This window comes from Coffea arabica, chromosome 7e (genome assembly GCF_036785885.1).
Source record: "Coffea arabica cultivar ET-39 chromosome 7e, Coffea Arabica ET-39 HiFi, whole genome shotgun sequence".
Lineage (NCBI taxonomy): Eukaryota > Viridiplantae > Streptophyta > Magnoliopsida > Gentianales > Rubiaceae > Coffea > Coffea arabica.
In genome coordinates, this window is record NC_092323.1 from 27,320,405 (window position 1) to 27,392,493 (window position 72,089).

The 72,089-nt window shown below is 35.3% G+C and overlaps 1 protein-coding gene and 1 long non-coding RNA gene across 7 annotated transcripts; both read right to left on the minus strand.

Annotated features, from left to right (window-relative positions):
- Positions 1-26,132: 26,132 nt before the first annotated feature.
- On the minus strand, positions 26,133-35,283 carry LOC140010994 (uncharacterized). 2 transcript variants are annotated; one of them, XR_011818194.1, is made up of 3 exons: positions 34,958-35,283; positions 32,121-34,188; positions 26,133-26,286 (listed from the first exon to the last, which is right to left on the minus strand). It is a non-coding gene; the product is annotated as an uncharacterized lncRNA (long non-coding RNA). The 2 variants fall into 2 exon arrangements; XR_011818195.1 differs by lacking the exon at positions 26,133-26,286 and adding an exon at positions 28,276-28,481.
- A 20,929-nt stretch (positions 35,284-56,212) lies between these two features.
- Positions 56,213-60,777, minus strand: LOC113699057 (succinate dehydrogenase [ubiquinone] iron-sulfur subunit 2, mitochondrial-like). Of its 5 annotated transcripts, none has more exons than XM_027219109.2 (4): positions 60,429-60,777; positions 60,205-60,263; positions 57,893-58,569; positions 56,213-56,673 (listed from the first exon to the last, which is right to left on the minus strand). In XM_027219109.2, the coding sequence occupies exons 3-4, from the start codon at positions 58,561-58,563 to the stop codon at positions 56,499-56,501; spliced, it is 846 nt and encodes a 281-aa protein (XP_027074910.2). In that variant the 5' UTR covers positions 58,564-58,569; positions 60,205-60,263; positions 60,429-60,777; the 3' UTR covers positions 56,213-56,498. The 5 variants fall into 5 exon arrangements, with proteins under 5 accessions (XP_027074910.2, XP_027074908.2, XP_027074911.2 ...); XM_027219107.2 differs by having other exon boundaries at positions 60,175-60,263; XM_027219110.2 differs by having other exon boundaries at positions 57,893-58,572; positions 60,175-60,263.
- Positions 60,778-72,089: the final 11,312 nt, after the last annotated feature.

Below are 72,089 nucleotides of genomic sequence, written 5' to 3' on the forward strand. Positions count from 1 at the left end.
TCGACCTGTATACTTGCAGAAAATCGTGTATGAAGCATTTAGGATTTTATAAATGCAAATTTTGACTGTGGATTGAGCCTAATTTTTATATGCATACCTCGCACACGTCACATCTCCCTTTTCCTCTAATATAGGACTAATTGTAGCAATGTTGTACTTCCCTCAAAAAAAAAAGCATTGGTAAACAGTGCTGATAATAAAGAAGAAGAAGTTTCCTTATCCCTAGATCCAACAAGTCCAATCACTATATGAGATAACACACCTCTCAAAAAAAAAAAACAAAGTAAAGGATAACACCAAAGTTACACCAAACAAATTCTGGAAATTCCCAATTTTTTAGTTTGAACCTAATGCAAGTGATCGTTTTATGCTAATATTGCAAAACCTTGTTCCTTTTATTATATATAACAGTAATCACCCTTTTTTAACAATTCCTCTATCTGACTTGTTTATGGGTATACTCAAGTTTCATTGGGACGAGTCAACTCTGAGCCAGGAAAAATTTGACTTTATGGGGGTCAATTTAATTCCGAAGACTTATTTAGCGAACATTTTGTGTATAACAACCTCCAACAAATTATTTTTCTTAAATGGTCCTTCGATTCATTTTTTTTCTCCTGTTTTTGTTCATCAGGATTATGCTTAAGATAAATAATATTTTGTCCCATGGTAAAGCACATTTATACCCTATATGATCGCACTTTTGACATCGCAAATGATAAACCCCTATGGTAATAAAATTGCTGCTTCAATTTTGATGTAAAGCGTCACAGATAATTTTATGTTCAAATTAATCAAAACTTAAAACCAAAAAATAAAGTTAATATTTTCATAACAAGATAAAAAAAAATTAGATTTAGTTTTTGTTACATTGACAGTGTACATAGGTGGAAGCATAATACAAATGTGGCAAGCATCCAAATCTGTTAGTATATATACTAATGGTACAGAAAAATTAATCTGAAAAAAAAACTTAGGATCATACAATAGTACCTTTGGATAAATGCCACATAATTTCAATTTAAATTTAAAAATTTATTGTTTCGATTGCGTGGTATGCATCCAATGGAGCTATTATATACAAGATGCAAAATAGAATGCTAGCTCCACACAATCAAGAGCTAACTGCATCTAATCTGAGGGAGGGTTAGGTTGGATTGAATTGTAAGATGGAAGAGGTTGTAATTAAAGGTTTTGGGTTCAAATCCTTTCACTTACTAAAGAAAAAAAGTCAAAAAAAAAAGACGATAACTTTTTTATATACTGTCAGTGTATAGAAAAGTTTGGTATACATCCAACAAAACTAATGTAGATAAGATCCAAAGCGAATTGCAACTTGCTAGCTCCATACAACCAAGAGCTAACTAAGTCTAATCTAGGGTGAGGGTTGGATTGGATTGAGTTGTAAGTGATAAGTGACTATTTTGTGCTATATTTGGATGATATTTTATTCTACTTTTAGTCACTTTGCAATATTATAGGAAGAAAATGGTCAATATTTGCTAGAATTGGATCTAGGTGCAACCTAATGCTTAAGTGAGATATTTGTCCCTTTTATTTGCATATTTTTGGTTATTTTTGATGAGGAGGTCGAGAGAGCTATCCACGTGGAGCAAGTGAAGGTGTCATTGGGGCCTATGACACGAGCTCGCGCAAAGAGATTGAATGAAGCACTACAAATATTGGTTCGTGCAGCCCGAGCGACCAGTGGAGAGCCAAAGGCTATTGAGGGCCTCAACGAAGCTAGCGATGTGATCTTACTCGCAGCCATACAAGAGGATTAGCTACCCAAGATTCGGCCAAGGGCCCATGGCCCTTCATCAGTTAGTAGAGTGTAATAAAGAGGTCCAACATGCCTATGGGTTGGGCCTTAGTCGTTGTCAGTCTTTGGCCATAGGCTAGGCCATGTGGGCCACCTTTGTAGTCCCTACGCTGAGCTGTTACGGGGGCTAGTGGCGGCCCAAAGGGAAGGCCAAGGGCGGGCCGCTTTTCCTTCAACTTTTTGCAAGCTTTGTTAGGTTTTTTAGAGACAGCTACAAATAGCCTTAAGTCGTTGTTTACATGCAGTTTTTGATGATTAATAAAATTACATTGAGAGTTCTCTCAAAGCTTCGTTGAAGCACCTTGAATATCTTAGATTTATATCTTAGGTATTCAATTGACTTATCAATCTAGGACCGCGCTACATTGTGGCGTCTTCTACAAATACCGAGGTTCGTTGACCACGTGATCAACGGGTTTAGGTGATCCGCTGCGTTCATCGTCTTCAACGTGAGTCTCTACCTTCTAGATCCAAACCTTTCTGTACGGGTTGCATCACAAGGTTGGTGCCGTTCGTATCAATTTTTGTAAGAGTTGAAAATGGACTTCATTTTGGACAAGAAATAGGCTTACAATATGATGATTGAAGTCTTAAAGTACGCAAGGATGATGAGTATCAAAAGTGATTCGAGTCTCTAGAAGAAAAAAATGAAGAAATTTGTCGAAAAGGCTAGTTTTTTGAGGGATTGCTTGGAGGGAACAACAATGATGGCTTCCACTTGCCCAACTTGTTTTCACCTCCATTCTTTCGCACCTTTTGAGGGACAAATTGTACAACATTTGCAACTGTAAAAGGAAGATTCTAGTAGGGCTGCAAACGAGCCGTGCCGAGTCGAGTTTTGGCCTTATCGAGTCGAGCCTTGACTTAATTTCATCGAACTCAAACTCGAGTTCGAGCTCGACGAGCTGGCAATTTTCAAGCTCGAGCTCGAGCTCAAGTTCAAGCTCGAAAAAAATAAAAATAATTATTTTATTTTTTAAATAAATAAATAAAATAATATTTTTTCTTAATAAATAATAAAATATTAAGGATATTTATGTAATTTTACTATTAAAATAAAAATATATATATATATACTCGAGCTCGCGAGCCGGAGCTTAATATTTTGAGCTTGAGCTCGAGCTCGACTTTGGCTCAACCAGCTCGAGCTCGACCAGCTCGAGCTCGACTCGAGCTCAATATTGATCGAGCTCGACTCGAGTTTGAATCGAGCCGCTCGCGAGCGGCTCGATTCGTTTGCACCCCTAGATTATAGCAACAATTATTGACTTTATTTCTTCTATAATTATGAGATATAACTTGAAGCCAAAATTGTTGACTTATTTGGAGTTGTGTTCACAATGAAGATGCAAGTGAAGGACTTGAAAATTTCTCTATAAATAAGAGCTTGTGTCTTCATTTTGAGAGCTTGGAGAGGGGTGAAGGAACACCACAAAAATGTAGTTTCTCAGCTCTTTAGTTTAGGTAGTGTAGGATGTACAAGATTTGCAACTGTAAAGGAAGATTCTAGCAACAATTATTGACTTTATTTCTTCTATAGTTATGAGATATAACTTGGAGCCAAAATTATTGACTTATTTGGAGTCGTGTTCACAATGAAGATGCAAGTGAAGGACTTGAAGATTTCTCTATAAATAAGAGCTTGTGTCTTCATTTTGCGAGCTTGGAGAGGGGTGAAGGAAATGTGTAGTTTCTCAGCTCTTTAGTTTAGGTAGTGTAGGATAGTTTAGTTTTAGCTAGTTTATCTCATGTGACAATAGTTACTCTACTTTTCCAACTCTTTATTTGTTGTAATTGATTCTAAGTTTGGTTAATATGCAAGTTTTGGATTTTATGTTTATTATGTGTTTCTAAAGTTTATGCCTTGAGTTTTGGTTGAACTTTCTATGATTGTATTGTGTTAACATCTTGGCTATTTGATAATATTATTTTGAGCAAGTTATTTAGCACTTTTGCTCCTTAAATCATGATTAATTTGGTATCATTAATTGTGATAATCTTAAGGTGTTAGATTTGCAATGAAAATTGAGATTTAACACACTAGTTCAAGAAAGTGTTAAACCTAGGGAGTACACTCACGAGAGTAGAGATGCACTTTTGTGATTTTAGTGATTTATTTCATATAATTTCATAGAGGTAATGAACTTGTAGCTAAATTTATAACCATGAGAGTAGTTATGACTTAGTTACAGATATAGTTGATTCACTACGAGAGTAGATTTCACATACATTAGGAAATTACATCATAACTAACCAAGATAATAGTACTCAATAATCCAAGAATAACACTTGCATGAGTAATTAAGGATATCATGACCTAAGAAGCTTTCACCTGTTATGTTCTTGTATAAGTTAGCAAAGTTTTGTTTCCTTTAATTTGTTGATCGTCTAAATGATAAAAGAGGTTTAGTAGTGTCGGTAATTGTCTATTCTTTCTTGTGAGTTCGACCCTTAATATCCTATACTCAATTTCGACCTCTATACTTGTAGAAAATTGTGTATGAGGTATTTAGGAATTTATAAGTATAAAACTTGACTGTGAAATGAATTTAATTATTATATGCATACCATACGCTCATTAATAAGGTAGGAGAGGTTGCAAGTAAAAGGTTTTGGGTTAAATGATATGAACCCAACCACAATTGGAAGAACTCGTATCCCAAAAGACCGGATCTAGATAGATAGGTACTGAAGCTTGGATTCATGGAACTACCTAAACTCTAAAAGCCTCTAAATTATGAACTGAATAAAGGTAATTCAACCCACAATTAGTAATAGATAGTGTAGACACCAAAATGTCAATAATTCATTTTATTCCATTTTATTTTTATTTATTATTTAATTTATTTTTATTTCTCGCTCTTATTTTTAAGTTGTTTAAGTAAAATCATTTTTGTTTGGTTTTTTGTAGGAAAATGAAGAAAAGAAAAAAAAAGCAAAATGAAAATATCATTTTTCTAAAAAAAATCTGCTGCAGTTTCATATTGCACGCGCACACATCTTCCTCTTCAACAAACAACAACAGAAAACAAACAAGAAAACTGGCAAATTTTGGAGAAAACAAAGTCGAATTTTTCTTCTCTTTCTTTTTCCCCAAGTTTATCAGTAACAAAGGCCACCTCATCCTTGCAAGAATTGTCAAGAAACCTCTGGAAACAAGATCATGAAATGGCCCAAAATGAGACAACAAAACCCACCTCATCCTCACCATTAAGATGAGGGCTTTTGCCACTTAATCTCATTTAAAATGGAAGAAAGGCATTTTCTGGGGCTGAGGAAGGGAGAAAAACGGCAGAAAAGTAACAAAAAAGCCAGAAAAGGAGAAACGAAGAAAAAAAGGAAGAACAGTTTTTTTTGCAAAAAAAAAAAAAAGAAATCTGGAAACGAGCTGGCGAACAAGCTCCCTTCCAATTCGATTTTCTCTTTCTTTATTGATCCATTTGGGGTAATTATTTTTTTTGCACCTTCGAGGCATATAGAGGAGGAACTTTTGTGTTAAAAATTTTCCCAGATAATCACCATAAATCCCTCAAATTGAGGCCCGAAATTCCCCTCTTCAAAAAAAATTTTCTGCAGAAACGTAACAGGGCTGACAAACCAACCCTGTTTCTCGCCAAATTCCGACTTTGATTTCAGTCTTTAAGCGACATCTCTGTCTATACACTATCTCTAGAGGTAGTAGAACAACTTTTGTTCGGGAAACATTTAGAAAAAGCATTCCCAGGTCTTTCAAATCAAGACCCAAATTAGTGGGTTCATCAGCGCTGGGATCTCTGCGACAGAACTGTATTTGCTTCGTTTCAGGAATCAACACGTATTTTCTTGGGGTATCTCACGTTCGCTTGTCTACACAAGCATTCTCAGGTAGCCATAGCTTCTCCACTTGTTGATTTAACACAATTTTCATGAAGATTAAAGCTTCTCAGGTAGACATGAGTTTTATGTTTTTTGCTGCCGCCGATGCTTGATGATCATGAACCAAGATTTCTTTTTGCTGCTATTTGAGTTGCACGATTTTGTGATAAGCTCTGAATCTTGCGCCTAGATGATGAAACCTTGTGTTCGAACTTCTTGTTTTCCCTTTCATGCAAGATTAAGCAGTCATTTTGATGTGTTACTCCGCTGTTTTTCTGGGTACTCATAGGCACAGGATCTTTAGTAGTTTGCTGGTCCTACGTGAGTTTTGGAAATGATAATGAATATTTGCGTTTCGGTCCCCCCAACTTTTGCATAATTACATTAAGGCTCAAAATTGTGAAAAATGGATATAATTCCTCCCTTTAAAGTTTTGATTTCTTTCCTCATGTTCTATGCATGTTTGAATAAATTAATCTTTGGTTTTTTAGAGTATATTTGGGATTTTGAATAAAATTTGTTGGATTTAGATTATTTGAGCAAGATGATTTTAGGAATATATGTAAGTGGGATTTGATTTAATGGGCTAGTAGTTTTATTTGTTTGAGTTTGTGTACAAGTGGGTTGGACCTTTTTTGTTAATGAACTGATCCTTTTCCGCTTGGGCCTAAGGGGTCTTGGCCCAAGCAATAATATAGATCTGGCCCAATAAAAAATAAAATAGAAAGGGCCCAATATTGTTTTCTTGCAAAAAATAATTTGCAATTAGTTCCTAATCTTTTAAGTTATTTCATTTAAGCCCTAATAACTTTTAATTTCTTTTAATTAGTCCCTAATTTAATATCATTTTACCCCCTAAGCTTTATCTTCTATTCAATTTTGACATCTAATTTTTAATAATTATAATTTGACCCTAAAAACTTTTCAATTTTTGCAATTAGGTGCTTGATCTTTACCATTTCTTAATTATAATTTTCTACCTTCTTTAAATTGTTAATCAAGCTTCATTTAAATGCATTTAATTATTAAATTTTAGAAATTTTGGTATTTATTTGTATTTCTTTAAAATAATTTGTCATATGTTTACATTTTTTTTAATTGTTAATTAAATTGGTACCTTGACTATTTTGTTGATTTTGGAATATAAATAGGGTAAAACTCTGCCTCATTGTGCCACTATTTCAAAGGAGGTACCTTCTATTACTTTTTAAGTTTCTTTTTATGTGCTCCTATATATATTTTTTATATGTGATTGCATGTTTTAAGTGCCTTTTATTTCATTTTATTTTATTCATTTTTTACTTTCATTTATTTTAATAAATGCCAAATTATAATAGATAGATGTCCAAGAAATGTATTTAGTTAGACCATGTAATAGATAGATTTTATTTTTGCCAAAAATATAATTAGCTAAATAAATGTAATAGATAGGTTTATTATTTCCAAAAATTCCCCTTCTAGATTGTAGTTAGGGCCCCCAATGTAACAGTATTAGTTTTTATTTGCTTGCATACTTGTGTGCTTGTGTGTTTATGTATTTCTTTGCTCTTTTAGGGTTTTGCATCTAGATATTATGTCTATGTGCTATGTACTCTACATGCTCTATATGTTTTATATGTTTATTCGCTTTAATTATGTTTTATATGCTTTATTTATTTATAATAAATGCATGACATCACCGCACTAATCCAATGCTAGTGCCTTTCTCCCGATTTTTCACTAGTCCAACGCTAGTGAGAATTTGTCAAAATTGGCTAATCCAATGCTAGACCCTTTAGGCCGTTTCGCGCTAGATTCATACCTTATGTGACATTTATTGCATCTCAAGTATTTTTTTTCTATTTTTAGGTTATTTTCAATTACATGACATTTCCCCTACTATTATTCCCTTACCCTCTATATGTTTGGATCATATCATTTAGAATTGCATTTCATTCTAGAAAATTAGAAGTAAGCTAGTTCATTTGCTTGATTAGATAAGGAGAGTCACCCTTCAAATATGGGAAATGGACGAGTATGACTTTTTAGTTTTAACACGTTATTACTCCTCTATAGGAAGGAAAATTGAATAACGAATTTCAATCTCCATTACCTGTTATGTTGCATTCCCCTCTTCTAGAACATGTATATTTATCTATATATTATAATTTCCTTTTTTTTGAGTCCTATCTTTTGCATTTTTCGTGGCCTCTTCAAAGAATCAGTCTTGGATGTCGCGCCCCACTTTTTTTGGAAAAAATAAAATGATTGTTTTTTTTTGTGATTTTATTGGTTTGGAAAAAGTGAATTTTTTGATAAAAATAAAAATGGGTCTAAATGGGACTTTTGAAAATGCGACGATTTGACCCAAGAAAAATAATTCAAAAAGGGTTTTTATATGAAAAATGGAGTCGCCACTTGGTATAGAGTTAGGGTGTACCAAGTCACCCAAAAAATGAATTTTTTAAAGAAAAAAGTAAGAAAACCCTTTTTAAACGACTCCTAGTCCACGTAAAACAAAGAAAAAGGTTCGGGAGTCACATTTGACGAAGGGGAAGGCAAGGATAAAAATCCAAGGCACCCCTTCGACCTAACCAAGGCTAGTTGCGTGATTTAACCCTTATTTTCCTATATTTTCTACCCAAAGTATGTATTGCAAATTGGATTTGACTAATGAATGAGAAATGCAATCCTAAGTCTAAGAAATGTTTCTTATGAGGCTTTTGGTCCCATTCACACGAGTCGTGACGGCCAATAAGGAAAGTCCTCATAGAAAATCATGAATGATGCAAATGAGGACTCAAATGAGAGTGTAAGTGTGCAAAGTGTAGAAAAAAGTGCATGTGTGCAATTTGAAAGTGTTTGTGTGCAAATGAATGAAATATAAATGCTCGTGTGCAAGTGAATGAAAATAGTAAATATATAAGTAAAATAGGTGCAATGTGTGAAGTGAAAAGTAAAGAAAGTGAATAAGTGTGTGAATATGACATGTGGATTTAAAATATATAATTAGTGAGGAAAATAGTGAGAAAATGATATGAAAATGCATGAACTTAGAGGAATGCATCAGGTCGGGTACGGGAATGACCTCTAGTTTTTGTGATTTTAATTTTCCCTTTGATTAGAAGGAAAAACTAGCGTGCTAAGGCTATTTTGAAGCCACACTTCATCCATCACATTCATTTATAAATATAGAAAGCAAGTAGACATGCAAAATCACTTATAACACGTAGCACATAACACTTAGCATGCTCGACTAGATGCAATAGCTTAATAAAGCAAATTAAACACATAGCAAACCAAATAATACCCCAAAAGCAAATGAAACTATTACATGGGCTAACTAAAACAAATGGGGGAAGGGGGAAAAAATGGACAAAGTGCTCTCCAATGCCCTATCTATTACAAGCCAAGAGGTGTACACATACCCCATAAATAAAATAAAAGAAAGACTTAAAAATGAAAGGAATTAAAGAAAACTTAAGAAAGCCAAGTAGACATGCAATTCATGTAACACGTAGGAGCACGTAAGAGAGAAGTAAAAAGGATAAAAGAAAGTTATACCTTCCCCTAATGGTAAGCAAATGAAGGAAAATGGCTTCAAAACAATAAAGGGGTCAAGGCATCAATTTAAAAGTAAAGTATAAGCAAAAACATCAAAAACCACCTAATTGCAACTTGAATGAGCTCAAAAGCAAGGAAGGGGGCCAAGTCATGACTCAAATTGCAATTATTTTAGAACCCAATTGTAAGCTACTAGAACATAGTTGGGCCTTAGTAATATGCGGAGGAACATGGGGGACTGATTTGCAATTTTTTGAAACTTTTTACATGCCAAATTCATGCAACAAAGAAAACAACGTAAACAAGTTTCTGCAATAAACTTTCGGCAGCTTCCTCTTGTAAACTTCATGCCAGATTTTAAACAAACTAACTAACTAACACCAACTCTCAAACACCCTTGACAACTGAACATTTTTGTTAACTCAATCCCTTCATAAACAACCAACCCTTAAAATGAAATGAAAGATCAAATGATGAACCATATTGCGGCAGAAAATAGAACTTGCTGGAAATTTTATTTCCCAAAAACGCAGGTTCCCATCCAAATGCCCAATTTTGATCTAAACTTTGTTCCCCAGACACCAAAATAGAAAACTAAGCAACCAAAATAAGAACTTCCGCATCTAAAAAGGCTAAAAAACTTAACAGGATATCACGCCACATTCTGAAAGAAAAACATGCAAACATTTGATATTCAAAATCTGCTACAACTAAAGGAGAAGTCTGCTGCAGCTTCATTTACAAATGGGCTCTAGACAGCCTTAAGTATAACCATTTCATTTGTCCAAACTCTGGATTAAGCAATCAAAACAAATAAAACTCACATCCAACAAGCAAAACATAGAAGGAAATTATATAAAACACTTATGGAACTTTTAGGCAAGATGGAAAAAGATTGCTGTAATTTTATTGATTCACTTTGAGTTGAGCGCATATGATATAGCAAGGGTGAAATATCTTGAAGACTTTGCTGGACAGCCTCAATAATAGCCTTTGGTATATAAAAATCCTCCAAACACACACTAAACCCCTCGGAATACAGATTTTCCATCAACAAGAATGTCAAAAAATTGAAGAATCTTAACACCTCCTTAGGACCTTTTGAGAAGAAAATAGATGTAATAACATCAATAAAAGTAGACTGCAATAGATCCTTATTAAAATCAAGTTTGACCAATTCGCTACTGTGAGTCAAGTATCTTTCTCCACTACACTCACAGGAAGCAGGTAATGCAGTCTGGCCGAATTGATAAAAAATGCAGCAGAATTTCTGGCGTGAACTTTGCAGCTCAAATATTTTAGATGTTTAAACACTCAAACTCAACACCCAACCTTCCATTTCCTCTCTTCAAAACACAATTAAACATGCAGCTGAAGTACAAACTCAGAAAGCAGCCATGGAAAGAAACAGTAAGAAGAAAAATGCAGCAATTTTCTTGTTCATTTTTATTTCTTGCTTAACCGAACTAATGAACTGCATGCAAAGCTTAATCATCTTGTCTTAAGTTAGTTAAACACATAACCCAGTGAGAATCAAACACTTTCCAGCAAATCTCATTCTAAAATACCCATACAACTCCCAAAACAACTTCATCGGCTAAGCTGGAAAAGTGTTTAGCAGTCCAACAACTTCTATAAAAAAAATTCAAGCCATGCAATCAGATTCCTGGCCATAAAGTTCACATGCAACACCAAATAAAAAGGTTATCTATTAAATTGGATCCTCAATTAAGCTCAGATTATCACATGGAGTCAGAATTAAAATTACATGTCCCAAATTAGTTCATCGGCAGAGACATTTAGCCAAAACAGAATTTCTGCATGCTTCATAACATCATCCGAATGCACAGTTTAACATGCATGGTCTTAATCATCACAATTTCATTCGGCTAAGTACACTTAGATGCTCAGATTGTCCTAGAAAAACAGAAATACAGCTGCATTCTCTCATCAGTTTCTCGGCAGCAACACTTAGCTAAAACAGAAATTTCCTAATGGCTTGATTTCTATCCACCGACTGTACAAGCCTCACATGCAACTCGCATATAGTTTCCTCCACTAGTAATCAACCGAAAAAGTCCAGAAATTACCTCACAGCAAGCTAAGCTCTTGCACAGAAAGTCTGAAAATTTTCTCCCTCTCGGCTCTCTTCTTCCGCGGGGTTTGCTGGTTCTGGTTTGATGAGTTGCGGCTGGAAATGGTGAAGTGCAGCTTGGTTGAGGTTGCAGCTGGTGGTTGTTGGTCTGAGGTTGACGAAGAAGGTGATGGTTCCCTGGTCTCTTCCCTCAGCTTACGGCAGAACAGAGACAGCAAAAGAAATTCCAGTTCGGCCTCTCCCTCTCTCTCGGTCGATACTCCAAGGAAGCTACTCACTCACGGCTCACGGCAGTCAAGGAAATGGACGTGTGGAGCCAATAATGACCACTTAGCTTGAAGCCTAAAACCCACGACTAGCAGCTGCAATCTTTTCTTCCTCTCGGCTATCCAGAAATGCCGCCTGTAACTCTCTCTCTGATTTCCTCTCTTCGATGATACCAAGGCAGGAGATGAAGTGAAATGGTATCGTGTTGTGAGTTTAAGGTGTGGTGATGTGGAGAGGAAATGGTGCACGGTTGAAGGAGGTTTTTTCTTGAAGTGTGTGGGTAGTGTAATGTATATAAGGTGAGGCTGTGAGTGGAGTTGGTCGGCAATATCAAATGGAAAAGGCTGGAATGACACATGGGAAGTGGAACCGATAGGAATTGGAATTGTTTTTTTTTTATTTTGTTTGTTTTTTTTTTTTTTTTTTTTTTCACCTTAATTATTTAACAAAAATAATAGTAAAACTAAATAATAATAAAAACAACAATTTTAATTACAAACACATCGAAATAAACAAACTAAAAATAACAAAATTACCATTTTCGATCTTTTCTTTCATTTTTCATCATTTCTCATCATTTTTTTTCTTTTTTTTCCCTCTTTTTTTTTTTTTTTTTTAACAAATAACTTAACAAAAATAAACAAAATGCCAAAAGATTGAATTTAGAAGACATAAAACATATTTTGTGGGCAATTTTCTTCTTTTTTTTTTTCCTCTTTTCTCTCCTCTTTTCTTTTCACTTTCTCATTTTCATTCATTTTCCAAGAGATTCTATGCTAACAACTTAAAAATAAAAATAAAACTAGAAACTAAAACTAAAAATCGACTAAAACTAAAATGAAAAAATTAAAAATAAACAGCAAATGAAATTACACCAAAATTTGGTGTCTACAGTTTGCCCCTCTTTGTCTGAGTTTTGAAAAAACTTGAGACAAAGAAGTAGACACCAAATACTTACCTGTGTTATTCGGCTGCAATGGACGCTTCTGAAATGAGGATCGACCTCTTTAACATTTTTTTTTTTTTTTTTTTTAATGGAATTGACCCAAACAGGAAATTAAAACGGGACTGACCCGAGCAGAAATTTAAAATTGGGACTGACTAGAGAAGGAAATTCAAATCATGGGACTGGCCCGAACAAGCTTTAATCGCGGGACTGACCCGAATGAGCTTTTGAATCGTGGGACTGACCCGAATGAGCTTTTGATCGAGGGACTGACCCGAAAATGCTTTTGATCGAGGGACTGACCCGAATGAGCTTTTGAATCGTGGGACTGACCCGAATGAGCTTTTGATCGAGGGACTGACCCGAAAATGCTTTTGATCGAGGGACTGACCCGAAAATGTTTTTCATGATGACCCGAAAATGGATCGTGGGACTGACCCGAAAATGCTTTTGATCTAGGGACTGACCCGAAAATGCTTTGATTGACTGACCCGAAAATGCTTTTGGGGACTGACCCGAAAATGATCGCTGACCCGGAAATGCTTTTGATCATGGGACTGACCCGAAAATGCTTCTGATCGTGGGACTGACCCGAAAATGCTTTTGATCTAGGGACTGACCCGAAAATGCTTTTGATCTAGGGACTGACCCGAAAATGCTTTTGATCGTGGGACTGACCCGGAAATGCTTTTGATCGAGGGACTGACCCGAAAATGCTTTTGATCGTCGGTCAGTGGGATTAAACCCGATCCTGCCGTGATGAAATTTGATTCGATTTTGGTTTTTGATTGATGATTTTTGCTTCTTTTTGACTTTTCTTTTTGACTTTTCAAAATCTTTTCAAAAAATTAATTTGCCCCAGTATGATGAATTTTTGATATTTGAGTCCAGAGTTGATTCTGTATCGCCATGCTGTTGCACTTTTTGATGAAATTTGCTTGCGACATTTTCAATCTGCCTTTGTTCACCAGAGGACTCTTTCCGACACCGATTCCAGTGCGAGGTGTGCTTACTTTCGTCTGTGTATGCAATTTCCTGCAAAAGAGAGAAAAAACAAAGGAATTGCCACCATTATTTGATCCGTTTGTCCTTGAGAATCGTGTAAACATGAGTCTTTGGATGCCTTCGTCAAAGTTGACCGTGGCATCTGACTTGGTTGGATTTGTCATTTCTAAACGTCTCTGATTTTTCCCGACTAACCGAGCGTGCATTTTGCCATATTGTGAAGCTTGCGTAACCGACCTTGCTGAATTTCAACCATTTTCGCAAGATGACTGAACCCAAGTATGCTTTGAATAAACCATGGGGTTATCATTCACCAAAATTCGATGATTAAAAAGTAATTTCACCTATCATGCAGAAATGAATATGTGAAAGAATGCAAACACAAACCATTTGTGCTTAAAGCCTACAAAAATGCCATGAATACAAGCAATTGAGAAAAAAAATGAACTTCCTAAGAATGAATTTGCTAAAGAAATATTTTTACAAAACGACACAGTTTTGGCCAACGGATGTCATATTCGAGTTCCTGAATATCTTTGTTCTGCAATTCGACACTGGCAGAAGTATTATGAAGAGAAATTCCAAATGAACCAAGTCATCAACTGTTCTTCCTCGTGTTTGCTCATTGAAGAAACCTACCTAGCGCCCTTTCGGGTTTTCATCAAGGTTGCCCCCACCCCCTTTTTTTTTTTTTTGTTTTGTCTTTTCTCTTTTTTTCTTTTTTTTCTTTTTTTCCTTTTTTTTTCTTTTTGAGGTGCCCTTTCGGGTTTTTACGTAAGAAAGCAATGGAAGAGCTCAACCATAATCGCCTCAGAAGTATGAGTTAAAGATTTCTGACATCAGTAAAATGCACTTCCCTTGTAAGATTAAGCGAAGGCATTATGGACATCACTTGTCAGTTGATTAGCAAACTTTCCAATAGAAATATAGCAAGTGACGAAAGTCAGGACTTTGGGCTTTTGTAATGGAGTCAGGTGGGATATGTCAAGAAAAGTTAAGGCTTGAAAACAATTTGCTCTTATGAGAGGTGAAATAACCTGAGATTGCATCATTTGAAATCATCTTCAATTTCGAACGAAACTGAGGGAAATTTGCCCCAGTTTGATTGAATTTTCTCTCTTTGCTTTTTCCATTGCATCTTCCTCACTTTTTGCATTTTTCTTCAAAGCTAAATTTGCCCCAGTATGGGGTTCTCTTTTCCTTTTCATCTTTTTTTTTTTTTTTTGTCTTTTGGCCTTTTGCCATTCTTTTGAACTTTTTCAAAAATTTGCCCCAGTGTAGGGTTTTCTGCTTTTTCTTTCTCTTTCAAAATAAATTTGCCCCAGTGTAGGGTTTTCTTTTCTTTTGATCATCTCTTTTCCAAAATAACTTGGCCCCAGTGTGGGGTTTGCAACTCTCAGGGGCTGCCAAACGAAAATTACTGCTCTGATGGCTCAAAAGGGATAACTAGGGATGAAATGTTTTGATTGAAAAGGAAGATGGCCTGACTTTTACCTCGTCCCTTGCATGATTTCCAAAAGAAATTTGCATAATCAAAAATAAAGACTTCTTACACATGTCTGATTTGATAGGTTGAGAGAATGTTTACCCATCCATCTCTTCAAGGATAAGTGCTCCACTCGGTGGCACCTTTTTGAATGACAAATGTCCTTACCAGTTTAGATCAAATTCGTCTTTGACTTCATCTTGCATTGGCAAAACTCGCTTTAACTCTTTGTCCTCCTTCTCTAAAGGCTCGGAGGCGGACCTTTTTGTTATGAACACAGGCCACGCACTTTGATAACATTAGCCATGGCACATGGCGTTCAGCTGCTTTTCATCCATCAAAATCAATTGTCGGTGACGCTGCTTTAATCAATCAGCTTCGAACTTGGCAAAGAAGGGATTTTCTCAATGAAGAGATTTTTCAATGAAGGCTTCCTCAATGAACGAATTCTTAATAAAGGGATTTCTCAATGAAGGCTTTCTCAATGAAGGAATTCCTCAATGAAGACTTTCTCAATGAAGGAATTTTTCATGAAGGGGTCTCTCAAAGAAGAGGTTTTTGTCCTTCTCAAAGAAGGGATTTTTCAACGAAGGGATTTTTGGCATTTTCAAACGAAGGGATTTGTGGCCTTTTCAAACGAAGGGATTTTTGGCCTTTTCAACAAAGGAATTTTTGCCCTTTTCAACAAAGGAATTTTTCACGAAGAAATTTTTGAATGAATGGTATTATCGGAATCCAGAACAGTGATATTCAAATGGTCAAATAATTCCATCTTTGGCCATCTAAAAGAATTAAAAATTCGGGACAATAATCAAATAAACAGAAAAAACAAATTATGCATTTGATGGAAAAACTAGTCAAAACGGAAACAAGACAAAAACTTAGTTGCAAAAGATGTTTTCATTAAGCTATTCACATATGCAAGAAATGGTTTTCGTGAACCTTAGTAAATAACAACCCCTAGATTTACCGAAATTCCCTTCGAGAGGGAAGATACTCGGCCATTCAAATTATGCAAAGTTCCTTCAGGATTTTCAAATTTCGTCATTGGAGGTGGATGCTTCGAAGGTGTCCTTGTGTTCAGGGAAAGGATTTGTACTTATGCTCGGCCCTGGTTCACCTCTTTTCCTTAGCATTATTTCCCCTGCCTCGATCATGTCTTGGACTTTGTGCTTGAGTGCCCTGCAATCGACGGTTGAGTGACCAGGTACTCCCGAATGATAGGCACAAATAGCATGTGGATTGTACCCAGCAGGCATGCCATGAAGGTAAGTTGGAGGGGGAATCACGCCTATTTTGTTGACAGCCTTCAATTGCTCATACAATTGGTCCAAAGGCCTGCCTAGGTTGGCGAAGGTTCGGGTACGGCTTTGATTGTAGGTTTCAGTGGGTCGGGGATAGTTGTAGGTGGGTCTATTTGGTGGGGAAAATCTTGGGTGGTAAGGGGGTCGAGGACGAGTTTGTTGAAAGCTTGGTTGAAATATTTGGAAAGGAGTTGTAGGCGGGTTGGCATAATTTGGGCGAGGCCGAGGATGGGTGATATTGGTGTGGTAAACAGGACGAGGATTTGAGTAGTAGGGGTAAGGGTTTGAGTAGGTAGGGTATTGTCGAGGTCTGGGTCTTGGGACAGGGTTTTGATTCCATGTGAAGGCAGTTTCCCCCTCTTTCTTTTGGAATTGCGGGCTCTTCCCACTAGTTTCCTGACCATGCAAAGCATCCAACTGTGACTTGAGGGTAGAGACATTAACAATCTTCCCAGCTTTCACGAAGTCATCGTACTCCTCAAGTTTATTGACAATAGCAGCGAACGAGCATCCAGTCATGCGAAAAATTTCTTCGAAATATGGAGGATCCTGTGCCTTAATGAAAGTGCGTATGATTTCGTCCTCCGTCATTGGTGGCTCGACTTGTGCAGCTATTTTCCTCCACCTCTTGGCATAAGTCTTGTGATCTTCAGATGACTTCCTCTTTGTCCCTTCCAACGTGGTTCGTGTTGGAGCCAGCTCGCAATTATACTCGTACTGCTTTACAAACGCATTGGACAGGTCCAGCCAGGTCTTTGCTTCTTCAGGTTTCAGCTTGGAATACCAGTCGAGTGCATCCCCCTCCAGACTTTTTGGGAATAGCCTCAAAGGCAGATTTTCATCATCTGTTGGCCTACCCAACTTATTGGCGAACAATCGGAGGTGTGTCTTGGGATTGCCCGTTCCATCATACTTGTTGAATTTTGGGGTCTTGAACCCCTCAGGTAATTGCACATTCGGGAAAAGGCAAAGCTCATCGTAATCCAGGACTCCTTGCTTGTTCAACCCCTGACTCTTCCTTATAAATTCATCAAAACGATCAAGGCGCTTAAGCAGCTTCATATCAACGGGAGCGGAAGATTCCCCCATTTCTGGCTTGGTTTGAAAAGTATGGTCCGGCAAGAATGGCTCAGCAGCAGGGTAATAAAAGGTATGTGGCTCAGGTGGTATATTTGAAGTGATTTGGGGTTGTGGACCTCGCATGTGAGTAAGAAAAAATGAAGGATGAGGAGGGTAAGTGTATGGCAAATTTGTGGTGGGACAGGTGAAAGTTTCTTCGGGTGCAATAGGGAATGATGGAGTAACAGTGGCGTGGGCCGAAGGTAGGACAAATGTCTCTTGCTCAGGCTGTCTGGCGGGTACAGGTTCAGGTTGAACTCCGCTGCTAATTAGCTCATCATCCAACTTCCTTTGAGCGGCCATCTCAGACGCCATCTCTCCGAACTTGGTAAGCATCTCAGTCAACTGAATCCCCAAACTTGCAGTCTCGGGTTGAGCGGTAGTAGCAGACCTATCTGACTGTTCTGGTTGTGAACTCATGTTTACACGATTCCTTTGGACTTGACTACGGGATCGCGTTATGATGGGGTTTCGACGAAAAGCTAAGTTTAAATATTACCTGAAAATTTTTTAAAAAAAATTGCCTTTAGATTCAACCCTCACTTAGTTATTCCAATAAAAACAAAGAAAAAGAAAAGAAAAAAACAAGAGTTAGTAGATATTCAGAAAATTCGGATGCATGTCCTATGGGGGAACCCTTTTTGTGCCAAGGGTAGGCCTAGCATGAAAATGCAGTCCTCCAGAGCAGGCACTATACAATACCTGATGGATCCGATCGACTGATCGTGTGAAGAATGATTTGAAAATTTTGGCCAATTGGAGTGACGAGAGACACTTTGTCAAAATGAGGTCAACGTCCGAATGGATTGATCACTTTTGATCGATACAAGAATTTGTAAAAACGCACAGGTTTGACCTTGACAAACTTCCTATCGAAGAGACCGGAATTCGTTTGACAAAATTTCCTCAGTAAAGCGCGGGTCAAAACCCCAACTGATCAAATGGCTGGATGCAGTGGACGGTTTTCTTAAAACCGACTAGGTTTCCCAATTTGAAATTCGATCTTGAAACCTTAATTGGTCAAATGGGTTGAATGAAATTGATCATTTATTTAAAATCGACCAGATTACCCTAAAAAGGGGAACATGTCAAATGAATTGAATGAAATTTAATTTATCCAAAATTAATCAGATCACCCTAAAAAGGGTAAATTGATCAAATAGATTGAACGAAACTTGATTTATTCAAAATCGGCTCGGTTGCCCTAAAAATGGGTAAATTGGCAAAATGAATGAAATTGAATTAGTGATTTATTCAAAAATTGGTCGAATGACCCTAAAAAGGGTAAATTGGTCAAATGAATTGACGATTTATTCAAAATCGACCGGATGACCCTAAAAAGGGTAGATTGGTCAAATAACCCTAAAAAGGGGAAATTGGTCAAATGAATTGACGATTTATTCAAAATTGACCGGATGACCCTAAAAAGGGTAAATTGGTCAAATAAATTAACGATTTATTCAAAATCGGCCAGGTGACCCTAAAAAGGGTAAATTGGTCAAATGAATTGATGATTTATTGAATGAATTGGCAAAATGGATTGGTTGAATTGTCCGGCCATTGGTTATTTCAAAAATTTTTGAGGTGCATTAGTCTATGACCTTCTAAAAATCAAATTTTGGCCTCAATTTATTTATCGTCTCAATAGGAGGAATCATTTGTGAATTTCTTCAAATTAATGTCCTTCACGCAAGGGATTTTTACCAATTTTTGATAAAAGGGCCAAAAAGTGATTATTAGATGCTCATATTCCAAAGATCACTCTATGAAAATGATCGGATCCTACCTTACCTTGTGCACTACCCCTTTGGATGGTACAAAATGTAAACGTGCAAGTCTCACTGGATTAAGTATCCGAGACACAAAGGTGGTTTATTCCTAAACGCGGGATTCCCTAAGTGGCATTCCCTTTCTAGGGTTTATGCATGATGCCATTTATTAAAGCGATGTAAATATGCAATTCGAAATGAAACGTGACCTAAGGAACCCTTTATTTGGCAGGGTAGGCCTAGAATGATATGCAATCATTAATCTACGAATGCAATATACCAAAATCTTTAAACGTGCAATAACCTATCTACAAGGGTAGGTTCTAAAAGAAAGTCATGCCAGACCTCTTATTTCCTAATATTTGTGAATGCAAAAGACAAGAGACAAGGAAACGTGAGTTCAACACATAATCACATAACACATTTGGACAAAAAGCAACAAAGACAGATAATGAAAGAGGGGTGGGACCCCTCCCCTCGTGAACAGTGTTTCCTAATTTAGGGTAAGGTCGACTCTTCCCTAGGCAATTCTAATATGGATGCATGAGGCTTGGCTTACTAATGCATCTAGACTCGATAGGTCATAGGCCCCCGAGCCTTCAGACTTAGAAACCAAGGGTCATCAATCCCAAGGTTCTTTGTCGGTGGCTCGAGCGATTCCCCAAACACCGCTACGCACACATCGTGTCACGGCTACGTGTTTGAGTGAATCTATCAAAACCTCAATCTTCGACAAAAAGCTAAAGGCTATCAACCAATAGCTTTAAGCGGAAGATTGAGTGACCCATTGGAACATGCTACACACACATCGTGTCGTGATCACATGTCCAAGTGAGTCACCTAATCCTAATAGGGTGGAGTGGCGTGACAAGCCACTAAAGAAAAATAAAAGGGATAAAAGAAGTAAAGCGTATGCTCGTATGCTAGTGCTCGTTTGGAGGGAAAGGGTCAAGAACCAACGCGAGGCTCTAGGGTGACCCATACCTCCCAAAAATGCAATACAAGCGCGAGATAAAAAATAAACGTTCATCCAAACATACATTCGTGAGTCGAGGGATTGGCTTGATTACGTATATAAGACAAAAGGTCCTAAAAATGAAAAATGCAATCCTAATATCCACATGCCATGCATAGAAAGGGTAGAAAAAGGAAACAAATGGTTAAGTCAAAAATGCTTGGACCCACTTAGGAAGTCCCCAGTGGAGTCGCCAACTGTCGCGCCCCACTTTTTTGATAAAATAAAATGATTGTTTTTTTTTGTGATTTTATTGGTTTGGAAAAAGTGAATTTTTTGATAAAAATAAAAATGGGTCTAAATGGGACTTTTGAAAATGCAACGATTTGACCCAAAAAAAATAAAAAAAAAAAAAAAAATAGTTTAAAAAGGGTTTTTATATAAAAAAAATGGAGTCGCCACTTGGTATAGAGTTAGGGTGTACCAAGTCACCCAAAAAATTGAATTGTTTAAAGTAAAATAGGAAAAAGTAAGAAACCCTTTTTAAACGACTCCTAGTCCACGTAAAACAAAGACAAAGGTTCGGGAGTCACATTTGACGAAGGGGAAGGCAAGGATAAAAATCCAAGGCACCCCTTCGACCTAGCCAAGGCTAGTTGCGTGATTTAACCCTTATTTTCCTCATTTTTTCCTACCCAAGGTATGTATGCAAATTGGATATGACTAATGGATGAGAAATGCAATCTTAAGTCTAAGAAATGTCTCTGATGAGGCTTTTGATCCCATTCACATGAATTGTGAAGGTCAATAAGGAAAGACCTCATAGAAAAACATGAATGATGCAAATGAGGACTCAAATAAGAGTGTAAGTGTGCAAGGTGTAGAAAAGTGCATGTGTGCAATTTGAGAAAAAGTGTTTGTGTGCAAATGGATGAAAATATAAGTGTTAGTGTGCAAATGGATGAAAATATAAATATATAGGTATAAATGGGTGCAAAGGGTGAGGTAGAAAGTAAAGGAGGAAAAGAAGTGTGTGAATATGGCATGTGAATTACAATATATAATTAGTGAGGAAAATAATGAAAAAATGATATGAAAGTGCATGATCCTAGAGGGATGCATCAGGTCGGGTACGGGATGACCTCTAATTTCGTGGTCTCAATTTTCCCTTTGATTAGAAGGGAGAACTAGCGTGCTAAGGCTATTTTGAAGCCACACTCGCTCGTTTCCCTTACCCAAGGGGTTTCTCAGGCAAATGGACCCTATAACTAGCATGAAATGCAAAGGCCTAAAATGAAAGGGAAAAGGTTAGAGGGACATGCCAAATGCCATAAAAAACTAAAAAATGCATGAAATGTAGTGAACATGCAAACATGTACTAACGAGGGGAAATCCCTAAGGGTCTAGCGTTGGACTAGCCCATTCTATGAATTCCGACTAGCGTTGGACCAGTGGAAACGTACATTCATCCATCACATTCATTTATAAATATAGAAAGCAAGTAGACATGCAAAATCACTTATAACACGTAGCACATAACACTTAGCATGCTCGACTAGATGCAATAGCTTAATAAAGCAAATTAAACACATAGCAAACCAAATAATACCCCAAAAGCAAATGAAACTATTACATGGGCTAACTAAAACAAATGGGGGAAGGGGGAAAAAATGGACAAAGTGCTCTCCAATGCCCTATCTATTACAAGCCAAGAGGTGTACACATACCCCATAAATAAAATAAAAGAAAGACTTAAAAATGAAAGGAATTAAAGAAAACTTAAGAAAGCCAAGTAGACATGCAATTCATGTAACACGTAGGAGCACGTAAGAGAGAAGTAAAAAGGATAAAAGAAAGTTATACCTTCCCCTAATGGTAAGCAAATGAAGGAAAATGGCTTCAAAACAATAAAGGGGTCAAGGCATCAATTTAAAAGTAAAGTATAAGCAAAAACATCAAAAACCACCTAATTGCAACTTGAATGAGCTCAAAAGCAAGGAAGGGGGCCAAGTCATGACTCAAATTGCAATTATTTTAGAACCCAATTGTAAGCTACTAGAACATAGTTGGGCCTTAGTAATATGCGGAGGAACATGGGGGACTGATTTGCAATTTTTTGAAACTTTTTACATGCCAAATTCATGCAACAAAGAAAACAACGTAAACAAGTTTCTGCAATAAACTTTCGGCAGCTTCCTCTTGTAAACTTCATGCCAGATTTTAAACAAACTAACTAACTAACACCAACTCTCAAACACCCTTGACAACTGAACATTTTTGTTAACTCAATCCCTTCATAAACAACCAACCCTTAAAATGAAATGAAAGATCAAATGATGAACCATATTGCGGCAGAAAATAGAACTTGCTGGAAATTTTATTTCCCAAAAACGCAGGTTCCCATCCAAATGCCCAATTTTGATCTAAACTTTGTTCCCCAGACACCAAAATAGAAAACTAAGCAACCAAAATAAGAACTTCCGCATCTAAAAAGGCTAAAAAACTTAACAGGATATCACGCCACATTCTGAAAGAAAAACATGCAAACATTTGATATTCAAAATCTGCTACAACTAAAGGAGAAGTCTGCTGCAGCTTCATTTACAAATGGGCTCTAGACAGCCTTAAGTATAACCATTTCATTTGTCCAAACTCTGGATTAAGCAATCAAAACAAATAAAACTCACATCCAACAAGCAAAACATAGAAGGAAATTATATAAAACACTTATGGAACTTTTAGGCAAGATGGAAAAAGATTGCTGTAATTTTATTGATTCACTTTGAGTTGAGCGCATATGATATAGCAAGGGTGAAATATCTTGAAGACTTTGCTGGACAGCCTCAATAATAGCCTTTGGTATATAAAAATCCTCCAAACACACACTAAACCCCTCGGAATACAGATTTTCCATCAACAAGAATGTCAAAAAATTGAAGAATCTTAACACCTCCTTAGGACCTTTTGAGAAGAAAATAGATGTAATAACATCAATAAAAGTAGACTGCAATAGATCCTTATTAAAATCAAGTTTGACCAATTCGCTACTGTGAGTCAAGTATCTTTCTCCACTACACTCACAGGAAGCAGGTAATGCAGTCTGGCCGAATTGATAAAAAATGCAGCAGAATTTCTGGCGTGAACTTTGCAGCTCAAATATTTTAGATGTTTAAACACTCAAACTCAACACCCAACCTTCCATTTCCTCTCTTCAAAACACAATTAAACATGCAGCTGAAGTACAAACTCAGAAAGCAGCCATGGAAAGAAACAGTAAGAAGAAAAATGCAGCAATTTTCTTGTTCATTTTTATTTCTTGCTTAACCGAACTAATGAACTGCATGCAAAGCTTAATCATCTTGTCTTAAGTTAGTTAAACACATAACCCAGTGAGAATCAAACACTTTCCAGCAAATCTCATTCTAAAATACCCATACAACTCCCAAAACAACTTCATCGGCTAAGCTGGAAAAGTGTTTAGCAGTCCAACAACTTCTATAAAAAAAATTCAAGCCATGCAATCAGATTCCTGGCCATAAAGTTCACATGCAACACCAAATAAAAAGGTTATCTATTAAATTGGATCCTCAATTAAGCTCAGATTATCACATGGAGTCAGAATTAAAATTACATGTCCCAAATTAGTTCATCGGCAGAGACATTTAGCCAAAACAGAATTTCTGCATGCTTCATAACATCATCCGAATGCACAGTTTAACATGCATGGTCTTAATCATCACAATTTCATTCGGCTAAGTACACTTAGATGCTCAGATTGTCCTAGAAAAACAGAAATACAGCTGCATTCTCTCATCAGTTTCTCGGCAGCAACACTTAGCTAAAACAGAAATTTCCTAATGGCTTGATTTCTATCCACCGACTGTACAAGCCTCACATGCAACTCGCATATAGTTTCCTCCACTAGTAATCAACCGAAAAAGTCCAGAAATTACCTCACAGCAAGCTAAGCTCTTGCACAGAAAGTCTGAAAATTTTCTCCCTCTCGGCTCTCTTCTTCCGCGGGGTTTGCTGGTTCTGGTTTGATGAGTTGCGGCTGGAAATGGTGAAGTGCAGCTTGGTTGAGGTTGCAGCTGGTGGTTGTTGGTCTGAGGTTGACGAAGAAGGTGATGGTTCCCTGGTCTCTTCCCTCAGCTTACGGCAGAACAGAGACAGCAAAAGAAATTCCAGTTCGGCCTCTCCCTCTCTCTCGGTCGATACTCCAAGGAAGCTACTCACTCACGGCTCACGGCAGTCAAGGAAATGGACGTGTGGAGCCAATAATGACCACTTAGCTTGAAGCCTAAAACCCACGACTAGCAGCTGCAATCTTTTCTTCCTCTCGGCTATCCAGAAATGCCGCCTGTAACTCTCTCTCTGATTTCCTCTCTTCGATGATACCAAGGCAGGAGATGAAGTGAAATGGTATCGTGTTGTGAGTTTAAGGTGTGGTGATGTGGAGAGGAAATGGTGCACGGTTGAAGGAGGTTTTTTTTTGAAGTGTGTGGGTAGTGTAATGTATATAAGGTGAGGCTGTGAGTGGAGTTGGTCGGCAATATCAAATGGAAAAGGCTGGAATGACACATGGGAAGTGGAACCGATAGGAATTGGAATTGTTTTTTTTTTTTATTTTGTTTGTTTTTTTTTTTTTTTTTTTTTTCACCTTAATTATTTAACAAAAATAATAGTAAAACTAAATAATAATAAAAACAACAATTTTAATTACAAACACATCGAAATAAACAAACTAAAAATAACAAAATTACCATTTTCGATCTTTTCTTTCATTTTTCATCATTTCTCATCATTTTTTTTCTTTTTTTTCCCTCTTTTTTTTTTTTTTTTTAACAAATAACTTAACAAAAATAAACAAAATGCCAAAAGATTGAATTTAGAAGACATAAAACATATTTTGTGGGCAATTTTCTTCTTTTTTTTTTTCCTCTTTTCTCTCCTCTTTTCTTTTCACTTTCTCATTTTCATTCATTTTCCAAGAGATTCTATGCTAACAACTTAAAAATAAAAATAAAACTAGAAACTAAAACTAAAAATCGACTAAAACTAAAATGAAAAAATTAAAAATAAACAGCAAATGAAATTACACCAAAATTTGGTGTCTACATTGGACATTGCAATTAATGTGATTGGTACCAATTAAATTTTGAAAAACATTTCGACCCTCCCGATATCCTTTAGATCTAGGTTTGCAACCATATAAAAGCATTCAAAATGTGATAAATTTTATAGGTTAGATTAGAAAATTTTTTGATTAAATTTCGCAACTAGTCTAGGTTAGGTTAAAAGGCACCTTAGATCAAATCTTTGTTTTCCTTTTCTTCAAATGTGGCTCCCAAACTCTTTTATCTTGTTTTCAAAGACCTGGAATCGTCTATAAAGTGTTTTATTTATTTTTTCATTTAAAATATATTTTGAGTGGTTTGGTACACCTAAACTCAATACCAAGTGGCGACTCTACTTTTTTCTAAAAACCCTTTTAGAGTAAATTTTGGGTCCAAACCGTCGCACACTCGCACTTTATAGGCTCTTTTTCTTTATTTTCTAAAATCAAAATCTCATTTTTCTAAAGCCACTTTCATTTTTTTATTTTCAAAAATGGGGCGCGATAGATAGAATTTCGTTGAATTCTAGAAGGTGCCACAAACAAGTGCGGTTCTTGTTTGATAAGTCGATTTGAACACCCAAGTCACACTTTAAAGGATTGCTCAAAGAACCAAGAGAATTACTCTAAAATTTGTTGGCAAAATTTCTTGTCTAATGTTTACAAAATAAAAGTAAGGCTATTTATAACCAAAATCCTAAAACTAGTTGAAATCCGAGTCGGACATGGATTACATCGCTTATTGCAATTAAACTACTAATCTAGTAGCACAAATAGCTAATATATCTAGCCATTTATTCCTAATAAACTACAATTAAGTAGTTAAGCAAAAACCTAAAAAATTAATGATTTGATGGAACCTGAACTACTCAATTTGGTCACGAACATGATCCAATTCATATGTTCCTGCTCATGTTCCATTCGCCACAAACATGTAACCCCAAGGCTACTAGAGTCTCCATCATTCCTTCCGACATAGAAAAGCTTCATCCTCGAATCGATACCTGGATCAAACACAAAAAACGAGGGATGAATGATGATAAAGCACTTGTAATTATTAAACTTACCAAGTTTATAACAAGAGGAAATGATAGAATGCCATGTATCATTCTAAGACCCATGATACGGCCTAACAACTCATTTGAATGAATAGAAGCTTCAAAATAACATGCAAGCATCCGAACAAGTAAACTTTCTAAAGCGACTCGATAAAGTCGATGTGTCACACAACTTGCATGCATAACATATAAGGTAGGACAAAGAATTTCATGCAAATAAATTACTTTAAACACTATATTTATCAACCCACAAACTTCAAATATATCATAAACACAAACACAAAGATGGCATGACTTAATGGAAATGAACAACACATAAGGACTCGAAACTAGACTTATACCATTAAGACAAACACAACTTACAAAATGACTCAAATTGACTCAAATTGACTCTAGTATGACCAATATTACGCAACAAACAACTCTATTAAGATGAGAAACAAACACATACTTAACTAACACAAATTGATTATCCATATTATGCACATAGACAACCTCACCCTCTGGCTTTGATACCAGACGTTTAAGGGGGAAGTAGGGTGATGGCTATATTTCTCTACTTATTATGATGTTGCTAGTGTAGATCTACAAGTTTAGATCTGTCTGATAAGATTGTTTAACTTCATGATTACTATCTAATGTAATCAAACTTGTTATAATATTGATAGTATCGATCTATGAACTTAGATCTGTCATATGGATATGGAGCCTGTAATTGCCAACCTCCGGTCCAGACAATAAGGCCATGGGATTTAGCAGTAAGTCCTACAGGGATGTTGAGATTCTTGTGGTCCGAGATCCAGGACGGTGAAGTGTTCAAAGGATCAGATCTAACTTCATAGATTCATACTACTGATATTATAAATTTGTTTGGAAATATAGTCGTCATGCATTGTTAATCTTTCTCAAAAGATTAGATCTATTCTTATAACATCCTCACTATCTTTATTATAATCAGTTTAGAAATATAGTTATCCTCCATGGATCCCGAAGGATTCTATACCAAAGGGAACGAGATCATAAGATTATCCTTTTACTAGTCTTTTTGCAGTTTTTGTTATTACTTTCTCATAGCTTCATTTGTTAGGACAAACTTTTTGTTCAAGTTCGTGGGATTGAAACCAGTTAAAGTCCATCCGCGGGATTGAAGCCAGTTGAAATCCATGGAAATATCAATTCAAATTCAACATTGAAGTCCGCCAAACACCTATATAAATAGGTAGACGACATATGAAGAAGGCAATCGAGAAATCAACAGTCTTGAAAATTTTCTCTCATGTTCAGTAAATAAAGAGATAGAGAGAGAGAGAGAGAGTGTGTGTGTGTGTGTGTGTAGTGTGCTAAGCCTATATCTTATACTAAAACTTTCTTCACTAATAAAAGAAGCAAGTTTCATCACAACTTTTCATATTTACATCTAAGTACACTTAGAGGTAGGAAACGAAACTAAGTTGCACTGCAAGACTTTGAAGGGGCTTTTAAAGGAAGTCACCCTGGTGGTTGGAGGCTGCAATACCCAAGTAAGAAATACTTTGGGAGGTAGCAGGAATTTTATCGGTCAAAAATCAGATCTAAGGTATGGAAGCGTATTGGACCCCTTTCTTTTGTTAATAAGAAATTGTTAGTCATGATATAGTTTGCACTCTATTCTCTTGAAAATTTTTATGGAAGATATTCAAACCTATTTAGTACCTTATCAATAAATATTACACATCCTAAATACACTTTAGAAATAAAAATATTTTTTACATCTAGAATAATAAATATGAATATCTTGCTAGCCAACTCAAGTTTAAATTTTGACTTAAATTTGGGCACCAAAATGGTATCAGAGCCTATAAATGATCCCACAATTCTCAGAAATAATCTACATATTCCCTTAAGTAATAACAATGATTATATTTCTGATGAAGAATTTGAAGCAAACTCAGTACCTATTAGATATTTTGAATAATGGAATAGAATTTGATGATTCTGATTGGCACTATCCATCTCGTTAAAATGGAAGAATGTCAAATATGTGATTCAATATTATTTTTTATTAAAGAATATGCATATCAGTTACAACAATTAAATGAAAGAATTACATATTATCAAGAAAGGTGGGTTCATGTCACTTTGTATAATTGTAATCCAGTTACCTGCCATAATAGATACAAGATCTTAAGAGAAATTGAACATGAAAAATATTTAATAACTAATAAATATGCAAAACTAAATAAAGACGTTACTGATCATTAGAGAGAAACTCATTTAAATCCACCATGAATTCTTACGAAAGAATAGCATATTGCCAAGAATGTCAAAAATTTATTAGTAAAGGTCTAACAGCCAAATCTAAAATAAATAAAGTAAAACAACTTATTGTTAAATATTCCTTTGAAGAAATAGTATTAGAAGTATTAACTATATTATTAGAAATAGAAAAGAAAATTTTGAAAAAAGTTGTACGAGAAAGAAATTTACATTTAGTAAGAACTCATACACGAATTAAGACAATTACAAAATAATAGAACCTAGAAATTTAAAAATAGAGAAAGACTTATTTGAAATACAAAGAACAATGTTATACATACATCAAGATCTGAAGAAAGAAATTCAAATAATTAAAGAAAAACTAGAAAAAAAATAAATTCAGAAGAAAAAACTACCCAATAAAGAAATAAAACCACTATAGAATACCTATCGGAACATGTTGCTAAAATAAAATGAGTGAGTCTAAAGATAACTTTACTTGTCTCTCAGATTCTGAAATAGCAAATATAAGTAACAAACTTAATAATCTGATGATAAATATAAAATCGGATACGAAACTAGAAATATGCCCAAATATAAATGATATACCTTCATCCAGTAAACCCGCCTCCTCATATGCTAGGCGTAAACCTGATTTAGGAAACTCTTTCATTTCATCATTAATGACTATAGCAAAGCAAAAAGGCTAGTTAGACAATGAAGACCATACACTTTTAGATAGGATCACACCTGAAACTATATTTCCTTTTGAAACATTTTTAGATTTAGACTGTGTAAAAAATACAGAAGAAGCGATAGATAAATGAAAATTTAGATCAAGATTAGCTGCTTTTATAAATAAATTATCATATGAAGAGTCAAAAGAATTTTTAGAAAGATATCTAGCAAATAGCGTCTCTCGATATTGGAAGACATTATCAGAAGAGATTAAAACAATAATAGATGGAGAAGAACAAGATACAAATGGTATAATAACTAAAACACTTGAATTATTCGTTTTGAATTTGTTGGTGAAGGAAGTTATTTTAAAGATGCTAATTCAGTTAAAAAATATGCTAATGCATTACTTAAATTAACACTATGTGATATGTGTGAAATAGATAAGTATATCTGTGTTTTTCAAGATTATTATTATAGAACAAATTGAAGAAAAGAGAAACATATTTAGAAATATTTTTCTCAAAAATTTCTGACCCATTGGGTAAGAAATTAAGAGAAAAATATAATCCTAGAACTAAAGATACTCTAGGAAAAAAATATTCCATACATTAGATAAATTAAATAAATGGTGTGAAGAATTCATATTCTTTATAAAGACACGTAATATAAAATATCAATTGAGACTATATTGTAATAATATTAATATGCCTACCCAAATAGGATATGCTAGTCCATATTATTAACATAAGATGAAAAATAGATATAAAAAATGAAAGTATTTTAAAAGAAAATATATGAAAAGAAAAAAGGCTAAATACCACAAATGTAGAGAAAATTTTTCAAAAAAGAAAAGATATATAGGAAAAATAAAAGAAAAAGAAATATAACAGATTGTCAATATTATTTTTGTAAAAGAAAAGGACACTTACAAATCAATGTCCTAAAAAATTTAATAAAAAGAGATTTGAAGTGGATGATGATATTGAAGACTTGATTAACAATAATGAATTAATAAAAATAAATAGATTTGCAGAAATAAAAGAAATTTCTTCCAATGAAAGTATATTTATCTTTACAGATACAGAATACGAAATATGCAGTGAAGATGAGTGAAATAGAAGAAGAGAAAAAGAATTCTTCTAAAATGTTAGATATTCATTCAGAAAAATTAGGTGAATATAGCCAAGAAGCACTTATAGATAGAAAAATATTAACAAAAATTCAAATAAAGTAATTTTTTGATGAGATGTCTTTGAAACCGGATTTTAGCTGGAAACAGACACTTCAAAGGATACCCATGATGGATAATATAATTAATGAGCACCTGCTTGTTTCTGAATCCAATTCTCACATGAGAGAATTATATGCCTTATAAAAATAACTTCCTTCACCAACAAATTCAAAACGAATTAATTCAAGTGCTCTAGTTGTCATATCATTTGTATCTTGTTCTTCTTCATATATTATTGTTTTAGTCTCTTCTGATAATGTCTTCCAATATCGAGAGATGCTATTTACTAGAGATCTTTCAAAAAACCCTTTTGACTTTTGATATGATAATTTATTTATAGAAACAGCTAATTTTAATCCAATTTTTCATTTATCTATCACTTCTTCTATATTTTTTCATTTATCTATCACTTCTTCTATATTTTTTACACAGTCTAAATTTAAAAATATTTCAAAAGAAAATATAGTTTCAGGTATGGTCCTATCTAAAAGTGTATAACCTCCATTATCTAAATAGCCTTTTTGTATAGCTATATTCATTAATGAAAAATGAAAAAGTTTCCTGCACCAGGTTTAAGCATAGCATATAAGGAGACAGGTCTACTGGATGAAGATATATTAAAAATGTTCCAAATTTAGACACAGTCTAAATTTAAAAATGTTCCAAAAGAAAATATAGTTCCAAGTGTGGTCCTATCTAAAATTGTATAACTTTCATTGTCTAAATAGCCTTTTTGCTTTGCTATATTCATTAATGATGAAATAAAAGAGTTTCCTGAACCAATTGACGCCTAACATATGAGGAGGTAGGTCCACTAGATGAAGGTATATCATTTATATTTGGGTTTATTTCTGGTTTCATATCCGATTTTATATTTATTTTCAAATTATTAAGTTTGTTACTTATATTTTCTATTTTAGAATCTAAGAGACAAGTAAAGTTATTTTCAGACTCACTCATTTTATTTTAGCAATATGTTCTGTTAGGTATTCCATAGTGGTTTTATTTCTTTATTCGGTAGTTTTTTCTTCTAAATTTATTTTTTCTAGTTTTTCTTTAATTATTTGAATTTTTTTCTTCAGGTCTTTATATATATAATATTGTTCTTGTATTTCAAATAAGTCTTTCTCTATTTTTAAATTTTCAGGTTCTATTATTTTGTAATTGTCCAAATTTATGTATGAGTTCTTACTAAATGTATATTTCTTACTCGTACAACTTTTTCCAAATTTTTCTTTTCTATTTCTAATAATATATTTAATGCTTCTAATACTATTTCTTCAGAGGAATATTTAACAATAAGTTGTCTTACCTTATTTATTTTAACTTTAGCTGCTAGATCTTTACTAATAAATTTGTGTTATTCTTTCATAAGAATTCATGGTGGATTTTAATGAGCTTCTCTATTATAAGGATCGAAGACAACCTAAGAGAGGGGTGAATTAGGTTGATTATAAAGCTAATCAAGTTATGGGCACTTTTTGACTCAATATGAAATTTACCCTTTTTTTTAAGTGATCACACAATGAATCAATCAATGGATGAACAATATCACTTGAGAGAAGTAGAAGATATAAGCAATTTAAAGATCACAAGATAACAATAAATAAATAAGAAGGGAAGAATTGCAAACCAATTGACTACCAAACTCCTCTTGAACTTGTAGATCAATTCAAACAAACTTCTTCAAATTGATGAAATGCAACCAATCTTGTGTACAAAGGAAGGCTCACTTCCTCCTTGCCCAATCTCCACTTGGTCAAACTAGGAACTTTTACTATCCCTCAGGACAACCCTCATAGAGTTACATTATTGAAGTATTCACTCACAAATGAAAAACTAACAATGAACTTCACACCACCAAAACTACAAATCTTTCTTGGAGAGTGTTTTCTCACTAAAACTACTCTATATCTTTTGTATCTTCAGTGTGCAAAAGTTATTTGAAATTTCTGACAATACTCTATTTATATGAGATCAAGAAAGTGTTTCATTAATGTTTCCAATGAATAGAAAGTAGCTGAAGAGTCAACTAGCCGTTAAGAGCAATGTTTTGAAACTCGAACAGGTGATCGACCCGATTAAGCCACCGGTTTCCGATTTTACCGGTTCAACCGGCCGAGTCACCGGTTCATTGCTTTTAAAAATAAAAAAAATAAAATTCATTATCTCTCTTGCCTGGTGATACTCCTACGCTAAATAAGCCCAGATTCAAACTTTTCATCCCTTCAAACATCAGTTTCATCTTTATCACAAAGAGATAAGTTTCAAATCTTAAAAAAGAGAGAGAACTCATCCAAAGATTTTCAACATATTAACTTGAAGTATTCCTTTTCCAAAAATTAAAAAATTTAAAAACTATATACCCAAGAACAAATTTTTTCATAACTTGAAAAGTCAAAGACATAAATTTTCTAAAACTTGATGAATGTAGTTTCTTTCAATCATACAAAAAAAGAAAAGAAAAACCTAAAAAATCGCAATTGAAAAAAAGAAATTTCAAACCAACAAAAAATAGAACAACACAATATACCAAGAAAAAAGAAGCGAAAATTTCAAAAAAAAGAAAAAGAAAAATCGTCACATACAGAATATAAAGAAAAGAAAACTTCAAATGATTGAACTAAAGATATGGAAAAACTTCAAGAGATTGAACTAAATAGATGCAGATTTAGAAAGGGTTGCAAGTAGAAAAAAGAAGAGAGAAGAGTCCATATTAGAAAGAGGAATGGAAAGAGAATAAGAATTTGTAAAGGAAATAAATTTATAGACCATGAATACCTGTGATTAGATGAGAAAAAAAATGAAATTGAGAGCATAAAGACTGAAGATGGTGCTGCAAAGAGATGAGGCGTAGCCGCATAGGGTGAAGTCTGGCGGCTGAAAAGTTACTTTTATGTCTTAAGCTTAGGGTGAATGTTTGAGGCGTAGGGCATGGAAGTTAATTAGTATTAAAAATATACAAATAAAATTTTATGCACTTGAAACGCAAAAAGGGATGCTTGGTGTAATGGTGAAACCTTTTGCCTCCTCACATGAAGTCCCAAGATCGAACCTGACCAGCAACAAAAAATATCTCCACTTTTCCAAAGCTTTCAAAAAAAAAAAAAAAAGACACTGTGAAGAAAATCAAAAACCGGGGTTCAGCGGTTCAATCGGTTTTTAGTGGTTTAACGGTTTTTCCCGATTTTGAACGGTTTAATTGAAGTCTCCGGCTTTGGTATACATCCGGACCGATATCATGGCCGGTTCATGGTTCAATCGGTCGAACCGGCCGGTCCGGTCCGGTTTTCAAAACACTGGTTAAGAGTGTTGAACGTCCGGTACTACCATCCGATAGCAGACAAAGAGTTTGAAGGATTCTATCGGACGTCCGATGCTTGCGTATGATAATAAACAAAGAGTTTGAAGGATTATCTCAATTCTATCGGACGTCCGGTATTGTCTTTGTGAGCGTCCGACAGCTTTCGTCGAGTTTGAAGTATCCTATCGAACATCCGGTACTTCCGTCCGAAACCAGACAGTGAGCTAGAGGGAATATCTTAATTCTTTCAGACGTCCGGTGATGGAGTTCTTCCTGCATCCAAAGAGTTGCATTGTTTATCGAACGTCCAATGTCGTCTTCATGAGCGTTCAACAGCTTTCAACTTCCTTTATTTCTTTCAAATGCTCTTGATCTTTGAATCAGATTTTCTTCATAGCTGAAAGTATTTCTTGAAAAGATATTAGTATCATCCAATTGTTTTGTAAATGTCAAAAGCTAGGGACCAAGATCAACATCTATAATAATCAGTAAAGTCTTTATTTAGTTTTGCATATTTATTAGTTATTAAATATTGTTCATGTTCTGCATCTCTTAATGCCTTGTATCTATCTTTACAAGTAATCGAATGACAATTATTTAGTACAATGGATGACAATTATTTAGTACAACATGGAACAATCTTTCTCGAAAATATGAAATCCTTTCATCTAGTTGGTGTAGCTAATATGCATGTTCTCTAATAAAAAATATCATAGAATCACAAATTTGACAGCCTTCCATTTTAAGAAGATGGATAGTGCCAATCAGAATCATCAAATTCAATTCCATTATTAAAATATCTAATAGGTACTGGGTTTGCATCAAATTTTTTGTCAAAAATATAATCATCGTTATTATTTAAGGGAATATGTAGATTATTTCTAGAAATTGTGGGATCATTTATGGGCTCTGTTACCATTTCGGTGCCCAAATTTAAGTCAAAATTTAAACTTGGATTGGCTAGCAAGATATTCATATTTATCATTCTTGATGTAAAAAATATTTTTATTTCTAAAGTGTATTCAGGATGTGTAATATTTATTGATAAGGTACTAAGCAGGTTTGAAATATCTTCTTTAAAATTATTCAAGATAATAGAGTGCAAACCATATCAAGACTAACAATTTCTTATTAAAAAAAGAAAGGGGTCCAACACGCTTCCATACCTTAGATCTGATTTTTGATCGACAAAACTTCAGCTACCTCCCCGAGAATTTCTTACTTGGGCGTTGTAGCCTCCAACCACCAGAGTGACTTCCTTTAATGACCGCTTCATAATCTTGTAACACAACTTAGTTTCGTTTCCTATCTCTAAGTGTACTCAAATGTAAATATGAAAAGTTGTGAAGAAACTTGCTTGTTTTATTAATGAAGAAAATTTTACTACAAGATATAGGTTTAGCACACTACTCTCTCTCTCTCTCTCTCTATTTACTAAATATGCGAGAAAATTTTCAAGACAATCAATAAGGTTGAGTTGCCAAAGTTGAACTCTTGATTCCTCAATTGCCTTCTTCATATGCCGTCTACCTATTTATATAGGTGTTTGACGGATTTCAATGGTGGATTTGAATTGATATTTCCACGGACTTCAACTGGCTTCAATCCCGTGGACGGACTTCAACTGGTTTCAATCCCGTGGACTTGAGCAAAATATTTTGGATTTCGAGAGTGGCATAAGTGCTTACATTTTATTTTATACTTTGACTACTTGATACTTTGTCCTTATCTTCTTTTTTGATACAAGTTGGACATGTGTCATTTTTGTACTTTCTCATCCTGTACAAAGTTTTGATAGTTTTGTTGCTGCATTTTATTCGACTGCTTTCTAGTAAGTGTATTTTCTAATTCAAATAATGCATTGATGCTTTAGGGGTCTTTCCTGTATATGTAGTCATAATTGAAGAAAATGCTTTATTTCCTCCGCATGTAAGAAATCCTTGTTTCGATATATTTTCAAGATTTTGTAAAACAATTATTATCCTAAGAATTCTTCGATAATGTATTTTATCTTCAGAAAAATATTCATATTCCTTTCGTTGAGGGTAGACCTTTATTTCCAACTCATCAAATTTCATAATTTTGATATGATGCAAAGCATCATATCAATTTGATTCTTCAAAATTTGGTCCGGCTGAAATAATCTTGAGTATTAAAATGTCTTTGGGACCATATGTAGGATTATTTTGATAAATATGTCTAACTCCTTCTTGAATCCACTAGAGAGATTGAAAATTTCAAGAAAAGTAGGAGATAGCATTGATTACTTTAAAATTGTACCATTTTTGAATAAAATTGCTATCACATCCCTGCACATAATTTATTCGAGGATAGATCCCTGTGAAATTCATATAATATGTTTTAAGGCATATAATTCTCTCACGAGAGAATTGTATTCAGAGACGAGCGGGTGCTCATTAATTATATTATCCATCAGGGGTATCCTTTGAAATCTTTGTTTTTGGCTAAAATCTGATCTCAAAGATATCCCATTATTGAGAGAATTTATTTCAGATCTCTCAATATGTTGACAATCTTCTTGTTCCAGTGAAGGGGGAAGATTTCTATTTCATCCTTTTTGAATAGGTCATATAATAATTTTTCAACCTTATCGTAAAGGCTGACTGTATTTTGACTTTTTTCGGCATGCTTGATAAGAAGTTCATAAACTTCTTTATTTATATCTTGATAATTCATAATATCCATTACATCATTGAATAACATCTACAATTGAGAAATTTGCTCAAATAATTTCAAAACTTTATCCAAGAGGATAGTTTGCTTATTCATTTGGCCTTCTATCTTTAGTGAGAAAATCTGCAAGACAATTCTCATTAGATTTTATTAGTTTAATTTCAATCATGAACTCAAATAATGTTATTTGCCATCTAATTAATCTTTTATTTTGAGGCAGAGGTTTAATATTATTTTTAATAAATGCTCTTATTTGAGAATTATCCATTCGTAACTTAAATTTCTTAGGTAATAAAAAGTAGTAAAATTTAAGACATCCTCTTGTTACTGCAAGTAATTCTTTTTCATTTACGTGATATCTTTTTTCTGTATCTGAGAACATTCCAGATGCATATCTACATAATAAATTATTTTCTAGTTTTAAAACTGCATTCCAAACTTCCTCAAAAGTATCGGTTTCTAATATAAGATTATCTTCATCAGATAGTAAAGTTAAAAATGGTAAATTTTTTACATTGCTCTTTCATTTTCTTTACTAGAGTTGTATGATTTTCAGAGAATTTATATTTATTATTTTTCTTTAGCAATTTTTGTAGTTTTTTTCTTTTTTCTGCTAGGTAGCAGATAAAATCTGATGCATAATTTAATCTTCCCAAAAATCTTTGCAATTGTTTTCTATCTTCTAGTTTATTAGGAAATGCATGTATTTTTTCTAAAATATGTGGTTACATTTTTATTCCCTCACCATTTATTTGTAGACCTAAAATTTTAATTTCTTGTAATCCTATTTTTGTTTTCTTTTCTGATAATCGAATTCCATATTTTAGACATAAATCAGAGAATATATTTAAATGCTCTAAATATTCTCCTATTGAAGCTGTGCTATTAAGATATCATCAACATATACATATAACAAAGCATAATCTTTGAAGGTTTTATCCATTTTTCTTTGATATATTTAAGAGACATTTTATAATCCAAATAGCATAACTAATCATTCATATTGTCCTTGAGGAGTATTGAATGCTGTGTATTTAATATTATCAAGATACATTTTTATTTACCAAAAACCACTTTTACAATCGAATTTAGAATATATATATTCTTTCTTTTACTCATATTTATGAGAGTCTCTTTACGTGGTAAAAAGTATCCATCAAATATGATTTCATTATTTAATTGTTTATAATTAACAACCATTCTAGGTTTATTTTTTACTATTTCACCATGGTTTCTTACCATAAATGCAGGTGAAGAATGAGGAGAATTACTTTCTCTTATTAAAAGTATTTCTAATAATTCTTTAATTTGTTTTTTGAATTCATTTTGATCAATAGGATTATACCTTATGGGTTTTATACTAATTATTTTATTTTCATCTTTGAGTTTTATTTCAACATAATCTTGATTTTTATCCCAAAACTTTAGAGGATTTTCAGTATAATTCAATCATAACTTTCTTTTATGTCTTCTAGGGTAGTAGATATGATTTTTAATTGTAGTTGTTTTAAATGTAATTGTCTTTCAAATTTTAACATAGGACTTCCTTTTGATATTTTTGTTCTTTTTGAATATCCAATATCACCACAATTGTGAGACCCCGAAATTTTACTTGTCTTTATAATCCTTATGTGAACTCACTTACCTTTGATTCTTGGTTGCTTTAATGGTTGAATTTGAGCCAAGGGAGTGAATTTTGTTAAGAAAAGTTTCATAATCTCAAGTTGTTAGAAAATCTAGAAATTTTCGCAGGAGGCTCTGCACAGCTTTGGGAAATTGGCTATAATTTTGTATAGGAAAGTCGGAATTGAATTCCATTTGTTGCGTTTGAAACTAGACTCAGAGGGCTTCCTACGGTGTAAAATTTAGAGTTTGATTCAATGTGTATAAATTCTAGAAAATTGGCAAATTTGACTGAAAGTTCTACCCTGCACAAGTAAACATAGGAATGTTGTAGTAGCTTATGGCTCAATTTGGACCAACTTATGAACTAAATCTCTTTGAGGTGTCTTCTAAAAATTATTAGTATTTGAATTCTAGTTTTTAACAAGCCAAGTTGTGTGAATTTTTTATATTTATAACTCAAATTATGATTTTTCTAAAGAAAGGACATAAGTTATGGTTTTTGTGCATACTAGGGTTTTGGTGTGTGTTTTTGTGTGCATTTTGGTAGTGTGATTGTGAGAACTTGTAAAATCCCTCATATTTTCTTAAAAATTCTCTTTTATTTGGAATCCATTATTTTACAATAGCTTGACTCCTCATTCACTTTCTCAATAGTTACAATTAATCATAGAACCAAGGGTTTTCCCTTTATTTTCATCGTTAAGGTTAATTGGGATTTTTTACGTCTTTTGGTAGTGTGATTACTTGGTACGGAGTGTGTACTAAATTTGACAGTTGAGAGTGAGTTTTAGATAAGAGAAAGTGTGTGATTAGAAGTGAGAATAATAAGTTAGTGAATCATAAAATAAAACCCTAGTACACTCGATTTAAGGAAAATCGGTTTGAACCAACGAGTACCGTTCTCTACCGATTGAATACACCACTTGACCACCACTTTATTACCTTAATCTCCTTGTTTTAGTTGAGCTAATTAGCTCTTAATTAACCCTTAAGTCAGCCACCATTATTGTAAGCCCCGATGCAACCAAATACAACCAAAATACTCAACCAGACAAGTAGTCAAGTAAATATAATTACAAAGAATATAAGCAATTTTAAAGCACAAAAATAGAGTAACAATAAAGTAAAAGAAATTCAAACCAATCAAACTCCCAAGCTTCTTCCAAACTTGGAGTTGAATCCACCAAATAGCTTCTTCAATTGATGGTAGTGCTAACCAACTTGTACAAGTGAAGGCTCACTCCTTCCTCACCCCAAACATACTTTGGTTGAGCAAAGGAATTTTACTACTCTCCAAGTAAACCCTCAACTAGTTACAATTGAAAGCTTACCCACTCAATTAAGAACTACTTTATACAAGTGAGGCAACCTTTATCAAGCTTTTACCACTCCAAGTGATAGGTTCACCTTCACCAAGGTTTTACTCCTCCTAGAGAGTAACCTTCACTTGAGCAACCTCACAACCCAACTTTCCCAACCCCTTATACAACCAACAAAGAATATTTCTACTCAAAGATCTCACTTGTAAGCTTGTATTTAGTGTTGGCAAAATTCTATGTCTTCTTGTGTTTTGGGGTATTTATAGAAGGTGAGAAATGGCTCCAAAAGACTCTCCAACGGTCAAATATTAAATGCTGTCGAAACTAGCCATTGGCCTGTCGGACGTCCGAACCATTTGCTCTGCGTCCGAACCATGCGTCCTGTGAGAACCCCGAAAAAAAAAATATATATATAATATATATATAAATATATATATATTCATGCATATCTCACTTGCACTTTGACTCTTTACTAAATTCTAGCATTATTTCTACTTGTCTTTAAATAAGTGCGTAAAAACAATTTTTATGTGATAAATAATATAATTTGTGCTAAACTAATTAAGTTCCTTGGTTTTATTATATTAAATTAATATTTCGAAGGTAAATTATTTCGTTTGTTTAATAATTAATTTCTTCGAATTCCGTTAGCTAAACTTTAATCGTTAATAATGTTCAAGGTTAATAGGAACCTTAGTACTAAGATGCAATCGATAAACTAGAGATAAAATCGATATAAGTATACCAAGTATACTTAGGACGTTAAAATCTCGATAGTTTAATTTTTGCGAGACGAGTATATTAGTAGGCATTCGAATTACATTTGGGGTAAATTTTGGAATTAGTTTAGGATGAGGGACCTAAGTGAAAGATTGAACAAGATGCTAAAAGACTAAAACAGCCCTTCTCCAATTCAAATTCACCATGCAACCACCAAAGCTTCCTCGGCCAACCTTAAGAACAAAGCACTTCAATTTGCTGCCGGTTCCATTTCCTTTCCACGCTTCATTATTCATTCCAGCACCTTCCATTAACATTGCCGACTCAACTCCACTCACAGCACCTCAATATATAAATGTTCCACCTCTCTCATTCGCGGCTTAACTACCCACTTCAGCAGCCCAACATTTCACAACATTTCCATCTCTGCCGAAGTGCATTCCTTTTCTCCACTAACTCACCTCAACCACAACAACACCCTCTGCCTTGGAATAATCGAAGTGAGGAAACCAGCGAGAGAGAGGGAGCTGCCATTCCATTTTTCACCCTCAACTAGCCGTGATCAATTCAGTCACAACCACTACAGCTGCAACCACTGAATTCAGACTAACCATCCTCGCGTGCGTGAGCTGCCGAGAGGAAAAATTGCAGCTGCTGTCCGTGTGAGCTTTTCATCCTTTTCCTTTCGTCTGTAAACTAGAAAGAGATTGGGAGCCATATTGTCTTCATACTAGTCGCAAGCTAGAGCAAAGGAGAAGGAGAGTTGCGGACTGAAATTCTGGACAGCCGAGAGTAGAGGATTTTTGCAGCTACTAGTTGCGTGATTTGAGCCTTAAGCTGAGGTAATTTCTGGACTTAAGCTAGTTGATTATGGGTTGATGAAGTTGTTTATAAGCATGCATGTGGGGTTGTGCGGTTGGATGACAAAATTAAGTTACAAGAAAACTGATTTGGAAAGAATTAAAGCTGCCGAGAGCTTGAGCTGGAAATTTCAGCTTCAGCTTGCTAATTTGTGATGATCTGAGCTTAGTTTTGGATCCAAATTGATAGACAGCTCTTTATTTGGTACTGCATGTGAACTTTATGGGTAGGATTTCGGTTGCATGGCTGGAAATTTTAATGGGAGTTGATGGACTGCTGAAACAATTTTTCCAGTTTAGCCGTTGAAGATGTTTTGGAAATTGCACGGGTATTTTAGCATGAAATTTGCTGGAAAGTGGTTGATTTTCACTTAGTTAGGTGCTTGACTAATTAAAATTAGATGATTAAGCTTTGCATGAATTTATTAGTCCGGCTAAGCAAGAGAAATAAAATAAAATGAAACCAGCTTACATGCATGTTCATCCGTGGCTAGCTGGACAGATTTTTGGATTTTTGGGATGTTTGAAGTCGTTATTCGAATCTGATTTTGAGCTAGAAATGTTAATCAGTTGGTCAAGCATCTGCATGTGGAATTTGAGCATTTAAAGCACTGGTTTAACAGAGGGAAAAGCTAGTTTATGATCACTGAATTGCTGGAAAATTTTATCCTAGCTGATGACAGATTTATGGGGACTTTTTGGTGGAATAATTTACTGGAATTAAGCGTTATTTGCTTTGGTATATGCTGGTATGAATGTCATACTTAAATGTATGGATGGTCTGAATCAAAGTCTTATGGTTTTAAAAGAGAAAAAGGAGTTTTTCACAAGTGAAAAATGAGTTTCCAGATTTTCGGATTTCACTGACCAGTCTCAGTAAAATGCTTATATCTTGGTATAGGAAAATCCGATTGAGGTTCCGTCAGTGGCATTTGAAACTAGAATCATGGACCTTTGTTTTGTAGAAATTTCATATTTTTCCTCCATATGTACTGCTGTACGTGACTCCTCAAAGTAGGCTGTCCTGCTTGAATGTCCTGTTTCTTCAGGAAACTGAATTCTTGATTTGGATCGAATATTTGGCCTATTTGTGATTTGAATCTCTGAAAAGTGTCTTCTGGGATGTGATAGTATTAAAAATCTATTTTACAACAGTATAATTTTCATAATTGTTTGATTTGTGGAACATGAACTAAAGCAATTCTTGAAGGAAAATATTTTCCAGCATGACCGAACTGGTTGGGACTTTTGGTGAGTTTATTTGCTGGATTTCTGTATTATTTACTTTAGCTTGGTTTGGACAGATTATAATCTATATGTATAGTGATTCTAGCAAGTAAAAGTGGAAAGTTTAATGGATATTTTAGATTCTTGGAATCACTTGGATCTCAAGTTGGTTGTAGTTTTTGTTCTTGTTTTGAATGAATTGGTATTTGAAAGTGTGTATTGGTTGTCAAGAGCTAATGATTGATGAAGCTCTTGACCATTGGAGTAGTTTTGCAATAATTTAATTTTTGGTGAAGTTGTTCAAGAGGTTGGTTGAAGTGTATTTGGAAGGTCCATGGGGTATGATTAGGATTGCTTTAGTACCTTGGACTTCCTTTGTTGAATTTTAATTATACTGGATTTGTTGAAATCTAGGGCTAATGATTGACGAAGCCCTAGTGAAATTGATATTTGGTTTGTAATGTTTCTATCTTGGTGACTTGGGAATCCATTGTGCAAATGAGCTGAATTTGTGAAGACCGTTTTGATTATTCTTGAACTTGAATACTTTCAAAATCAAATTTTGTGGAAATATTCCGCTTTAATATCAAGTGATAGAATTCGAGTTTAGTGTAGTATTATTAGAAAGTTAGATATTGGGACTTTCAAAACCTTGCCGACTAGTTAATTCTTTTATTTTGCTTAAACTAGCTTTATTACCTTTAGGGAGTATTTGTATCCAACTCTTAAACCTTAAGTTTTCTTAAAACTATTCTTGACCAGTTGTTTTAAAGGAAATTTGGAAAAAAAAAATACTGGATTTAAGTAATTGCAAATAAAAGGCATAGAAAACTTATTCGGCAAGGAAAACCCGTCTGAACCACTTTGGTTCAAGTTTGCACCCTTGAAAGAGAATATCTTTAAAGAAACCACATGAAGCACTTTATTCCTTACTAGTCTTGATGTTTAAGAAATTTATTGATTTGTTTCAGGGAAATAAACTAGTTTAATACAAGATAATCTTTTATATGTTTGAAGTCAAGAGTTTGCTTAGTAAAACTTATAGCTCTTAAAACTTGGATTTCTAGGATTTAGCGAGGACTTGGACTACGATTCCCGGCTTGACTTTTGAGCTTCACTTTTGGTGAGTGTCCCTGCCTGTTTTATGACTATTTGGTTAAAGTGCTTTATCGACTCGTTGTGTGATAATTGCCAAAAATGATTGCTGATCCATCGAAGTGAGCAGTGTGAACTTTATCACACTTGCCTTTCGAGTGGTGACTTGCTTGAAGTGTTTTTCGTGAATATCTTGCTTGCGTTTGCTAAGTGCTAAATTACTAGGCAGGGGAGTGTACCACACCATAAGGGTGGGAGGGTCTCTTATCCTGTCCTGGTAATCAAGTGCTGGACGTAAAGTCGTTGGGTGAATCCCTCGATCAGTCTATAACAATCAAGTGCTGGACGTAAAGTCGGTGGGTGAATCCCTCGATCAGTCTATAACAATCAAGTGCTGGACGTAAAGTCGGTGGGTGAATCCCTCGATCAGTCTATAAATATAAGTGCTGGACGTAATGTCGTTGGGTGAATCCCTCGATCAGTCTATAACAATCAAGTGCTGGACGTAAAGTCATTGGGTGAATCCCTCGATCAGTCTATAACAATCAAGTGCTGGACGTAAAGTCGTTGGGTGAATCCCTCGATCAGTCTATAAATATAAGTGTTGGACGTAATGTCGTTTGGTGAATCCCTCGACCAGTCTAAGGTATACTTGAATATTATTGCTTCCCTATTTATTTACTTCAGTCGAATCAATACGTGTTAATTGTTTCGAGTGATTGCATGATTTTGGGGCACCACTGAGCTTTAGCTCACCCCACGTTTTTTTGTTTTCCTTGACAGGTCTTGAGGTTTGAGAAATCTGAGCTGCTTATATCTTCTTAAGAATGTATCTACTTCGTTTTGTGACTTGTAACGTATTTGAATTAAACGATATAGTTTTGTTTTGGGATTGAAGCTGGAGATGTGTAAATCCTGATTATAATATTTGGCTTGTATGTGTATATATACTCGGGCTGTATGAAATTTCATGTTTTGGAAACTGTAAGACCTTACTTCTTGAATGTAACGCGTGAGGTGTTTAGGAGCCGCCGATTGGCTAACTCCGGTTGCTGTTATCTTTGAAGTTAATGTGTTTTAGTATTCAAGCCGCTTAAAAGTTGGCATGATCGGATGGCGGATTGTGTTTTGGTTTAAGTTATACGTGGATATTTGGTCGGTTTGCTTGCGTGAGTCCTGGCGAGAGCTAGGCAGGCGACCCGCCAACCCTCTGGTTCGCCTTAGGGGGAAGTGGGGTCGTCACACGTCCGAACCACCTATCGGACGTCCGAACCATTTGTTCTGCGTCCGAACCCTGCGTCCGATAGAAGTCAGAATGTTCAACTTTCATTCTTTTTGTGTCGGACGGCCGAAGAAATGAATGAGCGTCCGATCCAAGCGTCCGAAGAGTATCGTCGTCTGTCGGACGTCCGATCCTCTATCGAGCGTCCGATCCTCTACGTCCGAACCTTCATATTTCTTAACTTCTCTTTGATTCAAATCTTTTCGATTCTCTTTTGGATCAATGACCTGTTCTAACAAATTTCTCACATAAAAACATTAGTCCAAATCTACATTTTGGTTTGTTAATCATCAAAACCAAGGACTGATCAACCAAGGTCAACAATCTCCCCCTTTTTGATGATGACAAACAAAATGAAGATTTTTTTGATCAAATAAGTTCAAATAAAACTCTCCCTTAGAAAATGCCAACATACAAAGAAATTTCAATAAATCCTACTCCCCTTTTTGGCATCAATCAAAAAGCAAACTCCCCCTTTATTTTTCAAATCAAGACCATATTGAATGTCAAAACTTTCCAATGTACTTTCAACCATTTAGCACTTTTTGGATCAAATCTTCATGATGTACCTAAGTATGAGAAATTTCATTTGGTATTTTTTCTTTATAGGGTCTTTGGGAGTTAGTACAACATGATCTAGCAATCCACATGGATTTCATACCTTTTCTCATATTTTTCTTTACATAGCAATCATTTTGCATATGTCCAAATTGGCAACAAAAGTGACACATGATAGAAGTATTTTGCACATAAGTGGATTTAATGCAACTAATTTTCTTACTTCTTATCATAGCAAACTTATTTGTGTCTTGAAAAGATTTGCTTTCTTTTGTTTGAGAAAAATTTTGTTTTTCATTTTGGAGAAACTCGTTCAAGTCATTAATTCTTTTCTTTAACAAATTTTGTTCCTCCAACATTTTTTCATAAAACTTTGTTTTCTCTTCCAACTTCCTTTTCAATTATTTTTGCAATCAAAAACACCTTTTTGATTTTTTAAATCATCATTTTCCATTCTCAAACATTTGTTTTCTTGAAAAAGTTTGGAGTTTTCTTCCAACAAATCATTTATTTTTGTTTTCAAATCTTTATTTTTAGCATAAGATTCTCTCAAACTTTTATGCATTTTAATCATAAGAATTTGCACATCATCATCTTCATTATTTTCATCACTAGAAGAGTGATAAGAATTTACCTCATCTTCTCCAAAGACCATTAGTGCCATTTGGGCCAACTCTTCTTTTTCTCTTTTTGAATTGCATTCATCCCATGTAATTTTGCAATCTCCTCTTGAACTTCTCTTGTTGAAGATCTTCTTGAAACTTTTGATGTGAGGAGTTATATCATTGTCCACTTTCATGTTTTCATTACCCATGAAGGATGGGTTATCCCCCACTTGAGATGCTTTAAAAGCTATGCCTCTCTTATACATTCTTGCATTTTCTTCCTCTTGCACTTTGAATTTCAGCTTTAATTCATAAGAGGTTAGAGAATTCACAAGAGATTCAATGGACATAGAATTTAAATCCTTTGCCTCTTCTATAGCATTTATTTTGTTTTCCCATTCTTTTGGCAAGGCATTCAAAATCTTTCTATTTTTCTCACCCAAAGAATATTCTTTTCCAAGCAATTTAAGATCTTGAATAATGTCACAAAATCTACTATACATCTTATCAACATTTTCAAGAGGATGCATTTTGAAAAATTCATATTGAGAAACAAGCAAAGATTTCTTTTGTTCTTTAATATCTTGGTTACCTTCATGAAATTCACACAATTTATCCCAAATATCTTTAGCTGATTTACAACCTTTAATTCTACTAGATTCATTTACATCTAATGCATTGCACAATATATACATGGCCTTGGCATTCAAAGAAAGGTATCTCTTGTCTTTTTCATTCAATTCTTGTCTAGTCTTTAATCTACTCAAATTAGTGGTAGAGTCAACTATTCTAGTTTCATAAGGACCATCTTCTACCACATACCATAATTCAATATAAACGGATTGTAAGAAAATCATCATTCTTTGTTTCCACATGCTAAAATGAGAACCATTAAACATAGGTGGTCTATCAATAGATTGCCCTTCTAAAAAAGAAACATTTATGGTTGCCATGATCTTTACCCTAAGCGGTTAAGCTTAATCTCTAGGAGACCAAGCTCTGATTAAGTCATTTGTCAAATATCCAACCAAGGTCATTTTGATTCAATGTGTATAAATTCTAGGAAATTGGCAAATTTGACTGAAAATTCTACCCTGCACAAGTAAACATAGGAATGTTGTAGTAGCTTATGGCTCAATTTGGACCAACTTATGAACTAAATCTCTTTGAGGTGTTTTCTAAAGATTATTAGTATTTGAAGTCTAGTTTTTAACAATCCAAGTTGTGTGAATTTTTTATATTTATTACTCGAGTTATGATTTTTCTAAAGGAAGGGCATAAGTTAGGGTTTTTGTGCATACTAGGGTTTTGGTGTGTGTTTTTGTGTGCATTTTGGTAGTGTGATTGTGAGGACTTGTAAAATCTCTCATATTTTCTTAAAAATTTCCTTTTATTTGGAATCCATTATTTTACAATAGCTTAACTCCTCATTCACTTTCTCAATAGTTACAATTAAGCATAGAACCAAGGATTTTTCCTTTATTTTCATCGTTAAGGTTAACTGGGGTTTTTTACGTCTTTTGGTAGTGTGATTACTCGGTACGGAGTGTGTACTAAATTTGGCAGTTGAGAGTGAGTTTTAGATAAGAGAAAGTGTGTGATTAGAAGTGAGAATAATAAGTTAGTGAATCATAAAATAAAACCCTAGTACACGCGATTTAAGGAAAATCGGTTTGAACCGACGAGTATCGTTCACTACCGACGGAGTACACCACTTGACCACCACTTTATTACCAACCACCATTATTGACTAAGGAACAAAGAGATATTTTGGTGGAAATATTTGTGATTAAGCCATTTGTCAACAATCCAACCAAGGTCTTGACCAAGACATTTTCCTTTCTTCTTATCTTTCTTCTTGGCTCATTTTTCTTCATTTTCCTTCATCTTGGTCGTGACTTATGAGAGGAAAAAGAAAAGAGTGAAAACCATTTCATTCCATCTTGATTTCTATCTTAGTTGAGTGAAAACCGAAAATCTAAACCGATTAACCTCTAAATTGGCAGTTTAGAAAGCTTTGTGTGTTGAAGTTTGGAAAGGAAATGTGAAGGATCTATCTTGCAAGCATCTTAGAGAGGTATTATGGCTGTCTTTCTTTATCTTTTCCTTAAACTTGTTTAAGTTTGGATAACAACTCATACTTGTGGCAAATGATAGTTCTTTTGGTAGTTTTGATGGATATGGTGGATTTTGAGTTAGGATTTGAGTTATTCAGTTGTATTTCTTGTTGTTTAGAGAGCATATGATGTCTATAATCTTGGATAGGGAGTTTGGATAGTGGTGTAAGACATGAATGAGTATTTTCTACTTTGGTTTCATCAAATTCCAGTTTTAAGGATTGAAACTGCCCTGTTCTTACCAGCATCATTCCTTTATGTTAGAGGCCGAAGTAGTCTTAGGTTAAAACATCAAAGTTGTAGGAAATGATGTTATAGCTGCCTGTAAAAGTCAGCTCGATCGGAGCACTATATCATGTGAAATGACCAAAATACCCCTGACTGCCAAAAGTCTCATTTCATGGACAGTTTTGAGATTTCACAAGTTTGGCTTCGTTTTTCACCTTTATCCATATCAAATCATCCTTTGGCCAAAACACAAAACTTTTAGCCCTATGTTTTAGGTTTCCAACGCATCTGAAAATGCCTCAAACGGAATTGTGTAGCTTGAGTTATTGCCGTTTGAATTCAGTACTAACAACCAGACTGACCAAGAACTTCTGGTTCTGTAATTTGCAAATTCGACCAAGATCAACTATGAACTGGGTTAGGTTGTTTTCATGAAAGTTGTAACCCTTTTCCTTAGCTTCAAAACGGTATCAGTTTCATCTCATTCCGATAAACGTAACTCCAGTTGTGACCAAAATTCTATAAGATGTCAAATCTGCTGTTTAGTTTTTTGTCTTCAAAACTGATTTTCGATTGTATTATTACACTTGTGTTGTAATTGGATGATTTTGAAACCTAATTGAAGGGCTATGTTAGTAACATTACTTGTGTGTGATTGTGGGGCTGAATTGAGAAAAACAAGGAAGCCATAAATTGCTGGAAAAATAGCTAAATACAAAGGACATGCCGCCCAAATTTTCACTCGAGAACTAGGTGTGTATACTTGTGATTCGAGCAAAGAATTGTGGTTGAATTGAATTTGAATTATCTAGGTTATTTGAGTCCTCTTTCGCAGAGGTATATAAGCTAGAATTTGGCCAAAACTCGTACCCTTGGAAAAATCAATAGAAATACGTTTTTCTCGTCTTTGCGACTCAAATGCGAATTCCAAAGTTTTAGTTGCTTCTTTAGCAACACCAAAAGAGCGAGTCTGAATTTTCTAGAGTTTGATACGTAACACGAATCTTATCTAAATGAGTTTCATTTACTTGATCTTCTTGAAGCGAAACTCTTATGTTTCGAACCCTAGTTGATTTCAAGCTTTTAAATGATATTGTATCGCAGATTTGAACTCCAACCAAGGAGCTACACCTGAATGTGATTTTGGACAAGCACTAAATCTTTGGTGAGTACTTCCAAATACCTGATTGAACTTGATACATGATTAAATTCTTTACCAACGTGATCGGATAATATTTGCTTAGTTTGGTCGTGTAAGTGTGTACTTTATCGCACTTAACTTAACTCAACTAAACACTTCATATCTCATTCATGTTTGTACAAGTGACTTGATTTGCATTGACCTGTACTTGTATTTGTACTTGTGCTTGATTTGTAAGTACTAAGCGGCAGTATGTACCACACTCGATACGAGTGAGAGATACCTCTCATTCCCGTCTCCGTATTTTTTTCTTGACTAAATCGATTGGTCATCGGCTATAGTGACTACTTGAGAACCCAAACCCCACTGGTTAGTTAATTGAGTCGAGCCGGCAAGGACTTGATCGATTAAATAACGAAATATGGGTATCTAGTGTTGTCGAGTGGAGTGCTATCTCCTCAACTAATCGGTATGCTCGAGTATTACCACCAGTGTTTAGTTGGTGTTCGGGCCCGGTAAGGGGGTTGAATGGTGGACGGATTGGTGTTAAGCGAAGTACTACTGGATTGGTTACTTTACTTGAAAGTTGACGGAGTGTCAACTAATACTTGATCAAACTCTGGTGAAGCAACGGAAATTTGACTCCTGAGAGATACCTTGATTGTTATTCGTAGTGTTATTGTTTCTTTTAGAAAAAGAATTTTATACTCCCTCATTTTGAGATTTGCTACTTGAAGTGTTATTACTCACTTTTATGAACTTGTTATGCTCGCTGTTTTGCTATGTTGATACTTGTACTTTTGATTAATGATCAACTTGCTATTTAGAACCTCACTGGACTTTTAGCTCATTCCACACCATTTGTTTTCCTTACAGGGGATACGAGCGAGGCGTGAGACTTGTACAGGATAGCGTAGTCTAGTTTTTGAATTTTGTAATTATACTCGCGCTAGCGCCCGACTAGGGTAGATTGTATTTGGGTTGTAAACATTTTAACGTATTTGGGCGTGTATAAGCCTTGTAGCTAGATTTGAGTATCAATGTATATGTTAAGTTTGAAATTGTTGTTTCATTTCTTTTCTATGGTTGTGATAGCTTTTCTTGAGTTAAGCGTGAGTGAGTCCTGACGAGAGTTGGGTAGGTGGTCCGCTAAACCCTGGGGTATGCCCTAGGGGGAGGTGGGATCGTAACAACACTAACCTGTACGAGGATGAACGGTTATAAGAATTTTACGGGTATAAGCATGTTTAAAGCGGGAAACTACAATCCTGTAGCCACAAGGAGTTTTAAAATATATTTGAGATTGTAAAGTATCAAATAAAACTTTATGAAATAATTGAAGAAAATTATTTCCTAAGAGTATATCTAATCCTGTATCAAAGAAGTAAAATGGAGGACATTTAACAAGGAATAAACCAAGTAATATTTGAAGTTTAGCTATTCCAGAATTTAAAGTAATAGGGTTATTAGAAATATTAATACCTGTTTGATCAGGTAAGGTTTCATGATATTGTGGTGGGAAACATGTAGATTTACATAAACATTTTCCTGATCCACTATCATTACATGTTGCAAAGTATTCAGCTTTATAGTTTTTATAGGTTATTTCTATAAGTATATAAATACTATATTGACTCGTCATTTTCTTTCAATATATTTTTTATCATTATAGGTAATAACTATTTCACTAGTAGTTATATTATAGAGGAATACTGAATCTGAAAAACTTGTTCTCAATATTATTTCAAGAGTATCATTAAATTCTTTATTTTCAACTAGAAGTCAAATAGGAATTCAATTACCAATTAATTCAATTTATGTTTCCACAGTCTCCTTTATTTCATGAGTTTTTTCATTAAAATTTGTGTATTGATAAGGATCTTGTAATTGAAAAATGGGTAAGTGCTCGACCAATCTGTGAGATATATAATTTTCATTAGTTCATGTATCTATTAAAATATTACAGTTTGTTATATTTTTTTCCATTCCAATATCTAGCTTCTATACTATAATTTGCCATTATTTTTTATTAGTATTCGTATTTGGAAAATGGTGAGAACTAAACGGTGAGAACTAATTCTAACCATATTTCCTGTATACGATAATTTGAGTAACAATGTATTTGGCTTATCTAATAGGGGTTTTTTACTTATATTTAAATTGAACTTCTCGTCTAATTCTATATTAGTAATTTGCGGAAGATATATTTTTCCTACTTCAGAAAATAATTTAGGGAGATCTATGAACTCAATATTTAAAAAATGTTCAGTATGATGAGTATTTGATAAAACATGAGAAATCATATATGTAATAGAATACGGTCTATTTTCATTGAAAAAGAAATCCTTTCTTTTGAAATCTTGTATTAAGGAAAGTGTTTTATCAAATCTTTATCTTGTATATTATAAGAAATTTTTTAATATATATTAAAAATTAGTTTTTGATATTTAAGATTTCCTTTAAGGATACCAAGGGTTGCTTCTTCTCTATTTTTTATTCGGTTATCAACTATAGTAAGATCTATAAGAGCATTTAGCCCCTCTCTAAATGTAGATCTAATAATCATTTGGATAGAACTTATATGAATCAATTTTATAGATTCTCTTATTTTTCTGGTGTTTTCTCTAATTTGCTGTAAATATCCTTTTTAGATATTAATGGGATCATTATTTTATTAGTAGTAAGGCTATATTCTAGTGTTTTTCTTTGAAATTTATCCCATAAAACATATGGAATTTCCATAAATAAAATTTTATCTTTTCTAATGCAAGTACATTAAATCCGTTATAAGAGTTTATTGAAACATTACTTTTTTAAATGTTTGCTAATATTTTTCTATCTATAAGTGTTTCTTGGCTATATTTGTTAAGAGAATATAAGTATTCTTGTAGATAATAAATTAATAAGGGTATTCTTGTAAATAGTTTGTTAGGTTTGTACTCCTATAAATACTAGTTGGTCACTCATAATATGGTGACTAGATGTTTTCCTCCCAAGATATCTGTTAACATGGTATCAGAGCTAAAGTCCTAGGGTTAGGGTTAAACATTTAGCAAAAGTACTATTCAGCCGCACTGTTCATCGTGGCACTGTTCACGCAGCACTGTTCAAGCGTACTGTACGCGGGCACTGTTCAAGCGTCACTGTTCATCTCGTGTTTTGACCCTTTCTTTGGTTTAAAGTGCTATTCGCTATGGTTGAAAGGTTTGTTAATGCGGTTACCACTGACCAAGTTGAATCGAATTCCCAGAAGACTGTTACTATATCCGAGGAAGATTATGTTAAATTCCTACAGTACCCAACTACAAATCAGACATCTCTTCCCTCTACTTCTTTAGCACAAAAAGCTAATGACTCATGGATTATTGATTCCGGAGCTACTGATCATATGTCAGGTACCTCTAAAAACTTTTCTAATTTTCAAGAGTCTACTTCCTTTTCTCATGTTACTTTAACTGATGGATCTACCACTAAAGTTAAAGGACTAGGCAACTGTAGAAATTAATCCATCTCTTCCGCTGTTTTCTGTTCTTTACGTACCCGATTTGCCCTTTAATCTAATGTCTGTTAGTAAACTCACTAAATTTCTACAGTGTTCAATTATTTTTTCTCCTGATTCTATTATCATTCAGGATTTGAAAACAAAGAGGACGATTGGTGGAGGGCATGAGTATAATGGTCTTTATTTTCTCAACTCTAATAGTCCGATTGCATGTCCTGCTACTGTTTCTCCTCTTGAAATTCACTGTCATTTGGGTCATCCGTCTCTACAAAATTTGAAAAAGTTGGTTCCTACTTTGAGTCAGTTGTCTTCGTTAGAATGTGAGTCTTGTCAGTTTGGAAAGCATCATCGTATTTCTTTTGCTCCTAGAGTCAATAAACGGGTTTCTGAACCCTTTTTGTTAGTTCATTCTGATGTTTGGGGTTCTAGTCGAGTCACTTCAAAGTTAGGTTTTAAATATTTTGTAATCTTTGCTGATGATTTTTCAAGAGTTATATGACTTTATTTAATGAAAAATCGTTCAGAACTATATTCCATTTTTTGTGCATTTGTTACAGAAATAAAGAATCAATTTGGTGTGCCTGTACGTATACTTCGCAGTGATAATGCGAAAGAATATTTTTTCATTCCTTTTAATACCTTTATGAGTAAGTCTGGTATTATTCATCAATCCTCTTGTCCTCACACTTCACAACAGAATGGAGTTATTGAAAGAAAAATTGGACATTTAATCGAAATTGCTCGAACACTGTTGTTGCACATGAATGTGCCCAAACAATTTTGGAGTGATGCAGTTCTAACTGCATGTTATTTAATTAATCGCATTCCATCTAATATTCTTGGAGGTCAATTACCTCACTCCATTCTTTTTCCTCATGAACCTGTGTTTAAATTACCTCCTCGTATTTTTGGATGTGTGTGCTTTGTTCATCAGCTTGCTCCCGGGATGGATAAATTAGATTCTCGTGCTATTAAGTGTATTTTCTTAGGATACGCACGAGCGCAAAAAGGGTATAAATGTTATAGTCCAGTTTTAAATCGATTTTTTACTTGTGCTGATGTTACTTTCTTTGAATCCACTCCATATTTTATCAAACACAGTATGCCTTGTGAGTTAGACTAGTGTCCCTCTTTTTCCTCTCCTGTTTTACCAGTCTCTTCCCCTTTATTACTTGAGTTATCTAGTCCACCAGATTCCATAGCTCGATTATCTCGTCCTCATCTTCAAGTTTACTCTCGTCGTTCCATAGTTGAGAAAGTTCCTGATATGCCACGCACTTCACCAATTAACTCTCAATTTTCAAATCCAGGTATGACGCCCTCCTCTGAGTTAGATGTTCCTATTGCTTTACGTAAAGGTAAGAGACATTGTACTTCCCATCCTATTTCTAATTTTGTTTCTTATTCTCGTCTCTCTATGTCATATTCTTCTTTTGTTGCTTCCCTTGATTCTAACTCCATTCCTAAGTCTATTACCTATGCTCTTAATTATCCTGGTTGAAGATTAGCTATGCAAGAAGAGATGTCTGTTTTGGAACAAAATGGTACTTGGGATCTTGTCTCTCGTCCTTCAGGTAAGCCTGTTGTTGGTTGTAAATGGGTGTACACTATAAAAGTGCAGCCTAATGGTTCTATTGATAGATTGAAGGTTCGTCTGGTAGCTAGAAGATTTACTCAAGTGTATGGAGTAGAATACTTAGAAATATTTTCTCCTATTGCAAAGATTACCTCAGTTCGTCTTCTTATCTTTTTGACAGCAACTTATAATTGGCCATTGCATCAGTTGGATGTGAAAAATGCATTTCTGCATGGAGATTTGGAAGAATAGGTATATATGGAACAACCTCCTGGATTTGTTGTTCAGGAGGAGAATTCGCGGTTAGTTTGTCATTTGAAAAAATCCTTATATGGATTGAAACAGTCTCCGAGGGTCTGGTTTGGCCGGTTTAGTAGTGTTGTCATGGAATTCGGTTTGACAAGATGTGGAGTAGATCATTCTGTATTTTATCGGCATTCTAATGCTGGTAAAATTTTATTAGTTGTTTATGTGGATAATATTGTGATTACAGGTGATGATGTTGTGGGGATCCAGAAACTTAAATCCAATTTGCAGGCAAATTTTCAGAGAAAGGATTTAGGTCATCTACAGTATTTTCTGGGTATTGAGATAGTTCGGTCTAAATATGGGATTTATTTATGTCAAAGAAAATATATACTCGATATGCTGAGTGAAGTTGGAATGTTAGGTTGTCGACCTGTGGATACTCCTATGGATCCTAATGTGAAATTAGTAGGAGATCAAGGTATATTACTAGATGATCATAAGCAATATCGAAAACTTGTGGGTAAATTAAATTATCTCACTGTAACGAGACCTGACATTTCGTTTGTAGTGAGTGTTGTGAGTCAATTTCTTGATACCCCTCGTACTAGTCATTGGAATGCTGTTATACGAATTCTCAGGTATCTTAAGAGTGCTCCTGGAAAAGAGTTGTTGTATCAAAATCATGGACACACTGATATTGAAGGATATAGTGATGCAGATTGGGCTGGTTCTGCCTCAGATCGAAAATCGACCACAAGATATTGTGTATTTGTTGATGGTAATTTAGTGTCGTGAAAGAGTAAGAAGCAAACAGTTGTCTCCAGATCAAGTGTAGAATCTGAATACCGCGCTATGGCTCACACTGTGTGTGAGTTGGTTTGGTTGAAGAGCATGTTACTTGAAATTGGGTTTGAGCATAAACAGCCTATGAATTTAGTGTGTGATAATCAGGCAGCTGTTCATATTGCGTCTAATCCAGTGTTTCATGAAAGGACAAAACATATTGAAGTTGATTGTCATTTCATTCGAGAGAAATTGCTTGACAGAGTCATCAAGACTTCTCATGTACCGTCTATAGATCAATTGACTGATGTGTTTACCAAAAGTTTAGGGGGCTCTAGGGTGAAATACATTTGTAACAAGTTGGATGCTTATGATATATATGCTCCAACTTGAGGGGAAGTGTTAAGAGAATATAAGTATTCTTGTAGATAATAAATTAGTAAGGGTATTCTTATAAATAGTTTGTTAAGTTTGTACTCCTATAAATACTAGTTGGTCACTCATAATACGATGACTAGATATTTTCCTCCCAAGATACCTGTTAAGTGTTAACAATATTCAACTAATTTTTCTGAATGAACATCTAGACCAGAATGCTTCCCAGAAATTCAAACTACTACTATTATGCACACATTGCTATATAACCAAAAAAATGTAGGAATACATGCAGAAAAACTGAAATCACAAGATTGCCCAATTGGAAGTCTAGCACTAATAATAGAATAGCGTTACCAGCTTGATTTCCTGCAACGGAGTAATGACTGATGATAGAAGTAATAGATGATCATGCTGAGAGTAAAGCTTTTCTGTCTCCGTCATCAGAATTGCATGCCAGAATATCAACAGAAAAGCAAAAAGTGTATTGGAAAAGAAAAAGACAGAATACATACCCTGTTTAACACGAGTTATAGTGGTCCCACAAAAAAAATTTTATTTGAAACAAAGGCATTCCTATGTTTCAAGTACAAAGCACATCTAATCTAATTGAATTAGCAGATTACAAACACTGCATAATCTCAGGAGAGATCTCAAACAGATATACTACCATCTAATTTCTCAAACAACTTCTGCTGAGTCCCTCAAAATAATCTCAGGAGAGATCAGCACAGATATACTATAACTTTCTCAAGAACCAAGAAGCTCAAGTTTCTTGATGTTTTGGATTTGCTTCCCAGGATTCAGTCCCTTTGGGCAGGCCCTGGCACAATTCAAAATTGTATGGCATCGATAAAGTTTGAACTCATCGTTCACTGCATCCAGGCGTTCCTTGGTGTATTCGTCACGACTGTCCATTATCCAACTGCATTCAAAAAGAAACAACAACAGTAGGTAGATTGCTTAGCAATCTAGGCCAGAAAACATGTGCAAGGAACACATATTTAAAATGAATTTCATAAGGAACAGAGAATGAACTTGGCCAGAACAGTTTTTGTCTTGAAGGGGTGCACAAAGTCAAACAAATTAGTCACACAGCGAAACTGGATTAGAGTTAAGTAAATCAATCACAAAATAGTGATACTGCATGCATTTGGACATGCTGAAGCATGTAGCCAACAGACCAGATCAAGAAAACAGATCCAAACAACTGGGCATAAACAAGTGCATCAACCAAAAGATCAGTCATCTCAAGTTGAGAGAATGCAGATTTTGCCTTGACAGAGACACAAGATCCTGGTCTAGGTGTAGTATATCACAATTTCCATCATGTCAAATAGACGTCACTCCAGACAACTTCTTATAGACCTACAGTGAAGCCTCAGAAAGCACCCCCCATTCCAGTCTGGCAGACAGCTTTCGAAAACCCAAGTCCACAATAGCCATGCAAAATATGTCCAGCACTCTAAAGAGACAAATGGATGCAAATGGGAGACTGTGAGATACAAAAGAAGGTAAACTAAATCACGACCCAAGAGAAATTGGCATGATGCTTTGATTGATGATCTCTTCACAGTTCATTCACTTCAAATCTGATGTCAGGACCACCACCCTGAGGTTATATAATGATGAATACTGATGCTCCAGATATGTAGTTTCTTTGTTATTATGATTAACGAATCTGTTATCGTTGGGGAAAAAAAAATCTGATGTCAGGCCCCTTTAACAATCAAACTCATCCAACTAGAATGAAAGAGATAAGAAATGCAAGTGAGGACAGGAAATTTAAAAGGATATGACAAAGATTATCTTCCTGATTCTAACCATTAGCTATTCTCATTGAGTAATGGATTGAGGCTAATAATATTCAGCAGTGGCATGTTTTGAGACTACTCTACTAAAAGATGTCAATTTATTCCATCAAAAGTTTCCACAAACAACCAGAGCAGTAATATTCAAATGGGCCTCAAACCCAACAAATATAGACTTAAACATGCAGGTCATTTAAGCAAGAAACATAGGGAGTAATTGTTAAGCAACTGAAAAACTTATCAACCATCAGGGAAGATTAATCCAAGAAAGAATGTAGAATCAAGAAAACTAGAAGAAAGAATTCAAAGACAAAAAAGAGATAGTTAAGTTACCGGTTGGCATGGAGGAGGGCTGCAGGGCCAAGATAGGACTCAGGGTTCCACCAGTAACTGGGGCAGGAAGTGCTACAGCAGGCACACAGAATGCATTCGTACATCCCATCCAGCTTAGCCCTATCGCTCTTGGACTGCGGTATCTCTTTCCCAGGGGTGACCGGGGAAGTTTTCCTCTTCAGCCACGGCTCAATGGACTTGTACTGATTATAGAAGTTGGTCATGTCCACCACCAAATCCTTAATCACAAACATATGGGGGAGCGGTGTAATGGTGGTGGCAGACGACCCCTCAGAATCAATCTTGGTCAAGCAAGCCAAGCCATTGCAGCCGTTGATGTTCATGGCACAGGACCCACAGATCCCTTCCCGGCAAGACCTGCGGAAGGTCAGGGATGGGTCGATCTCATTCTTGATCTTAATCAAGGCGTCCAACACCATGGGCCCACACTCCTTCAGGTCGATGTGGTAATCTTTGAGCTCCGGCTTTTGGGGGTCGTCTGGGTTCCATCGGTAGATCTGGAAGGTCTTCAGGCTGTGAGTGCTCTTCGCTTGGGGTTCCACTTGCTGGGCTTGGGACTCTGATGCATGGGCTCGGCTTATCACCAGTTTCGCCGCCGAAGCTGATGACTGAACCCTAGCTATTGCTCGTCGGACCAAACCAGTCGCCATTTGGAGCTGCTGATTCAGATGTTGTGGGTGCAACAATCATTAAATATCTCTCTCTCACACACACACTAGTTGTGCCTCACGCCTTAGGGAGGATTTGAGCTTTGCTCTATATGCATAAATTTAAACTATAAATACCACAACTGGAAGCAGTTAACAACATGTACAGTGAACTAGTCATTGCTATACATATATATCACTCTCGTGCATAATAAGCGAAATGAAATTACACAGTAGCTATGATATTATTACCAATTCACCTAGGTGGAAAGCAAAAGTGTATGACTCTGAGAATTGTGATGTTCATCCACCAAATGTATCATACGTGCCTTAGGTGAGGTTGCTTCTCTTTTATCCAACTTAACTTTTGCTTTTTCGTTGTATGTACAGACAAGAACATAAAGTATTAACTAAAAAACCTTTTGCTAGACTTTCAAAAAATTCACCATGAAGTAGTAAATTATATCTCATAACAATTGACCAATTAACCAAGTTAATTGGTATGGCTCTTTTCTTTTTTTGAAAAAATTAAAATCTTTTAAAGGGCAAGAAAAGATTAATAGGAAAAATTCACCATGAAGTAACAATTGACCAATTAACTGGTCCAAGTTAATTAGTTTGGGTCTTTTCTTTTCTTTTTTTATTGAAGAAAATAAAATCTTTTAAAGGGCAAGAAAACATTAACATAGAGGAGCAAACATAGAGAATGACAAAGGTTCATCAATTGTTCATAATAAGAGCTCATTAGTTATTGTGCAGAGGAGGAGAGAATATATGACATTAAATCAAAGAGAGATCAAACAAACAGCAGTATGCTCTCCACTCCTGACAATGTGCTCAAATTAATACGTGCATTAGTTAAAAAGCTCTCCAGTTTTACTTTTACTATCAAGTCTGAATTCCGCCAAATATATAATTATAGAAGGAATAGGAAAAGGCACACAGTTTAGCACTTTGAAACAAAACATAGTTTTACACTTTGAAAGAAAGCAATGTATGCAAACAGAAGTACTAGAGTAGTGAGTTACTTATCCACATTTATCACAGATCATTGTCACTCCAAGTGTTGTCCTTGTGGTTCTTAACTCTAATACTGTTCTAGGGGTATACATCAGTGGAATTTGTTTTCAACATTTAAGAGTTTGTTTGGTTCAATTGTAAACCTTTTTCCCAAGGAGAACATCTTTTTCATGAAAATCATTCTCCTGGAAAAAGGTTGATTTTCCCTTCAGTTTTTGGTGTTTGCTTGCTGCATATATACCGTTGCAAGTATTGCGTGCTTGAATTGTGTATGACGAAAAATATAACCAGCTTAGCAGCAATGGTACATTCAGCAATTCAACAAATGCTTTCTTTTCTTTCCTTTTTTTTTCCTGGAATTCTGCAAATCCTTTCTAGAACTTTCATGGAAAAGATTTGATAAAGATTATATTTGGTTTTAACAACTTTTTTGGCTTCTATGGGGCACGACTTTCCTTATGACAGTCTAGTCGTGGTTTTTTTTTAAAAAAAACTGGTTTTCTATGGACCTATTTACGCCATTTTCAGCTTCACAAAACATGATCGCAAATATATAAAGTCAGGAAAAAAAAAATCAACAATCAGAAAACTAACCAAATAACGAAGTAATGAGCCAGGACCCACCGCACTTCGCCAATCGAAATCGAGAACTTCCCGTCCGATCAAACTTGAGAGGGTTCCGGCTGGAAAATCATTTCAATTACTTAGATTAAAAACCAAAAAAAAAAATTCATATGTTTAAAACACGAAATAGAAAAATGATAAAGGACTTGGGCGAATCCTGAGATAGGAAGCTAAAAAGATTTTCGGAAATTCCAAAAAAAAAAAAGCTGATTTTCAAACCTTACCAAAGTTGTTGAACAAGAAGAGGGCATAGAAGTTGAGCAATTCCTCAAATCTTGGTCGCCTTTGTGAACGTAAGAGGCCAATTTGTGCGGTAATTGGTAAGTTGACCCAAAATTTGTGTGACAATTTTTTGGGGATCCAAAAAATGGAATCCGAAGGTGATTGATTGCGTGCGCAGCGGGAGGAGGACAGTCTTTAGATCCAAACTCAAAATTTAATTTTGGGACAATAGAATGTTGCAAACCTGGACAAGTGGTTTTGAAAAGAACTGGATAATATGTATTGCGACTAGTAATTTACAAGTATGTATTAAAAATATTTTATAAAAGTCATGATCGGCAACTCTAATCATACGTTGTCAAAAACATAATTACTCCATCTGTCCCGTCCCATTTTAATAGTTTTGATTTTTATTTTGATTTTACATCGTTTAAAAAAATAATTAATTTTATTAACAGAATAAATTTAATCTACTATTTTTTAAATATTCTTATATTAATATTAGTAGTATAATTAACTATTATACCTTTATATTAATTGTAACAACATGTTGATGAAAAGTTAATTAAACAATTAATGTATTATACATTTACACCATTATACCATTAAAGTTAAAAGTTAGGGAAAAATACACTTTTCATCTCCAGTATTTAAGTAAGCGACCAATTTCATTCTTAAAGTTTCAACAAGAACACATTTAATCCTCAAACATTATCAATTTCGGTCAATTTGGGACAATTGACAGCAAACCTCTTGAAATTGGATAGGAAGTAGTCACGTGAGAAGCATACTCCGTTAGTTTAATTTATTGCAGCCAACAAAATAGGAAAAATTGTCTTCTTTTTTCATTCATTTCTCCTTCTTTCTTGAGTATATGCTCTGTTTTTTCTAACCCTAAGTTTTGCAGGCAAAGTTTCACCATGCTCAATACATATTATTCTACTTGTAATAGCAGAGGGCATGGAGTGCTAAAATAAGAAGTAGAACTTCTGCTTCTGTGATTTCATGAACACCTGTTTCCAATTGTGGATTGAGGACAAAACTAACAACTTATTAGCGGGGCGACAATTCAAATTGTTCTTTGTGGCCGGTAAGAACTATTGTACTATTGACACACCAATAAAACTTTGATTTTAACAAATTTTTGAATCATGTTTTATTAGAGGCTCGACAGGTGCAAGTATGTTGATAAGGAAATTGGTCCAAGAGGAAGGGTACTTATACCTGGTTTACCAAAAAGTGTGAATAAGTTGGAAGAAATAGTTGAAAAGATATGAAAGAGGGAGAAAATTTTCATCAACATTATTGTGGTCTTAACGGTGTTGTTCGTTTTGAGTTGGAGGAGAAAGGCAAAGCAAATGCAAAGTGGGGCAAGCTGTTGCTAAGTCTAGTATGAAATCTTGCTAAATTTGCCAAACTGAGATTGTATTTTGTGGAAACAAATGTGTTTGCTAGAATGCTAGTTGGATAATCCTTTATTTGTAAGAGGTAGGATTTAGGATAAATGTAGACTAAAGTAGCAGTAGAGAAGTATGAAAACCAGCTGTTAATTGATCAATTATGTACGTTTTGCACACAGAAGTGGACATTTTATGTTTGTAAGGAAGCTATTTTGTGTATGAAAACTTGCTGAAATCTCAATTTTGACCTATGATTCTGGTCACATAATTTGTTCCCAATTTTGCACAATTGCAATCTCAATTCTGAGAATAGTTACACTTATATATATATTCTTAATGAGTTGTAGAATAAAATAAAAGAAGACAAGACAAAGGATTATGAAAACCAATGGAGCAAATTGACACCAACATTTATAATCTTCCAAATGGTCCTATTGAGTTGGGGACCATAAAGCAAAAGTAAATCCAAAGTCTACAATGAGCTATTGTCTGTTTTACATATAGTAGTGTTCAACATGATTACAATGAAATCCCTGTTTGGGGGTGACCGATCATTTAGTTCCTTCTTTTGTAAGGACATTTTTCTTCAATGGGGTTCTTCATGGATCTGCTTTCACCAATCTTCTAGCCAGTAGCCAGCCAATTGTCCGATTGATGACAGTGAGAATATTGGAAAAGTTCTTCATTGTTAAAAAAGGACAAAAGAATGAAAAAGAAGACAAATTTTTCTTTTTTGTTGGCTGCAATAAATTACACTGACGGAGCATGCATCTCATGTGACCCCTTTCCGTCCAATTTCAAGAGTTTTATGTCAATTGTCCTAAATTGACCAAAATTGATAATGATTGAGGGTTAAATATGCTATTGCTGAAACTTTGATGATGAAATTAGTCCCTCACCCAAACATTGGGGATGAAAACTGCATTTTTCCCTTAAAAGTTATTATACCTTTACACCATTCAAAACAATTAAAGTTAAAAGTTATACCCTTACATTATACTATTCAAAACTATTATACCCTTAAAGTTAAAAGTTATTATATCTTTACACCATTCAGGACATTAATCAAAACAATTAATGAATAAGATAGGTTATATTCACTGACATTGATAACAAAGTATATTAAATAAGGACATTTTATAAAAGCTAAAAATTAACTATATTTTTCAATTGAAAAGTGGAATATAATTTGCAACTAATGAAAAAGAAAAACAAGACTACCAAAATAAGACAGAGGGAGTAAAACTTTGATTCGGCTAATGGACAGCCTCATTACTAAGGGTCACACATGTTAATTTTTTGGGTAAAGAACAAAAAAAACCCCTTATGGTAAATCTAATATATAGAAAAGCCCCCCGTGATTTCAAAACATACAACACGACACCTCATACTTTGAACTAAATTATAAATGTGACGGAATCCGTTAAACTTAACGGAAATGACTTATTGGAACTTAAAAAAAAATTTGTATACCTAATTTTTAACAAATATATCGGTTTTACCCCTTAACCCTCAATTTTCTTTCTCTAGAGAATAAAACAAATGATTTTATTGAACTGTCTTTTGTTTAATTATATTAGGGCATTTTTGTCATTTCATCCATTTCCGTTAAGTTTAACGGATTCCGTCATCTTTACAATTTAGGTCTTGTTTGACAAACAAGTTTTTTGCCAAGTTTGTCTGCTACAAGTTTTTTAAAAACTTTAACTATAGTAATCTCAAAAAACTTTTCAAAAGTTTTTAAACTATATACTTCAAAATATTCAAAAAAAAAACACTTCAAAAATTTTTTTAAAAATTTCTACAGTAAGTTACAGTTAAATTTTAGACAAACACTCAAAAAACTCACTTGCCAAACGGGGCCTTAGTTCAAAGTATGAGATCTCGTGTTGTACGTTTTGAAACCATAGGGAACTTTTCTATACATTAGGTTTACCACGGAGGATTTTTTTTGTTTTTTACCCTAATTTTTTTAAAAAGTGTAGTTATTGACAAGTAAGGGGTGCAATTATTAATAACTGTATATATTTATATGATAAGTAAGGTGTAATTTAAGAATGTAATGAGTGCTTACTGAAAACCGTTAAAAAAGTCCTTAAAACTTTATAAATATAAAAGTAACATATGTATACCTAACATTGCAATTGGTTTCATTAATACACTAACTTTTTCATTTGTTAATGGACATAATAACATTTATTATTTTTGGCAATTTGGGACTTTCTTGATTTCTTTACTTTTCAAATTGGGCTTGACTTAACTCCTTCCTTCAAAAAAAAAAAAAAAACTACTCCCTCCGTCCCATTTATTTAGTAATGTTTGGGGAATTCAACTTTTTAAAAATAGTGATTTGATTGTGATGTTTGTGTTTATCTTTTCAATTTTACCCCTACAAATTCAAAATTTAAATTTGAATGGTAATATGCATATGATTAGAAAGAAGGGATGTATTAGAAAGAAAGACTAAAAGGTGTTTTGACTTTTCTGACATGACAATTATTTTGAAACATCTCAAAATGGAAAGTATGACACTTTCAATGGAACGAAGGGAGTACTTCCTTAGAGCACTAGTTAGCCAAACTCATTTTTATTTTGGGATAATTTTACAGACCTCCTATAATTCCCCTAATTGTTAGGAAATTGGTTTAATTTCTTTTAGGCAAGTTTTTTATTTTGTGTGGAAATAACTAGTTTTCTAATTGGTTTAGTTACTTAAAGTAGGAGCCAAGAAATTTCCTATTTTATTTAGGATTAGAAGTTATTTCCTATTCTGTATAAGTTTAGGTATTAGAATTGGTTTTCCAACATTATTTGAATTTTGACCAAATACTATTATCTATAAATAGGTGGGTTGACATACTACACAAGAGACACACAAGGGCACACACATGTAACCTTATAGATGGGATGTGAGAGAGGGTTCTTGGGAGATGAGAGATGATATATAAGGGTTGGATTTGGATTCAAATTATATTTTTGTATAGGATTTTCCTCTCATAATAAAGAACGGATTTTTTTCCATGGACGTAGGTTCAATGGTGGAGTTGGACAACGTTAAATATTGTGTGTCGTCTATCTTTCATACTTGTGACTTATTTATCATTAAATTGTTGTGCACTTGATATCTCAATAGTTGTGTGTTCCGCGCTTGGATCCTAACAAGTGGTATCAGAGTTTAGTTGCGAAATTGGGCTGCTCACAAGCACTTGGATCCTAACAAATTAAATGGTTGGATCAAGAGTTTGGTTGTTCAAAATTGGATCCTAGTTAACTATTGAAATCAAGTGAATTAGTGGCTGTTTGTAGACAATGGAATTTTAATTAAATTCTAAAAATTACCATTGGTCTATTAAATATTTTCGTCCAATCGGATATTGCCATATGGCACGTACACTTGGAAAAATTGGTTATTAAATGACCAATTATATTTTGCCACGTGTCAAGGCGAGGTGTTCCAGATCAATTCAAATTGCAGGGATATTTCCACCAACCAGATCATATCATGTCACATGTCCATTGGATAAATATCTAAATATTTATTTCGTATTAAAGGGATAATATTTAGAGTTATTTAATCCAAGTATATCTCTTATATACTGCAATAGCTTGGCCAGTCAAACGACGCCATGTCACGTGTCCCCACGAGTTTGGCCAATCGATAAATTTCTTATCTCTTTATCAATAAATATAAAATGAAGAGATAATATTTGACTGGTACAGTCCTAATATGACTGCACGTCTTGCAAGACAAGTAAAGTGGTACACAGGTTCTCAACCTCTACTTCTTGCTATAGCTATAAATAGAGGTCTTTCAACCAAATCAATGACACACAGACACAGATACAGAGGCACACACCAGGAGGCATATTATACACTCAAGTGGTGAAGTTCCAAGCTACTAAGGTCTGGGTCTCTAAGCTCCTCAAGTCTTCCGTATATCAAGGCTTGAGCCTTCAAATATTTTTCAGTTCCTCAAATCTTCCATATCAAGATTTAAAAGAATCGGTGGTGGATCCAAGAACAAGCTGCGAAGCCCTTGGATTGGTGTTCGAGGAGAAGAATCGAGGGAAACTCTCCACAAGTTCGAGAAAACCCCAGAGATTGTACCTACATACTTTTCTAAATTTATATATCATATATTTGTCGTGTATTTTTCTTGTCGTTTTGCAGACTTGAAATTTTTATCGCGTACAAATTTTTGGTACGCCCGGTGGGACCATCTCTGCCTTCCATCTATTCTCCTCGAACATTCAACTACGTATATCACCAATGGCACCAAAGAGCAACAAAATCATGATTGCACGTTCCAAGGCTACTGATGCTAAGCCTGCTCAGGAAGCTGTACATGTTACCACCAATACCCGCGCTATCGGTCTTATGACAAGGAGTATGACGAGAACTTCCACCCAAAGTAGCATGGAAGCTCCATCGGCACAAACTCCTGTCTTCGGTTCAACATCATCAATGAGCTATTCTTCCGCGACGGGGATCCAAGACGTTCCTGCCTCAATTGAGAAGGCTCTCGCCATGCTCGAATTTGGATCCGAATCCAAATTTTCTGAGCATGATGATGATTCATCAAGCACAGGATCAGCTTCTTCACATGAAACCCTTCAATCAAAATTTTCTATGGAAGATTATGCTGCTTCTTCTACTGCAATGCCTGCTATGATGACAAATGCTTTAAATCTTGAAAAATAAGTTTCGAACATGTCCAAGATGATGGAGACTATGATGAAACACATCAAGGACCAAGATGCTCTTATCGCTCAACTGCTCACCCAAAAGGACCACGCTCCTGAAGGAAGCCATATGGATTCTAAGGAGAACCAAGAGCGTGAAAATCCCTCATCTAAAGGTAAAGACAAAGTGAAGGAAGTATACGTGACCGCCGAGGGAACTATCCCCGTAGAACAACTGAAGGAACTTGTTGAAGGCGTGATCAAAGATAAAAAGGAGGGTGGTTCAAAGTCAAGCTTTACCTACTGCAAGCCTTACACTGCTAGAATCGACAACCTTGCAATGCCTGCTGGATATCAACCGCCTAAATTTCAACAGTTCGATGGGAAAGGTAGTCCAAAACAACATGTGGCTCATTTTGTCGAAACCTGCAATAACGCTGGAACTTATGGTGACCTGCTAGTCAAACAGTTTGTTTGATCCTTGAAGGGCAACGCATTTGATTGGTACACTGATCTCATGCCGGGGTCCATCGACAGTTGGGGCCAGTTGGAGCAAGAATTCTTGAATCGCTTCTACAGCACTAGAAGAACCGTTAGTATGCTGGAGTTGACTAACACTCGTCAATTGAAGGATGAACCTGTGGTCAACTATATTGATAGATGGAGAAGTCTGAGTCTCAACTGCAAGGACAGACTGTCTGAACCATCTGCCATAGAAATGTGCATCCGAGGAATGCATTGGAGCCTAAGCTACATTCTACAGGGTATACGTCCAAACACGTTTGAAGAATTAGCTACTCGTGCTCATGACATGGAGTTAAGCATCACGGCCAATGCAACTGATGGGCTTCCTATTCAAGCTCCGCGAGTACAGCCACCACGGCAAAACAATGAAAGACAAGAAAATAGAAAAGGGGGCAAGCCTCCTTCAAGATTCAATAACATGGCAATAAACACAGCTCCCATGAAAATTACTACCAAAGTGAGCCGAAAGGTTACTGAGAAGTTGGATCCATCTCAAAATAGGTCAGTAAGAAGACCCACGTTAAAAGAGATGCAAGAAAAAGAATACCCATTTCTTGAATCTGATTTACAAGGGATGTTTGATGACCTTTTCAAGGAGAAACTCCTTGAACTTCCCGAAATGAAGCGTCCAGAGGAAGCCGGTCAAGTCAATGATCCAAACTATTGCTGTTATCATCGCCTGATTGGCCACCCTCTCACTAAATGCTTTGTCTTTAAAGACAAAATTATGGAATTGGCCCGTCAAGGAAAGATCCTTCTCGAGGAAGATAAAGCATCGGCAAACCAAACAACAATAATGTTTGGATCTGTGTGTTGCCCGATAGAAGTTCTACCCACATCAAGCAGTGCTCTGTCTGTACAAACGGAGTTTGAAAAATCGTCGATTGAAAATGTTGTCGAAGATGATAATGAAGGATGGACTTTAGTCACTCGAAAAAGGACCTGCAAGCCAAAGACAAAGAAACACATCTTTCCGAAAAGCATGCGCTCGACAAAGGCTAAAGTAATAGTGAAACGACAAAATGCAACAAAGAAACAAAAGAGAGTCGCCACAACACCAATTTCGTCAGATTTTCAGCTTCTTCAAGAGGTTCGACAGCCCGTGACATTGAGAGAATTTATACCCAAGGGGTATTTAAGTGATAATACTGATAAATCCACTTCTTGTAATGTCGTCAAAACTGAAAATTCTCAAGTCACACAAATTGGCACTGAATTTGAGAAAAAACTCAAAGTCGATGATAAACCATCGGTGGATTGTGCAACGACCATCATTTTTGATGATGACGATTTAACTGTTGAGTTCAAGACCCACAATCGACCTTTGTTTGTTAGTGCATATGTTCGAGAACAAAAGATGAATCGGATACTCATTGATGGGGGATCTGCTGTCAATATCATGTTCGTACGTGCTATGAAAGAGTTAGGAATCTCAAGTGATGAACTCTCCCAGAGCCGCCTCATGATCCAAGGATTTAACCAAGGGGGGCAAAGAGCAATTGGCCTCATAAGGCTTGAATTGCTCATTGGTGAGCTGTTTTCAAGCGCGTTATTTCATATCATTGAAGCCAAAACCTCTTATAACATGCTCTTGGGAAGGCCCTGGATTCACGAGAATGAAATTATACCATCTACTCTGCATCAATGTTTCAAATATTGTCGAGACGGTACTGCTAAGAAAGTTATTGCCGATGACAAACCTTTCACGGAAGCCGAAACTCACTTTGCCGATGCCAAATTTTATCTTCACAAAGAAGCAAAAAGAAAGGAATCGGTAAGGGAAGAAAGTCAAGATTCCAAAGTACCCATTTTGCGGTATACTCCAAGATCAAAGAGAGAAGAAGGTCAGTCTTCTTTTATCAGAAATGACACATTAAATGTTCCGCTCATCAAGATAGAGCCTGTTAAAATTGAGAAGGTGAGCTTGCAAGGGTTTGTCCGTTCCAAAGAAGAACCGGCAGTGGAACATTACTCGCTACCAACTAATCAGACTCAAGAAAGTTTTGATCCAAACGCCTATAGACTTCTTGCTAAGGCGGGTTATAACCCAAATGAGAAGAATACATTGGGCAAACTCCCTCCTGAAGTAACTGGCGAGAAGACTCACGGATTGACACCTACGCAGAAAATGTTGAAAGAAAGGGGCTATAATGTTGAAAGTTCATCGATGGGTCTTGGTTATCAACCGCCCTCTCCTGTTCGTATAATGATCAAAAGAGCGAGTTGTAACTATGTGAACGAAGAAATGGAGGTCACAAGCCGAAAGAGATCTGTGTTCGACCGATTGGGAAATAAGTCAAAACGTACTTCTGTGTTTGACAGACTTGGCCCGCAGCCGAAAAATCTGAAGTCGCCCGTCTATGAGAGATTAGGCAGTAAAAAACAATAGTACCAAGTTGCCAGGGAAGAAAGTCTTACTCTAACAAAGAAGAACGGACCAAGAAAGCGAGTCTCCAATTTCTTCATGCACTATGGAGACTTGTTCAATGTAAGAATTGAAACCATTTTTGAAGAACAGGGTCAAGAAGGTACGGCTTCCTGTCACCATATTACGATCAGTGATCTCGAAGAAGAAGAAGAAGATGCAGATGACGCTCCTCCTGAACTTGAACAAGGGGTAAAAAATACAGTCGATGAGCTAAAAGAGATTAACCTTGGCACAAGCGACGATCCTCGCCCAATTTACATAAGCTCTTGTATGACTCCTGAAGAAGAAAAAGAGTATGTTGATTTGCTGCTCGAGTTCAGGGACGTCTTTGCCTGGAATTACTCAGAAATGCCAGGTTTGGATCCAAGGGTCGCCGTTCATAATTTGTCTGTCAAGCGAGGAACAAAACCTGTCAAGCAAACGCAAAGGCGCTTTCGGTCCGAATTGATTCCTCTGATAGAAAATGAGATAAATCGATTGATTGAAGCCGGATTCATACGAGAAGTAAAATATCCAACATGGATTTCAAGCATCGTCCCTGTAAGGAAGAAGAATGGGCAAATTCGAGTTTGTGTTGACTTTCGAGACTTAAACGAGGCTTGCCCCAAAGATGATTTTCCTCTCCCCATCACAGAATTGACGGTAGATGCTACAACCGGGCATGAAGCACTATCTTTTCTCGATGGATCGTCTGGCTACAATCAAATACGCATGGCGCCCGAGAATGAGGAGCTTACTGCCTTCCGCACCCCCAAGGGAATTTATTGTTATAAAGTAATGCCGTTTGGCTTGAAAAATGCTGGAGCGACATATCAAAGGGCAATGCAAAGAATATTTGATGATATGCTCCATAGAAATGTGGAGTGCTACGTTGATGACCTTGTGGTGAAATCAAAGAAGCGAGAGGATCATATTCAAGACCTTCGAAGAGTTTTCCAACGCCTTCGGAGGTACCAATTGAAGATGAATCCTTTGAAATGCGCATTCGGAGTCACTTCTGGCAAGTTTCTTGGTTTTATCGTTCATCAACGGGGAATAGAAGTCGATCGATCTAAAATTGATGCCATTGTGAACATGCCTGAACCGCGAAATATTCATGAATTGAAGAGCCTTCAAGGGAAATTGGCATATATCCGGAGGTTTATTTCTAATTTGGCCGGACGATGCCAACCCTTTAGTCGACTGATGAAGAAAGGGGTACCCTTCGAGTGGGATGAATCGTGTAGGAATGCTTTTACAAGCATCAAAGCGTACCTCATGAATCCCCCAGTGCTGGCTGCGCCCATTCCAGGAAAACCATTGATTCTCTACATTTCCGCTCATGAACGGTCGGTTGGGGCCTTACTTGCTCAAGAAAACGATGAAGGTAAGGAGAATGCACTGTATTACTTGAGCCGGATGATGACATCTAATGAGTTGAACTACTCGCCCATCGAGAAGTTGTGTTTGGCACTTATATTTGTCATTCAGAAGTTGAAACATTATTTTCATGCACATACTATTCGACTCATATCTAAGTCTAATCCCATTAAATATGTCATGGCAAAACCTGTACTATCTGATCGGCTCGCGAGATGGTACCTCCAATTTCAACAATTCGAAATCATTTATGTACCTGCGAAAGCTGTCAAAGGACAAATATTGGCAGACTTTTTAGCCGATCATCCCGTACCTGCCGAGTGGGAATTGACTGATGAACTTCCCGATGAAGATGTGTTTATGGTCGATTCGCCGTGGTCAATGTATTTCGATGGAGCTGCTCACCGCGATGGAGCTGGTGCGGGAGTTGTCTTTTATACTCCTGAAGCAGATATATTGCCATACTCTTTCACTTTAACACGTCGGTGTTCAAACAATGTGGCCGAATATCAAGCATTGATTCTCGGTCTGGAAACGGCCGTAGACATGAAGCAATTGCATCTTAGAGTTTATGGTGATTCAAAATTGGTGGTAAATCAACTTCTTGGTATTTATGATGTCAAGAAACCCGAATTAATCCCATATTATAAGTATGCAAGACAGCTCATGGGATATCTGGGCGATGTCACTATAGAACATATCCCTAGAAATTTCAACCAACAAGCTGACTCTTTGGCAAGGGTGGCGTCCATGATCACTCTACCTTCTCATCGAAATCAAATTTCAATATGCCAAAATTGGGTCATACCTCCGATGTTTGATGAAGAAGATGATGGTGAGGAAGAGAATGCTTATCATATTTTTGTCCATGAGATCGAAAAGGAGGATTGGCGTCACCTCATCATTGATTACCTTAATCATGGGAAGTTACCAGAAGATCCTAAGAAAAGGGTTGATATACGTCGTCGAGCACCACGTTTCATTTACTACAAAGGGACGCTTTACCGAAGGTCATTCGATGGGGTGTTTCTACGATGTCTTGGAGAAGATGAGGCCATGCAAGCAATGGAGGAGGCTCACTCTGGGATATGCGGTGCTCACCAGTCTGGTCCGAAACTACACTTTCGCATTAAAAGAATGGGATACTATTGGCCAACAATGGTGAAGGACTGCATTGACTTTGCTAGAAGATGTCAAGCATGTCAATTTCATGGCAATTTCATCCATCAGCCTCCTGAACCATTGCATCCAACTGTGACTTCATGGCCG

Excerpts from the sequence above, each read along its gene's own strand:
- LOC113699057 (XM_027219109.2), bottom strand. The coding sequence starts at position 58,563 with ATGGCGACTGGTTTGGTCCGACGAGCAATAGCTAGGGTTCAGTCATCA. Across the intron at positions 56,674-57,892 it reads GCCCTCCTCCATGCCAACCG|TTGGATAATGGACAGTCGTG; the intron begins GTAACTTAACTA and ends TTTTGAATGCAG.